Source organism: Humulus lupulus, chromosome X (assembly GCF_963169125.1).
Source record: "Humulus lupulus chromosome X, drHumLupu1.1, whole genome shotgun sequence".
NCBI lineage: Eukaryota > Viridiplantae > Streptophyta > Magnoliopsida > Rosales > Cannabaceae > Humulus > Humulus lupulus.
The window spans coordinates 160,754,215-160,826,303 of NC_084802.1; positions in this window are offsets into that span (position 1 = coordinate 160,754,215).

The window sequence follows — 72,089 nt, forward strand, 5'->3', positions numbered from 1 at the left end:
GACAAAGGGGCTTGTCTTGATGTAATTTTCGGTTTTTCATTAGGAAGACAAAGGGGCTTGTCTTGATGTAATTTTCGGCTATATTAGGCCTTGTAAACGTTTGGGAAAGGTAGATTATGATGAAATTAAATTTGTGAGTTTTTCTTCTTGAGTTCTTGAAGAAACTATTAGAACTTATCAAGGAGTTCCTTGTGGCGTTCAACCTGACTTATCAAACGGATTCCCATCCCCGTTTGTGGCGTCTTCCTCATACCAAGGTTCGTGCTTGGCTAAGCATTGGGTCGCGGTTCTTCATTCCCATTTCGTGTGTTCTTGGTGGTTGCCATATTTGGTGTCGGGTTTCACCACAATCGTTGGTGTGGTTCGTATCAGTTGGTATCAGAGCTTAGGATCATCCGGTTTGGCCTATCCTTTCCTTTGTGTTTTTCTTTCAATTTGTGTTTCTATATTAGGTTTCTATAGTGGTACAGGTGGTGGTGTTGGTGGTTGAGGCTGCGCCACTGGTACTTGAGGCATTTGGGGCACTTGCCTAGTATGTGCTAATTTCTCATCTCTCAGCCTTAGTTGTTCCCTTAATCTTGCTAACTCTGCGGCCAGATCCATAGTTGGTGTAGCTGGGGCTGCAGGTTGGACTGATGGTATTCCTACTTCAGGAGTTTTCGTGGTCTTAGATCTTGTTGAGACACCCTTTCCTCAACCTCCTCCTCTTCCCTTGACTCCTCGTCCTCTTGTCGACATTATGAGATTCTAAGGCACCAAAAGAAAATCATAAGAGAGGACAAATCCATAATGGTTTGATAGATATTCATGAAAATCATACATTCCAAATCCAAACCATTTAGAGTTTGCAAGCCAAAAAATATTAAACCATAGCATTCTAAGTGTGTTCAAAATTATTCCAAAATTCAAACAACTCATAAAGTGTTCAATAACCGAAAACATAAGTCGTTAGGGTTTTTAAAAAAATATTCCATCTTATTCATTAACGTTTCATTGAATGATCTATGTGGCGGACTCTTGTCCTCAATTGTGGACTCGTCCTCTGAGCTGTAGTCGAAAACGTCCTCCAGAATGTGGAAGTACTCAGGAGCGCTCGCCATCGCTGATACGAACCACACCAACGATTGTGGTGAAACCCGACACCAAATATGGCAGCCACCAAGAACACACGAAATGGGAATGAAGAACCGTGACCCAATGCTTAGCCAAGCACGAACCTTGGTATGAGGAAGACGCCACAAACAGGGATGGGAATCCATTTGACAAGTCAGATTGAACGCCATAAGGAATACCCTTGACAAGTTCGAATAGTCTCTTCAAGAACTCAAGAAGAAAACCTCTCTATTTTCATTTCATCAAAATCTGCCTTTCCCAAACGTTTACAAAGGCCTAATATAGGCGAAAATTACATCAAGACAGCCCTTTGTCTTCCTAAAGAAAACCAAAAATTAAAGACAAGCCTTTTGTCTTCCTAATGAAAACCGAAAATTAAAGACAAAAGGACTCTTGGACTCACACAAGTCAAGTGTTTGACTTTTCACAAAATAAACAAAGACTAAATAAAAAATACAAGATGACAAAATACAATAAGACTGATCAAGCTCCTAAACTGAGTCTTTTGGCTCGCGCCCTCGTCAACAGACCAACTGGAACTAGACTTGGATCTTTAGTCTTGGTGTCCTCATCAATCCCCCCCTCTTGAGAAGGATTTTGATACGAACCACACCAACATTGTGATGAAACCCGACACCAAATATGGAACAGCCACCAAGAACATACGATATTGGAATGGAACCGCGACCCAATGCTTAGCCAAGCACGAACCTTGGTATGAGGAAGACGCCACAAACGGGGATGGAATCCGTTTGATAAGTCAGGATGAACGCCACAAGGAATCTCCTTGAAAAGTTCAAAAGTTTCTTCAAGAACTCAAGAAGAAATAAACTCACAATTTCATTCAACATAATCTGATCTTTCCAAATGTTTTCAAGGCCTAATATAGGCGAAAATTACATCAAGACAAGCCCCTTTGTCAAAACCGAAATTTAAAAAACAAGCCTTTTTGTCTTCCTAATGAAAACCGAAATTAAAGAAAACAAGCCTTTTGTCTTCCTAATGAAAACCGAAATTAAAGAAAACAAGCCTTTTGTCTTCCTTGTGAAAAACCGAAATTAAAGACAAAAGGACTCTTGGACTCACACAAGTCAAGTGTTTGACTTTTCACAAAATAAACAAAGACTAAATAAAAAATACAAGATGACAAAATACAATAAGACTCATCAAGCTCCTAAACTGAGTCTTTTGGCTCGCGCCCTCGTCACCAGACCAACTGGAACTAGACTTGGATCTTTAGTTTTGGTGTCCTCATCATTCCCCCCCTCTTGAGAAGGATTTGTCCTCAAATCTTCACCTGCATCAAAAGGACTCAAATCAGAAACATTAAAAGTAGCACTAACAGTATACTCACCTGGTAAATCGAGTCTGTAGGCATTGTCATTGATCCTTTCTAGCACTTGAAATGGACCATCTCCTCGAGGTAGCAATTTGGAATGTCTCACCGGGGTCAAAAACCTGCTTGTGACGACCTTTGTGACCATCAAGTTGGTTAGTGTTTAAAAGAGCCTCCTTAACCTCACTTTTTTTTGCATAAAAATTATTCTGTTTTCTGTCTAATTTTCCCCCATTGATCGAACTCTTCTCTTTCTTTTCTCGCTCACTTGATTCAACCATTTTCTCTCTTTGTCTCTCTTTTTTCTCACTCTCAATCAACTTTTCACTCTCCTTCTTTTGCTCACTCAATATTTTTTTATCACTCAATTTTTGCAACCTCACTTGGTCTTCATATACTTGCTTTGGCGTCAATGGAGCTAGAGTGATTGTTCATTGATGGAACGTGAATGAGTACTTGTTGATGAAGCCATCATGCTGGACTCGCCGATCAAATAGCCAAGGCCTTCCTAGAAGGAGGTGTCCAGCTTGCATGGGAACCACATCGCACAATACCTCATCCTCATACTTGCCAATTCGAAATGATACTAGCACCTGTTTTGTAACCCTCACTTCACCACTATCATTCAACCACTGCAACTTGTATGGACAAGGATGTTTAAGCGTTGGGAGCCCCAGCTTCTCAACAATGGAAGAACTAGCAACATTAGTACAACTACCTCCATCAATAATCACACTACATACCTTGTCTTTCACATGACAACGAGTGTGAAAGATGTTCGCCCGCTGCACCTCTTCTTCCTCTTCTTTTGCTTGCAAATTCAAGGCTCGTCGTGTGACTAGTGCAAGCATCTCACCAGATTCTGCCCCAAACTCCTCATCATCGATAGAAGCATCTTCCAATGGTGGCATGTCAGTAAGATCATCTTAATCTTCAGAATCGAGCTCGCCACTTTCTCGAATCACCATAACTCTCTTGTTTGGACATTGGCTAGCTATGTGTCTTCGCCCCTGACATTTGAAACACTTTATCTCACTAGAACGGGACGAAGTAGGGGCTGTTTTACCTTGAGGGGTCGTGGCTGGTTTTGCTGTAAAGGATGAAGTAGGTTGGTCTTCTTCCTTCTTTGGATAGTTTGACCGCCAAGGTGTTGCACTTGAATTGTGTGGGCTCGGTCTTGGCTTTGAACTTGTACTACCCCTCTTGAGCTGCCTCTCAACTTTGATTGCCATATGCACCAAATCTTCCAATTCCACATAATGGTGTAGCTCAATTGGATTAGCAATCTCTCGATTCAACCCATTCAAAAACCTTGCCATGGTTGCCTACCGATCCTCTTCAACATTGGCTCTAATCATACCCACTCTCCATCTCCTTGTAATACTCATCAACACTTCTGTAGCCCTGACGAAGACCCTGCAACTTAAGGTAGAGATCTCGATAATAATGAGGTGGTACAAACCGTCGCCTCATCACCCTCTTCATTGCCTCCCATGTGTCAATAGGACGATCTCCACTCCGCCTCCTGTTGATGCACAACTGATCCCACCAAACAATAGCATAATCAGTAAACTCAATGGCAGCAAGTTTTACCATCTTCATGTCGGAGTAGTTGTGACAATCAAAAACTAACTCCATTTTCTTCTCCCACTCAAGGTATGCTTCAGGATCACTCTTCCCCTGAATTGCTGGGATTCTCATTTTGATATTCCCCAAATAATTATCTACCTGGTTCCTATCTTCTCTATGCCCACCATACCTCCTATGGTTACCCGCCGACATACTATCAAACTCATCATCAGAAACTACCCCTTCTAAATCCCCCTCATTCTCATCCTCCCTTTGGTGTACCCTACCCCTCCTTGGTCTCCGTTGTGCCCCCTCTTCTACCCTATCCAACCGCTCATGTATTTGCTCACACTCCTCCCTCAACATCCTCCTCATCTCCCCCATTAAAGCTTCAATTTGTAGATTTGGAACTGTAGGTGGTGGAGCGTCATTGCCTGCATTTCTTTCTGTATTTTGTGACATGATGGAGAATCTGCAAAACAATAAGGTTAGACAATTATAGAAAGGACCTCACTGCACTCCCTCACGTGTTTCACTCCAAGAAAATGGTCACTCAAGTACACTCGTGTTTGCACTCAATGATGGCTTTTACCCTCAAATAAGCTCACACCTCTGCCTTTTTCCACTCTATTTTCTTCTTTAATCTCTTTGAAAACTAATGAAACAGTGATATGGAGGTTCAGGCAGCCAATTCTACCAAACAAATCAAACGAAAACCGATGAAAAAGTGGCGAAAAATGGTGATTTTTGGAACACTTGTGTGCGGTTTTGGTAAAAAGGCCTCTAGACCATTGGGAACAAGAATAGAACAAAAATTTTTAAGAAGGGTTTCCAGACTCTTAGGTTTCCAATTCTGCCCCAAACTCCTCATCATTGATAGAAGCATCTTCCAATGGTGGCATGTCAGCAAGATCATCTTCATCTTCCGAATCGAGCTCGCCACTTTCTCGAATCATCATAACTCTCTTGTTTGGACATTGGCTAGCTATGTGTCCTCGCCCCTGACATTTGAAACACTTTATCTCACTAGAATGAGATGAAGTAGGGGCTGTTTTACCTTGAAGGGTTGTGGCTGGTTTTGGTGTAAAGGATGAAGTAGGTTGGTCTTCTTCCCTCTTTGGATAGTTCGACCTCCAAGGTGTTGTACTTGGATTGTGTGGGCTCGGTCTTGGCTTTGAACTTGTACGACCCCTCTTGAGCTGCCTCTCAACTTTGATTGCCATATGCACCAAATCTTCCAATTCCACATAATGGTGTAGCTCAATTGGATTAGCAATCTCTCGGTTCAACCCATTCAAAAACCTTGCCATTGTTGCCTCCCGATCCTCTTCCACATTGGCTCTAATCATAGCCATCTCCATCTCCTTGTAATACTCATCAACACTCTTGGAACCTTGACGAAGACCCTGCAACTTAAGGTATAGATCTCGATAATAATGAGATGGTACAAACCGTCGCCTCATCACCCTCTTCATAGCCTCCCAAGTGTCAATGGCACGATCTCCATTTCGCCTCCTGCTGATGCACAACTGATCCCACCAAACAATAGCATAATCAGTAAATTCAATGGCAGCTAGTTTTTTACCTTATTCATGTCAGAGTAGTTGTGACAATCGAAAACCAACTCCATCTTCTTTTCCCACTCAAGGTATGCTTCAGGATCACTCTTCCCCTGAAATGCTGGAATTCTCATCTTGATATTTCCTAAATAATTATCTACCTGGTTCCTAGCTTCTCTATCCCGACCATACCTCCTATGGTTACCCGCCGACATCCTATCAAACTCTTCATCAAAAACTACCCCTTCCAAATCCCCTTCATTCTCATCCTCCCTTTGGTACACCCTATTCCTCCGTGGCCTCCGTTGTGTTCCCTCTTCTACCCTATCCAACCTCTCATGTATTTGTTCACACTCCTCCCTCATCATCCTTCGCATCTCCCTAATTAATGCTTGCATTTGTAGATTCGGAACCTCAGGTGGCGGAATATCATTGCTTGCATTTTTCTCTTGATTTTGTGCCATGATGAAAATCTGCAAAATAAGGTTAGAATAATATGGAGAAAAGACCTCACCACACTCCCTCACGTGTTTCGCTCGAACAATATTTTCACTCAAATCCCCTCGTGTTTTACTCAATTCCAATGGCTTTTACCCTCAAATAGGCTCACACCTCTGCCTTTTTCCACTCGTATTCTTCTTTAAATTCTTTCAAAACTAATCAAACAGTAATATGGAGGTTCAAGCAGCAAATCCTACCAAACAAACCAAACGAACACCGATGAAAAATTGGTGAAAAATGATGAAAAATGATGATTTTTTGGAACACTTGTGTGGGGTTTTGGCAAAAAGGCCTCTAGACCATAGGGAACAAGAATAGAACAAAAACTTTTAAGAGAGGTTTCCAGACTTTTTTTTTTTTTTTTTAGATCGGTTCCTCTTGATTTTTCTTCTTCTTTCTTTTCTGTCTTTTCTTTCCTCTTGATCCTCAAACGCAGGTACAAGACACAAGAAAAAAAATCAAACTTGGATTCGAAAACAAAACAACTCAGATTTCACAAAAGAGCAAGAGAATTTCAATGCAAATTCAGATTTTCACAATGAAAAACAAGAGAAACTCACTGTCAATTCAGATTTCACAATAAAACAATAGAAACTCGATGCCAAATTAGATTTCACAATAAGAACAATAGAGACTCAAGGCCAAATTCGGATTGTACAATAAGAACAAGAGAAAAACTCAATGCCAATTCGGATTGCACAATAAGAACAAGAGAAACTCAATCCCAATTCAGATTTCACAATAAGAACAAAAGAAAAACTCAATGCCAATTCGGATTGCACAATAATAAGAACAAGAGAAGTCAATTCCAATTTCGGATTTCACAACAAGAACAAGAGAAACCCAAGGAAAAATTCAGATTTCAAAACAAAACAGCAAGAGAGACTCAATGAAACTTCAGATTCCACAATTAGAACAAGAGAAAAACTCAAAGCCCTAATTTACGTTAAGAACCCTAATTCACGATTTCTACAAGCTCTAGAATAGTTTCAGATTTCACAACAAATAAGGGAAACAAGGAAACAATTGAAACAAGGAAATTAACAAGCTCTAGAATAGAAAAACAAGACTAGATGACACGAATTGATTTTTTTTTTTTTTTTTCAGAAACCCTAATATAAGAACACGAATTGAATAGAAAAACAAATGAAAAAGGATAGGCCAAACCGGATGATCCTAAGCTCTGATACCAACTGATACGAACCACACCAACGATTGTGGTGAAACCCGACACCAAATATGGCAGCCACCAAGAACACACGAAATGGGAATGAAGAACCGCGACCCAATGCTTAGCCAAGCACGAACCTTGGTATGAGGAAGACGCCACAAACGGGGATGGGAATCCGTTTGATAAGTCGGATTGAACGCCACAAGGAATACCCTTGATAAGTTCGAATAGTCTCTTCAAGAACTCAAGAAGAAAACCTCTCTATTTTCATTTCATCAAAATCTGCCTTTCCCAAACGTTTACAAAGGCCTAATATAGGCGAAAATTACATCAAGACATGATGAGGACACCAAGACTAAAAATCCAAGTCAAGTTCCAGTTGATCCAAGTTAAGAGGGGAGGAATGATGAGGACACCAGTTTAGGAGCTTGATCAATATTTAGCTTCCTGTAATGAGTCTTTTTATTTTTAATCACGTTTTTTATTTAGTCTTTGTTTTGTGATAAGTCAAACATTTGACTTGTGTGAGTCCAATAGTCCTTTTGTCTTTAATTTTCGGTTTTTATTAGGAAGACAAAGGGTTGTCTTTAAATTTCAGTTTTCATTAGGAAGACAAAGGGTTGTCTTTATTTTTCGGTTTCATTAGGAAGACAAAAGGCTTGTCTTTAATATTTCGGTTTTTAGGAAGACAAAGGGGCTTGTATTGATGTAATTTTCGGCTATATAAGGCCTTGAAAACATTTGGAAAAATCAGATTATGTTGAATGAAAATTTGTGAGTTTTCTTCTTGAGTTCTTGAAGAGACTATCCGAACTTATCAAGGGTATCCCTTGTGGCGTTCAATCCGACTTATCAAACGGATTCCCATCCCCGTTTGTGGCGTCTTCCTCATACCAAGGTTCGTGCTTTGCTAAGCATTGGGTCGCGGTTCTTCATTCCATTTCGTGTGCTCTTGGTGGCTGTGCCATATTTGGTGTCGGGTTTCATCACAATGTTGGTGTGGTTCGTATCAGTAACCATAGGAGGTATGGTCGGGATAGAGAAGCTAGGAACCAGGTAGATAATTATTTAGGAAATATAAAGATGAGAATTCCAGCATTTCAGGGGAAGAGCAATCCTGAGGCATACCTTGAGTGGGAAAAGAAGATGGAGTTAGTTTTTGATTGTCACAACTACTCCGACATGAAGAAGGTAAAACTAGCTGCCATTGAGTTTACTGATTATGCTATTGTTTGGTGGGATCAGTTGTGCATCAATAGGAGGCGGAGTGGAGATCGACCTATTGACACATGGGAGGCAATGAAGAGGGTGATCAGGCAACGGTTTGTACCACCTCATTATTATCGAGATCTATACCTTAAGTTGCAGGGCCTTCGTCAAGGTTCCAAGAGTGTTGATGAGTATTACAAGGAGATGGAGATGGCTATGATTAGAGCCAATGTTGAAGAGGATCGGGAGGCAACCATGGCAAGGTTTTTGAATGGGTTGAACCGAGAGATTGCTAATCCAATTGAGCTACACCATTATGTGGAATTGGAAGATTTGGTGCATATGGCAATCAAAGTTGAGAGGCAGCTCAAGAGGGGTAGTACAAGTTCAAAGCCAAGACCGATCCCACACCATTCAAGTGCAACACCTTGGCAGTCAAACTATCCAAAGAAGGAAGAAGACCAACCTACTTCATCCTTTACACCAAAACCAGCCACGACCCCTCAAGGTAAAACAGCCCCTACTTCGTCCCATTCTAGTGAGATAAAATGCTTCAAATGTCAGGGGCGAGGACACATAGCTAGCCAATGTCCAAACAAGCGAGTTATGGTAATTCGGGATAATGGGGAGATAGATTCCGAAGAGGAAGATGATCTTGATGACATGCCACCATTGGAGGACACTTCTATGGGTGATGAGGAGTTTGGGGCAGAATCTGGTGAAATGCTTGCACTAGTCACAAGACGAGCCTTAAACTTGCAAGCAAAAGAAGAGGTGCAGCGAGAGAACATCTTTCACACTCGTTGTCATGTGAAAGACAAGGTATGCATTGTTATTATTGATGGTGGTAGTTGCACTAACGTTGCTAGTTCTTCCATGGTTGAAAAGCTGGGGCTCCCAACGCTTAAACATCCTTGTCCATACAAGTTGCAGTGGTTGAATGATAGTGGTGAAGTGAGGGTTACAAAACAGGTGTTGGTATCATTTCGAATTGGCAAGTATGAGGATGAGGTATTGTGCGATGTGGTTCCCATGCAAGCTGGACACCTCCTTCTAGGAAGGCCTTGGCTATTTGATCGGCGAGTCCAGCATGATGGCTTCACCAACAAGTACTCATTCACGTTCCATCGACGAACAATCACTCTAGCTCCATTGACGCCAAAGCAAGTATATGAAGACCAAGTGCGGTTGCAAAAATTGAGTGATAAAAAAAAATTGAGTGAGCAAAAGAAGGAGAGTGAAAAGATGAATGAGAGTGAGAAAAAAAAGAGACAAAGAGAGAAAAGGGTCGAATCAAGTGAGAGAGAAAAGAAAGAGAAGAGTTCGATCAATGAGGGAAAATTAGAGAGAAAACAAAATAATTTTTATGCAAAAAAAAGTGAGGTTAAGGAGGCTCTTTTAAACACTAACCAACTTGATGCTAACAAGCAGGTTTTTGATCCCGGTGATTGGGTATGGTTACACATGAGGAAAGAGCGATTCCCAGCACAAAGACGTTCCAAATTGCTACCTCGAGGAGATGGGCCGTTTCAAGTGCTAGAAAGGATCAATGACAATGCCTACAGACTCGATTTACCAAGTGAGTATACTGTTGGTGCTACTTTTAATGTTTCTGATTTGAGTCCTTTTGATGCAGGTGACGATTTGAGGTCAAATCTTTCTCAAGAGGGGGGGAATGATGAGGACACCAAGACTAAAAATCCAAGTCAAGTTCCAGTTGATCCAAGTCAAGAGGGGAGGAATGATGAGGACACCAGTTTAGGAGCTTGATCAATATTTAGCTTCCTGTAATGAGTCTTTTTATTTTTAATCACGTTTTTTATTTAGTCTTTGTTTTGTGATAAGTCAAACATTTGACTTGTGTGAGTCCAATAGTCCTTTTGTCTTTAATTTTCGGTTTTTATTAGGAAGACAAAGGGTTGTCTTTAAATTTCAGGTTTCATTAGGAAGACAAAGGGTTGTCTTTATTTTTCGGTTTCATTAGGAAGACAAAAGGCTTGTCTTTAATATTTTGGTTTTTAGGAAGACAAAGGGGCTTGTATTGATGTAATTTTCGGCTATATAAGGCCTTGAAAACATTTGGAAAAATCAGATTATGTTGAATGAAAATTTGTGAGTTTTCTTCTTGAGTTCTTGAAGAGACTATCCGAACTTATCAAGGGTATCCCTTGTGGCATTCAATCCGACTTATCAAACGGATTCCCATCCCCGTTTGTGGCGTCTTCCTCATACCAAGGTTCGTGCTTTGCTAAGCATTGGGTCGCGGTTCTTCATTCCATTTCGTGTGCTCTTGGTGGCTGTGCCATATTTGGTGTCGGGTTTCATCACAGTGTTGGTGTGGTTCGTATCAAGACAGCCCTTTGTCTTCCTAAAGTAAACCGAAAATTAAAGACAAGCCTTTTGTCTTCCTAATGAAAACCGAAAATTAAAGACAAAAGGACTCTTGGACTCACACAAGTCAAGTGTTTGACTTTTCACAAAATAAACAAAGACTAAATAAAAAATACAAGATGACAAAATACAATAAGACTGATCAAGCTCCTAAACTGAGTCTTTTGGCTCGCGCCCTCGTCACCAGACCAACTGGAACTAGACTTGGATCTTTAGTCTTGGTGTCCTCATCAATCGCCCTCATATTAGCGCTCACTTGTGGTATGGCATGAACTACCTCTTGACATGCCATATAGCTCCCTCCAAATCGTGTACCGTCTCATAACGCTCCTCCATCTCTCTGTTGTTCATCTTTATCGTAACCGGCTCCTCACGACTAAAATTGTAGCGTCCCAAATTTTCTAATAAGGCTTAGGGATTAGTGTTTCGAGAGGACAATACTTGATTTAATTATGTTAATATGTGAATTTAGTGATTAGAAATGCATGTTTAGGTGGATTAAATATGCATGTGGACCCCATTTGGCTATTAGGGGCATGTTTGTAATTTTAGCCTATTGAGGGCATAAATGCTAAATTTGTGTATATTGTGAATGATACCACGTATGAGTGGTGATATATTTGTGATGCACCATCCGAGATAGTCTCAGGGAGCGGTTTAGCTAGAAAGTCACAACGGGGTCAAGTGCCCGACTCGGGAGGAGCCTGAGGGTATTGGATATAATATGTGTTCAGGAATTATTAAGTAACGGGTAGTAGTTTGGAAATCATTTGGACATGTTGGGATTAAAAGGGGATTTATAGGAATACTCGGGGACTTAACGGGATTTGGTAAATGACTAAATTTCCCTTGGGTAACTTAAGGGTTGAGATAAGTGTAAGGGGCAGTTTGGTCATTTGGCAGGGGTATTACTTAGCTTAGAGAAGCCTTGGGAAACCATTGGAACAAAACAGAAGACTCTCTCTTTATCTCTCCATTTCTTCCTCTCTCTTTGGATACTTGAAGGCTGAGAGAATTCTAAAGGAATTAAGCTAGGAATTCATAAATTCAAGGCTGGAACTTGGGAGGGTAGAAGCTTGGAACTCAGGAGATTAGTTTAGAGGCTTAGTTCAGTCCAAAGGTAAGCTCTTAAACCTGATTATAAAGTTGAATTCTGCTGGTTTTGTTGCTAGAACTTAGGCTTTCATGGAGTCGGTTTCCAAGATTAGTTTTGGGTGTTTGAAGGGTGTAAGAATTTGTTTAAGAGTTTGTAAGGATGTTGGCTAAAGTTTGGGGTGTGAATTATGGGTTTAAGCTTGGGGAAAATGTTGGGAAATAGGCTGGTTTTCTGGGTTTGAAGGCTCGAGCCGCGACCCTGTTCATCAGTGTCGCGGCCCGTGTAGGCGAGAAGGCCTGGGGAGGCCTTTTTCTTAAGGCGCGTCGCGGCCCAAGGAAGGGCATGTTGAGGCCCGTGTCTCCTAGCAGGGAGGCATTTTGCCTCTGTTTTGGGGCATGTCGTGGCTCTTAAGAGGCTGGGTCGTGGTCCTAATTCAAAGTAGAGGCTGTTTGGAGGGTTTTTACTCGAGAACCCAAAAGTTAAGGTTCGGGAAGGATTTTACCACCCGAATTGGTAGAATCCAAGGTCCCAGAGGATAGATTTATATTATGAAGTTATTTAATGGATTAGAACTTGATGGATGGTTATTATGAATGCATTGTGACTAGGTTTTCAATGAGGCTCGGATTAGAGGACTGTGCTTGGGATCGCATTGACTAAAATAGGTCGGGACACAGGTAAGAGAATTGTCTTTACCTATAGAGCTATGTGGTGACTGTATGTATTGTTTATATTTGTTATGTTATATATGTGAATGTGACTGATCGGCAAGAGTCAGGAGCGACAAATGCCGGGAGAGGCAAGAGGCGGGAGCGGTGAGATCTGGGAGCGGCAAAAGCCAAGGGAGGCAAGAGTCAGGAGCAGCAAGGGACCGAGAATGGTATTGAGCACGCAGAGTGCAGAGCCGAGAGCCGCAAGGGGCTGGGAACGGTATTGAGCATGCAAAGTGCAAAGCCGGGAATGGTGTTAAGCACGTGGAGTGCAAAGCTGAGAATGGCAAGGGGCCGGGAATAGCGTTGAGCACGTGGAGTGCAGGTCGTTAGGGCGAGACCCTCCTAGGATGATGGAGTCATCCTCTCGGTACAGATCGCGAACCCAGGGCCCGGTAAAGCACTTGGGACGGCATGGCCACCATATTTTTAGCTTGTTGGCTGCTTGTTATATATGTTGTTGTAATATTGAACTGCTGTGGTATTGTACTGCTGAGAAGTTATGCTATGTTGATGTACTTATGTGCTATTATACTGCTATGATGTGATGTATGGTGCTGTTGTGCCATTGTGTATTCTAAATAACAGTTGTAGATTGTTCATTGCCTTGAGTTAAGTATTTATTTGTTGAGATAAATTATGGTATGTTGTTGAGGTTCTCTTGCTGGGCCTTGGCTCACGGGTGCTCTATTGTGTAGGTAAGGGCAAGGAAAAGATCGATCAACCTTGAGTTAGAGGGCATGGAGCAGTACGTACATGTTTAGCCTACCTGGCCGCCACGGCTGGGGTATTTTGAGGAGATGGTTATAAATATTGATTTTGTCGCTTAGGCCGACTGTAAAGTGACTTTTTTAGTTGTAAATATGTTTCTGAATTTTATTTTTTGGATTCCAATGTAACCCTTTTCATGATTTAGAGGAATGATTGACTTTTTACATCAAAATCTTATTTAAACAACTTTACATTTTTATTAACTACACTTTTTAACCTAAAACCTCGATTAATAAGTGATTAGCACGTTTTAAACTCACTTAGTAATGGCTCTAAGGAAGTAGGGTGTTACAACTTGGTATCAAAGCGTGCCAAGGTTTATGGTTCCTGGAAAATTGACTGAACATGTACGCTCGTTGCCAGAGACAAGCTCGACTTAGGGTCGGTTGGTATTGAGTGAAATATTTGCCTAATTGCTTAATTGAATGGCCTTATCTACTTGTTTATATAGGGAGCATGAGCAATATATAATTGTGCTTGATATTCTTTTGTTTGTCTGGCCTTGTTCGGGAGTGGTTTCGGAAGGGATTATCATATCTGATGGGTTGAGTCATTGACTGCAGATAGATTTAGAAGTTATGCATCAGAGACAGTCAAGGGGTGCAGGCATTGTTAATGCTGGGGTTGTAGATAGAAGTCGAGACTAAAATCCTTCATCTGTCCCCAGGGATTGGCAGCAGGTGTTCGATGATATGCGGGCTAGATTACATAAGCAGGAGGAAGAGATTAGGTGGTTGAGACAGCGAGTTCCACCTGGAAATGTTGTTCCGTGGGTTTTTACGACTTTGGAATTAGTTCTGATTCAACATAAGGGTAGAAGGAGGTGGAAATTTCTGTATGAAAGATTCCAGAGGCTTTATCCTCCATTTTTGGAAGGAGGTTTAGATCTATTCAGAGGAGCAGTGGATGTGCATGGTTAGCACCATCCTCAACTATATAGGAGCAAAAGGAAATGATAGAATGGTTTGTGCCACGTACATGCTACGGGAGGATGCCCTAACATGGTTAGAGGTGGTATCACAGACCCGGAATGTTGTTATGATGGGTTGGGAGGAGTTCAGACAATTCTTCAACGAGAGGTACTATGGTGACGCAGTCCGAATTGCAAAGACCAATGAGTTTATGAACATGGTTCAAGGAAGTAAGACGGTGACAGAATATGTTAACGAATTTGATGGGTTAGCCAAGTTCGCATTTGATTTGGTACCAACGGATGTAGCTCGAAAGGAAAGATTCATTCGAGGGCTAAACCCTAGGGTGTCCCATAGAGTTAGGGTCACTCCAGTTCATGAGATTTCCACTTATGCTCTGGCGGTAGGGAAGGCCTTGCCATAGAGGACGCAGGAGGTACGATATGGAGTGAGGGTGCCGTGGGGCTAGAAGCCCAGGCAAGGACTCCCATTTGTAAGAGCAGGTAGGGGCAGAGGACCTAGTAGTCAGAAAAGAAAGACCCCTGATAGTTCTACTACGGTCGGTCCTGATGTGAGGGGTCATGATGTTTAGGGCAGTCGCCAGGGCGACAATGAGGTCTGGAGAAGTTATCGAGTGTGTGTCAGGTGCAGGAGATGCCATTTGGGAAAATGTCGAGCGAAGACATGTTTTCTATGTGGAATAGCTGGGCACATCATGAAGCATTGTCCGAAATCAAAGACAGAAGAATCCAGAAGTACAGATAGCTCGACCTCAGTTCGAGAGTCTGCCTGGAGGCAGCCAGAGCCCGAAGTTGGTTCCTGTGAAATGACAGGTTGGCCTTCTAGTTCTTGTTCTTTATATTGTGTTGACTGAGTTTGGTGCTACATACCTTTTAATGGAGATATAGACATGGGATACCTACTGAATGAATAGAATGTTGTGGGGCTTGAGATTTTGTGTTTGATAAAAGTTGGTAATTTTGAAGGAATGAAACAGAGTAGTACAGGTAGAAATTTTGTAGTAACAATTGGTTGGGATTGTTATATATGATGGCCTTAGTATAGTCGTGAGTATGGATTAGTTGGCCGATAAAGGACAACCATGGACTATGAGAGAGATTGGTGACTTTTGAGTATAAGAGGAAGGGATTCGACCGTGACCTCGAAATGTCTAGCCATGGTGGTAGGTACAACTAGGTGTTAGGTAGCTCAGAGGGTAACTGGATGGGTCAGTGGAATTTCAAATGAGTGTGCAAGGGTTTAACAAGATTGATGTCATGACTAGGGAATAGAGTGTACTATGGGAATAAGGCAAGCATAGAACTAGCACAAAAGACATCGTGAAAAATGACGTTAATTGAGCAGCAAAAATTAAAGGTTCAGTCAAGGAAGTTTTTTTAACTTAAAGGTGATAAGAGAGAGCATCTTACAATAGGGCATGCCAATGTTATGGGTTAAGGAGAAGGCCAAGTTTGCCAGAGTATATACTTTATATGGAAGGCAAACAAGGTAATTGTTAAGAGCAGATATCCACTGCTAAGAATGAAGGAATAAGCTTGATTTCTCTAGATGATAGTTAAGGTTACCTAATGGGAAATGATGGAATTGTGCATGAATCAGCTAGGATTGAGACCACAAGGCAACTAAAGGAACACTTTAGGGGATTAGAAACACAGTGGGACCGGTGAGGCATCACGACTTCTGTCTGAGATGTCCTTGGGGATAGTTGTACCCTTGATAGAAGTAATATAGAAATCTAAAGTTTGTTTGTATGGATAGTGGTGTGATGGATTCCCAGAGATGGGAATAAGGGGGTTGATCTACACATCGTGGTATGAGGGTATGCACAGGATAGACGAGTACAAGAGGACGGCACGGTGGGCACCATTCTTGCTCGGAACGTGAGATGCTAGTGTGGTGGATCAAGGATTATGGTGCGCCCGTATACACATTGAAGGAGTGATCGTCTGTACCCTATAATAGAAGTAGGGATAAGGACTTAGATGTTCTACATGGGATGTCAAGTTGACAGGTGGTGCTGTGTAACGCCCTGGATAGCCAAGACTGCTACACTGTGTACTTATAAAGGTGCAGGACAAAGTCAAGTCATTTAGTGAAAAATGTTATACAGAAACCACTAATGAACTAGGGTTAAAAGGTTTTGGTCTCAAAAGGTACATTTCATATAACTAAACATTTTTACACAAGGGATCCCAAAAAGGAACAACGTTCAAAAGTCAGTTTACAAAATTTCTAGAGTTCAAAAAACCATTAGCTACTCTAAGGGAAAAACAGACGTTTTTGGTTCTCCTGTTCCTGTCTCTGTCTCCCTCAAAACCGTGGCGGCTGAGCAGCTGATCATGTACATTCTGCCCTCGGAGCTCTCTAAATCAGGACTGATCAAGCTTGCCCTTGCCCTTACCTGCACCACGAAGCACCCGTGAGCCAAGGCCCAGCAAGAAAACATACCATATTATATAACAAGCAACAATAACATTTGGATAACCCCTTAAGCATGTTTATACACTTAACATACCACAATAATCACAAAGCATGAAGATTTAATCAAAGATTCAGCTAGTCAGCACCCAGCTATACAGCATAACAATCCACCAATCAATAATAACAATCAAATCACACGGTAATCAGGGTCGACACCTTAGGTCGCACCCTCTGTTTACCCCACTGACTCTGGCCCGCTTAAACCGAGCTCAGTGCAAAATAAGCTGTCCTCAGCTACCAGTGGCCGAGCTGTGCCTTGTGCGCAAGTGTAAACTTCGGCACTCCTAGGCCGTTTGTTTACTATTTACATGGCATAATACCATCCTTCACAAAGCATACAAAATAGGGAACCCTTAGTCCCGCTATAAATCAACAACCGGGTGCAGTTTTCTTACCTTTAGTTTCCAAATGTATTGGTTACACGTGATGCCTCTTGAGCACGATCTGTTTCCTGAGCCCTTATACCTAGTCACAATCAAGATAAGGGATACCATTAATAATTGTAAAAGGGCTTCTAGTCTCTGGAACATCGAATTCCACCAAACATGGTAATAGATTCGATCCTGAGCACCCTAGGTTAAATTCCCATGCTTAAAATCCCAAAATCCCAAATTCCCTTAAGGGTCGCGACTCTAGCCTCCCATGTCGCGGCATGGCCCTCAAACAGAGCCCTCCCATGCTCAGAACCACACACAGGCCGCGGCCCTACAAGCCCGATGACGCAGCCCGCCCTCCTTCCTCAGCATGCATCAGCTTCAGAGGGCCGTGGCTCACCAAGAACTATGTCGGGGCCCGACCCCTTCAAACCCAAATAAACCTCCATTTTTAACTCTCAAACCTCACTCAAAACCATCCTAATTCTATAACTCAACTTTCAAAACCCCACTTCAATCTCTGAAACCCAAAAGCTCAAGAACACTAAAACCAGCCAAGAAAACATCAGAATTCAAATATTAAATCATAAATTTGAGCTTACCTTCACTGCATAATCAATTCTTTAAGCAATTTCTGAGCTAACTTCCAAGTTCCTAGCTTCAATTCAGTCTTCAATTCAAAAACACAAAACCTCTTAGAACTCAATCAAAACCACAGAATTTAACAACAAAAAGTCTGATTCAATCCTTACCTCAGTTCTGGTTGAATCCCTTAGCCAAAACTGAGCTATTCCCTCAAAACTCTAGCTCAAATCACAGAGTTTTCAGCTGAATTTCCCTTAGATTCTAATGGTTTCCTTTGAGAGAGAAAGAGGAAAGGAGAGAAGGTTGGTTCCTAATGTTCCACCGAATTCTGTGTTTTACTTAGTCTATTCTTAGGCAATTAAGTTAATCCCGGGGCTCGGGGTGCTGGAAACGTCCCCGAGGGCAAAAGGGTAAAATTCCCCAGTATTCACATCTAGACTTCCTAACCTCAAATATATCTCCAATTATATATTTCCATAACCCGATAACCTAAATAACCATCCAATACCTTAAATACCCCTTGACTTTCCCAAAGTCAAGTATTAAGCCCCGTTGTGACTTTCCCTCTAACTAGCTCCCTAGGATCGCCTCAAATCGCATGCTCCCCGTTGTGACTTTCCCTCTAACTAGCTCCCGTTGTGATAAGCATGCAGTTTTACCCACATAATAATGTGGTTCTCACAAATATAGCATCTAATCACATTTACATTCTTATAAACATACTAGCATGCTTATCATATAATCATGCATTAAGTTAATAAATTCAAGCATAAACTAATTATGCCCTCCCGACACACTAATCAAGGCCCTTAAGCCATATTAGTGATTTTGGGTCGTTACAACTATCCCCTCCCACTAAGAATTTTGTCCTCGAAATTTACATGAATAGCTCGGGATACTGATCCCGCATCACCGTCTCTAGCTCCCAGGTCACTTCCTCGACCTTGCTATTTCTCCACAAGACTTTAACTAACAGAATTGTCTTATTCCGTAGAACTTTATCCTTCTGATCCAAAATCTGAACCGGTCGCTCCTCATAGGACAAATCTGTCTGTAACTCTAAGTCCTCATACTTCAATACATGCATCAAGTCTGAGACATACTTCTGCAACATAGAGACATGGAATACATCGTGAACTCCCAACAACGACGGTGGCAAGGCCAACCTGTAAGCCACCTGTCCAATCCTTTCTAAAATCTCGAAAGGTCCGACAAACCGAGGGCCCAGCTTGCCCTTTTACTCCAAATCTCCTCACCCCTCGCAGTGGTGAAATTCGCAGAAACACATGGTCCCCAACCTGAAACTCCACGTCTCTATGCCTAGGATCAGCGTAGCTTGTTTGTCTATTCTGTGAAGCAAGCATCCTGGCTCGGATCTTCTCAATAGCTTCACTTGTCTTCTGAACCATGTCTGGCCCCAAATACTTTCTCTCACCCATCTCGTCCCAATGAATGGGCGACGTACACTTCCTTCCATATAGCGCTCATAAGGAGCCATTCCAATCGTGGACTGATAACTGTTGTTATACGAAAATTCAATCAACGGGAGATACTTACTCCAAGATCCCTCGAAGTCAATCACACACACCCTAAGCATATCTTCCAACACTTGAATCGTCCTCTCAGACTGCCCATCAGTTTGAGGATGAAAGGCTGTGCTAAACTTCAACTGAGTCCCCATGGCTTTCTGCAGAGCTCCCCAAAACTTAGAGGTAAAGATAGGGTCTCGATCAGATACGATGGACTGAGGAACCCCATGGAGACGAACTATCTCCCTCACATACACTCTGCATACTGTTCCACTATGTACATCAACTTCACTGACAGAAAATGAACTGACTTGGTGTATCTGTCCACTATCACCCACACCGAGTCATGAAGTCCTACCGTCCAGGGTAGACCTCCCACAAAATCCATTGTAATGTCCTCCCACTTCCACTCTGGGATACCCAAAGGTTGAAGTAACCCTGCTGGTCGCAGATGCTCAGCCTTCACCTGCTGACATGTCAAACATCTAGTCACATACTCTACCACATCCTTTTTCAAACCGGGCCACCAATATAATGTCTATAGATCCAGATACATCTTCGTGGTTCCCGGATGAAGCGAGTATGGCGTAGTGTGAGACTCATCTAGTATCTCTCGTCTAATCCCTTTATCTGCCGAAACACAAATCTGTCCCTGATACCAAAGCACACCAGTCTCAGAAATAGAATAATCCTTAGCTGTCCTCGCTAAGACATGCTGTCTAACCTCCTGCAACTGCGCGTCTACCAACTAACCCTCGATCCGCTCTAGCAGGGTCGACTGCAAAGTAACATTGGCCAACTAGCCCACCACCACTTCTATCCTTGCCCTAGCCATCTCATCAGCTAACTCCATGGAGATCTGAATTGAACTAAATAACTCCCCCGAGCCCCTCCGGCTCAATGCATCTACCACAACATTGGCTTTCCCTGGGTGATAGAGAATGTCACAATCATAATCCTTAACCAACTCCAACCAATGTCTCTGTCTCATGTTCAGATCCTTCTGGGAGAAGAAATACTTCAAACTCTTATGATCGGTGTATATCTCGCACTTCTCCCCATACAAATAATGTCGCCACACCTTCAGTGCGAATACCACTACTACTAGTTCCAGATCATGGGTAGGATACCGCTGCTCATACTCCTTCAACTATCGCGATGCATACGCTATAACCTTCTCATTTTGCATCAACACACAACCTAGACCCATCCTCGATGCATTACAGTATACCACAAACTTTCCTTCCTCTGAAGGAAGACTTAACACAGGTGCAGAAACAAGTCGTTGCTTTAACTCTTGAAAATTGTGCTCGCACTTCTCTGACCAAACAAACTTCTGATTCTTCCGTGTCAACTCTGTCGTTGGTGAAGCAATCTTTGAGAACCCTTCTACAAACCTCCTGTAATAACCTGCTAATCTGAGGAAACTCCGCACCTCCGAGGCGTTGCTTGGCCTCGGCCAATCTCTCACCGCTTCCACCTTGGATGGATCCACCTTAATCCCCTCTGCACCAACTATATGCCCAAGAAAAGTCACCTCTAGCCACCAAAACTCACACTTCTTAAACTTATCATATAACGGATGCTCCTTTAACCTCTGTAAAAAACCTGTCGAAGATGCCGCTCGTGCTCTGCCTCTGAACTGGAGTACACTAAGATGTTGTTGATGAAGACAATGACGAACTGATCCAAGAAGTCCTTGAACATCTGGTTCATCAGATCCATGAAAGCTGTCGGGGCATTAGTCAAACCAAAAGACATGACCAAGAACTCATAATGCCCGTACCGCGTTCGAAAGGTCGTCTTCGGTTTGTCCTCATCTTTGATCCTCAGCTGGTGAAAACCAGATCGAAGATCAATCTTTGAGAACACCATCTTTCCCTACAGCTGATTGAACAAGCATCGATCCTTGGTAGAGGGTACTTATTCTTGATAGTCAACTTGTTCAATTCCCTATAGTCTATGCACATTCTCAGAGTCCCGTCTTTCTTCTTAACAAACAACACTGGAGCACCCCATGGAGAGTAGCTAGGCCTGATGAATCCCAAATCCAGATGTTCCTGTAGCTGTATCTTCAATTCCTTCAACTCTGCCGGTGCCATCCTATATGGTGCTCTTGATACTGGTTCTGTCCCCGGTGCTAACTCGATAACAAACAGAATCTCCCTGCATGGTGGCAACCCTGGTAGCTCCTCAGGGAAGACATCTAAAAGCTCTCAAACCAAAACCTTGGTAGTGTCCACCACACTAGCCAGAAAACTTATACATCCACCCTGTAGCATGGGTTCGCGGGGTCCTCATACCGCACCCACGAAGACAAAAGGTTCCTCGCCCTCAGGCTCAAAAGTCACCATCTTTTTCCTGCAGTCAATAGTAGCCCCATACCTAACCAACCAATCCATCCCTAAGATCATGTCAAAATCCTAAATATCTAGCTCAATCAAGTCAACTGAAAGCCCCAACTATCAATCATCACTGGCAGTGCCCTAATCCACCTCCTAGAAACTACCAGTTCCCCAGTAGGCAATAAAGTCCCAAACCCTGCAGTCCGATACTCACTAGGTCTACACAATCTATCAATCACATTACTAGAAACAAAGGAATGTGTAGCACCAGAGTCAATCAATACAATAAAAGGAGAGCCAGTGTTAGAATGTTGACCTGTCACTACCGAGGGACTAGCCTCGACCTCTGCCTGTGTCAAGGTGAATACTCGAGCTGGAGTCAAGCTATCCCACCTTTCCTGCTTCCCCTTTCTTCACTGTTTGGCAGTCCGTCTTAAGATGCCCCACCATTCCACACACACAGCAAGCCTTGGCTCGACATTCACCCTGATGGCGTCTTCTATGTCTCGGGCACTATGGATAACTCCGCCATGCTTCACCGCCGCCCAGACGGCCACCTTGACCACCCCGGCCCCTCTTATCAGGACAAGCAGCGGTCGAAGTGTCAGGAGTCTTTCTCTTGAAATCACTGGGGCCTCCACCCCAACCTGACCCAGAATAAGGAGGCACCACTCTGCGGCCCTCCCGCCTTACTGCACTTTCCCTCCAGATCTTATTCTCTGCTTCCTCAACGGTAAGAGCCTTCTCCACAGCCTGGGCATAAGTTGTCCCCCCACGAACTGTCATAATCCTCACATCTCGTGCTATCATAGCATTAAGCCCTCTGATAACTCTGTCCTGCCTAGCTGCATCCGTAGGCACAAGGTCTGGTGCAAATTTCACAAGTCTGTCAAATTTTAGGGCATACTCAGTAACTGTCATGTTGCCCTGCATCAAACCCACAAACTCATTAACTTTTGTTGCCCTTATGGCAACATTATAGTATTGCTGGCTGAACAAGTCTTTAAATCCTTCCCAACTCAAAGCAGTGACATCTCTGGTCTGTGATGCCACTTCCCACCAAATGTGGGCATCCTCTCTCAACATATATGTGGCACAGGCCACTCTATCATGTCCCTCTATCCTCATAAAATTAAGAATAATAGTAATCATAGTCAACCATTGCTCGCCCTTCTGTGGGTCAGGTCCTCCCTCAAAAATTGGGGTTGATGCTTCCTGAACCGCTCATATAACGGCTACCACCTGTTCCCAACCTCTCCTGGCTATACAACTGGTACCACTGCAGGTGGTACAATAGTAGGGGCAGCAGTCCCTGACGGAGCCTGCTATCGCTGCAGACGAATCTGTTCGTCTTGGCTCTATAACCGCGCTTACATATCTACCATAAGTTGCTGCCAGTTCTCAGGGACTTGCGGAGGGATCTGGCCCTGGTCATCACCCCCGGTCCCAGACCTAGTGCCGGCTAGTCGCGTAGATTTTCTTGGACGCATAGCTATCCAAGTCAATCTGCAATCAATGACTCGGCAATCAAACCATGATGACAGGGTAAAAGCTTCTCTAAAATCCACCATAGGAACATAACCAATCACAAGCAATCAAGATATAGGCATTTATCCTCATGCACCAGCTTTACTAATAAGCATGCCCCAACATTTCCACACAACAACTAAGATATAAACATCCATCCATACACAATATGTAGTTAATCATCCAAATATTCATTTACATGCACGGCGATGCTAATAAGCATACTTCAATATTTTCACACAGCAGTCAAGGGCCAGGCCCTATCAGTATCTCATGCTTCCTATTAATCCAATAAATAACAACATTCATAATTCATTCCAGACATACAAGCATATAAGCACATGTCCAGCCATTCCAAACCCTGAATAGAGCTTTTCTTTAGTAGTGAATGTACATGTCCAGCCGGTCTTCAGGAACCCTTAAACCTAGGACGCTCTAATACCAAGTTGTAACGCCCTGGATAGCCAAGACCGCTACACTGTGTACTTATAAAGGTGCAGGACTTGCTAATCAAGTCATTTAGTTAAAAATGTGATACAGAAACCACTAATGAACTAGAGTTAAAAGGTTTTGGTCTCAAAAGGTACATTTCATATAACTAAACATTTTTACACATGGGATCCCAAAAAGGAACAGCGTTCAAAAGTCAGTTTACAAAATTTCTAGAGTTCAAACAACCATTAGCCACTCTAAGGGCAAAACAGACGTTTTTGGTTCTCCTGTTCCTTTCTCCCTCTCAACCGTGGCGGCTGAGCAGCTGATCATGTACATTCTGCTCTCAAAGCTCTCCAAATCAAGGTCGATCAAGCTTGCCCTTGCCCTTACCTGCACCACGAAGCACCCGTGAGCCAAGGCCCAGCAAGAAAACATATCATATTATATAACAAGCAACAATAACATTTGGATAACCCCTTAAGCATGTTCATACACTTAACATACCACAATAATCACAAAGCATGAAGATTTAACCAAAGATTCAGCTAGTCAACACCCAGCTATACAGCATAACAATCCACCAATCAATAATAACAATCAAATCACACGGTAATCAGGATTGACACCTTAGGTCGCACCCTCTGTTTACCCCACTGACTTTGGCCTGCTTAAGCCGAGCTCAGTGCATAATAAGCTGTCCTCAGCTACCAGTGGCCGAGCCGCGCCCTCCAAACTCTAGCTCAAATCACAGAGTTTTCAGCTGAATTTCCCTAAGATTCTAATGGTTTCCTTTGAGAGAGAAAGAGGAAAGGAGAGAAGGTTGGTTCCTAATGTTCCACCGAATTCTGTGTTTTACTTAGTCTATTCTTAGGCAATTAAGTTAATCCCGGGGCTCGGGGTGCTGGAAACGTCCCCGAGGGCAAAAGGGTAAAATTCCCCAGTATTCACATCTAGACTTCCTAACCTCAAATATATCTCCAATTATTTATTTCCATAAACCGATAATCTAAATTATCATCCAATACCTAAAATACCCCTTGACTTTCCCAAAGTCAAGTATTAAGCCCCATTGTGACTTTCCCGCTAACTAGCTCCCTAGGATCGCCTCAAATCACATGCTGCAGTTTTACCCACATAATAATGTGGTTCTCACAAATATAGCATATATTCACATTTACATTCTTATAAACATACTAGCATGCTTATCATATAATCATGCATTAAGTTAATAAATTCACATATAAACCAATTATGCCCTCCTGACACACTAATCAAGGCCCTTAAGCCATATTAGTGATTTTGGATCGTTACATGCTGGTTAGCCATAGTTAGGGTGGAGAAATGATCGAAACTGGCCTGAAGCCTGAGATTGATGAGTAACAGAGACACCTCTAGGAATAAACAGTTGAACACCAGAAGAAGATTTTGTAGGAATGGTTAAGAATTCCACCACCTTAGCACAGATGCGTTAAGATATGTGAATTGGGTGAGTGATTCGATGGGTGTTGGTATTGAAGATAAGACACGGGATGAGCTTTGGGTTACCTCTTTACAACTATTGTATCCACGAAGTTGAATGCTGGGAGGCGCACGACTTGATCTTTTGGTAAGTGAGAAATGATACTTAGAAACCAGAAGGGCTACTATGACTCTAGGTTATCCTAAGGTTAGTATGAAGAAACATAGCTATGGACCATAAAGGTGAATCAACTCAGTTTGTAGGTGAGGTGAGTGAATGCAAAAACTATGGTTGGTGTGAGCAAGATGTCAAAGAGAGAGTGTGTATGGAAGAAGACCATGTCTCCCCACTTGACACCAAAGTCGACAATGTTAGATTAAGACTCTTGGGTTCCCATGTTCGAGAGGAGGGTCATAAAAGGTGATGAGCATGTGGATGAAACCTAGAATTAACAGTTACAGTTATACATGGCTCACTTGAAAGAGTAACTCAGGGTTTGAGTGTTTACCTTACTGAAGGGGTATAGAGTTTGCAAATTTGAGTACGAGAACGTAGGATTCCAAGACTAAGGACTATGTACTTCTCTGAATATTGTGGATTAAGTAGGGTAAAGGAGTTTGGGAAAGGAGGAAGAAATTTTGACCCTAGATTGGGATAGATCTGCAAGATCCTAATAAGGATTGGGATAGCCTACAGCTAGCGTTACCCCAACATGGGTGGGTAAAGGCTCATGAGATATTATCGGTGCCAATATTAAGGGGAGAAGTGTGAGTACTACCCCTGATCTATAACGACCCAGATTTTCAAGACTCGATAATGCAGAAATATAAATGTTTTCATTTAACAAAATGTCTCAAAAACCCGTGTAAAAAAACTTTTTAAAAAGTCGTATGGCCATACTTAACATTTAATTACAAACATATTTTATAAAAATTAGAGTGAGCCTAGTTTAGGAAAATTACACAACATTTCCAAAAAATAAAACGACTTCCCAAAAGGTCGGTCCACATGTACATTTGCAAGGTAGACTCCAGCGCTCACTGCTCTGCCTTGCCCTTATTCTTACCTACAATAGGAAAAAAAACTAGGTAAGCGAAAACGCTTAGTAAGTTCAACTTTAAAACAAAAGCATGTAGAGAATTAGGGCTCCAGATCCTTCACAATCAATTTCAAGAATGCAAAAGCGTCCTGGCAAACTTATGGTCATGCCTGATAACCAATGACAAATTATTTCATATAAACAGATAAATTCCTGCACTCAGAAAATCCCAGAACAAGCAGATATATTATATCACAACTATTTCTTATCAAAAAATAAATAACTGCACTCAGAAAATCTCAGAGCAAGCAGATATAATATATCATAATATAATTCAAGACCAACGCTCGACAACTTCCAACAATTCAGGCATAACACGCCCCTAGCATAAATGCTAATCTGTAAGAGAGAACCGAGTTTCAACACTAAGATCTAGCCAATAAATATCCCCATCAAGGGTAACTATCGTGTTACCTAGGGCATCGCTACTTATCCAAGAGTAAATCCCTCACATGGGTAACCATCAAGTTACCTAGGGCATCACTACTTATCCAAGAGTGTAATTGAAGTTACACGGGTTTATAGAGACTTCTATCTTAATCAGTGGTGCTGGTGAGCAATTGCCCCTAGGGTGTTCAGCCTCACTCAACTTGGCAAACCCTAGTATCTCTAGGCACTCTCACTAAATGGCCAATATTCACGGCTACTAGCCAGGAATAACTTATCACAGCACTTGCTCGGGTTCTAACCATTCACTGATTAAGTAAGCATGAGGGCCCAGAAAAAGAAACCATCAAAACCTTCTGAAAACCAGCCTGCTCCTCATGCGGAAATTCCCTCGACCAGTGGTAGAGCTGAGAGTACTCCCGAGCCAGGAATCCAAACTCAAGCCCAACTCCGAAACGTCATTCGACCAGATGTCGAATGGTACGTTGTTGCCCCTCCTAGTCGAGTAACGATTAGGATGATTTCCAATTACATCAAGAAGTACAGGCTTCCTGGGGTAACCCTAGACCAACCCACCGGAGACCAACGGGCGAATCTGCCTGGAGGCACCTTTAGCGCCTGGTCGAGGTATCACATCGAGGTAGGAGCGATCTTGCCTCTCCATCCTTATTTTCAAGGAGTGGCCAATTATTTGGGGTCACTCCTTTCCAAATAACCCCAAATGGGTATAGAATGCACTCTGCAATCTATATCCTTTATAGTTATAAGAAGTGGCCAGTCCACACGCCACACGAGAACAACTACCTGTTCGACCTAAAATCCAACCCCAACCAAGAAAACACGGGGTTCTTCCATTTCTGCCACAAGGAAACGACCCGCACTTTCCTGAGTGATACCACTTTTATATCTAACGTGGGGAAGTACCATCTAGAGTACTTTGTGACTACTGATATGGTCACCAACAACCTGGCGTTCACACAAGGAGGTAATATCTTTGCACCCGTGGTCGTTTATTTTCCTTTGATTCTTCCTACATTCCCGTTAGAGATTTAGTGCATTTCAGGTCCATGGCTGCGATCGGTTCCCACTCCAGACATGGAAGTCTGATCAGCCCTCTTGGCCAGCATGACCGACGTAGAGAAAAGCGTCAAACAGCTGGTCACAGAGGCCAATCTGAGGCTGGTCGGCCTTCTGGCACCTCACCAGGATGTGAGGGAATCTACCGCGGGGAGTGCCACTGGCACTGAAGTCCTCGAGGAACAACAAGACATGTCACAACCTCCAATGAGGAGGGCAACAGGGGTGACTATCAATGAACCAACTGGCGCCCCACGACCTGCTGCTGCACCAGCCCCTCCAGGGAAGGGCAAGAAGAAGGCCTTCGACCCTATTCTTGAGTCATCGAACGAGAACGATACTGATTTTTTGCTTTTAGATAGTCTGCCTATTCCCTGTCACCTTTTTGACGGGGGTGGCAACTTTAAATTCACACCTGCTTTGAATTCAGACTTCTTTAGGCCAGAGAGTGAGTGTAGCACTAGTAAAGTAAATAGTGTAGCGACTAGTAATTATAGCTCGGGTATTATACTTTTACTTTCTCTGCCCTTGTTTCCTAAACTTAGCAAGCTCCTTTTATTATATTGCCTGATTGTTCGCTTGTTTCTTCTTTGCAGACATGCCTGCCGAACGAGCTTTTGACTTGTACGCCAAATCGGCGAACAAGAAAAAATCTCACAAGCACCAATCTGGGGAAGGCTGCAGCAATCCCTCCTCGAAGAAGTCTCGAATAGAAGACCCTCCTGCGCCTACTTCCACAAAGGAGATAACCCCTCCACTAGCTCCTGCCAAAGATGCAACTTCGTCGTTTCCAGTAAATCCAGATCCCCCATCTCCAGTTGGAAAGACTCCTCCACCAGCTCCAGCCGACCTTACGCCTCCAGCTTCCACCGTCCAGTAGCCGGCTGGTCGCTGAGAAGAAGCCTCGGGAGACGACCTCAAAGGGTGTGGTGCTCAATTCAGCAAAAGATAGGCTGTCAAGAATAACAAAGCACCGTTGCAGCCGGGAGGTGATTCAGGAGACTGGCTCCATGGCGGTTGATCAAGTCTTCAACCGCGCACTGAACGAATTGCTTGCTGTAAGTTGCTTTCTTTATTGTACTTTATGAATTTTCTCACTAATTCACCCCTACTAACAGCTTTATCTCTTTCTGATCGTAGGGAGTTCTTACCATGACTTCTGGCTAGTGAAGCTCAAGGACGTTGACCGCTCAATTTGAGAAGAAACTCAGCCATCAGCTTAGTGCAGCTGAGGCCCAATATGCCGAGCAACTCAAGGCGATTGAAGCTACTCATGCCGAGCAGCTGAAGGAAGTTGAGGTGAAGCATGCTGAGGCTCTCAAGGAAGTCGAGGCGAAGCACATCGAGGCGCTGCAAGTGACCGAGGCCAAACTCGCTTCTCTCAAAGAGGAGTTGAAGAAGAAGGAGGCAAGCATTGCCTAGATCACTGCTTCTAAGGAGCAGTACAAGGAGACTTCACTCATAAACTACCGGGAAGCCCACAAGCTTCAAGCTGAGCTGGAGATAAGTCGCAAATAAGTCACTACACTGGTGATACGAACCACACCAACATTGTGATGAAACCCGACACCAAATATGGAACAGCCACCAAGAACACACGATATGGGGATGAAGAACCGCGACCCAATGCTTAGCCAAGCACGAACCTTGGTATGAGGAAGACGCCACAAACAGAGATGGGAATCCGTTTGATAAGTCAAGTTGAACGCCACAAGGAACCCCTTGATAAGTTCAAAAGTTTCTTCAAGAACTCAAGAAGAAAACCTCACAATATTTTCATTTCATCAAAATCTGATTTTTCCAAATGTTTTCAAGGCATTATATAGCCGAAAATTACATCAAGACAAGCCCCTTTGTCTTCCTAAAAACCGAAAAATTAAAGACAACCTTTTGTCTTCCTAATGAAAACCGAAATTAAAGACAAACCTTTTGTCTTCCTAATAAAAACCGAAAAATAAAGAAAAAGGACTCTTGGACTCACACAAGTCAAGTGTTTTGACTTTTCACAAAATAAACAAAGACTAAATAAAAATATAAGATGACAAAATACAATAAGACTCATCAAGCTCCTAAACTGAGGCTTTTGGCTCGTGCCCTCGTCACCAGGCCAACTGGAACTAGACTTGGATCTTTAGTCTTGGTGTCCTCATCATCCCCCCCCCCCCCCCCCCCCCCCCCCCTCTTGAGAAGGATTTGTCCTCAAATCTGCACCTGCATCAAAAGGACTCTTGGACTCACACAAGTCAAGTGTTTTGACTTTTCACAAAATAAACAAAGACTAAATAAAAATATAAGATGACAAAATACAATAAGACAACCACACCAACATTGTGATGAAACCCGACACCAAATATGGAACAGCCACCAAGAACACACGATATGGGGATGAAGAACCGCTACCCAATGCTTAGCCAAGCACGAACCTTGGTATGAGGAAGACGCCACAAACGGGGATGGGAATCCGTTTGATAAGTCAGGTTGAACGCCACAAGGAACCCCTTGATAAGTTCAAAAGTTTCTTCAAGAACTCAAGAAGAAAACCTCACAATATTTTCATTTCATCAAAATCTGATTTTTCCAAATGTTTTCAAGGCATTATATAGCCGGAAATTACATCAAGACAAGCCCCTTTGTCTTCCTAAAAACCGAAAAATTAAAGACAACCTTTTGTCTTCCTAATGAAAACCAAAATTAAAGACAAACCTTTTGTCTTCCTAATAAAAACCGAAAAATAAAGAAAAAGGACTCTTGGACTCACACAAGTCAAGTGTTTTGACTTTTCACAAAATAAACAAAGACTAAATAAAAATATAAGATGACAAAATACAATAAGACTCATCAAGCTCCTAAACTGAGGCTTTTGGCTCGCGCCCTCGTCACCAGGCCAACTGGAACTAGACTTGGATCTTTAGTCTTGGTGTCCTCATCAACTGGAGGAACAAAATGCCCGCAATCTCGAAGACTATGAAGGGGCGGCGTTCGAATGCTTTTACCTGTTTTGGAAAAGCAACCCCAGCTCTAATTTCTCCTGTATTCCAGACCATATCTAGGAGGCGGAGCTAGCTAGGTGTGTTGCTCGCCTGGAAGAAGAAACAAGTCCAAGGTCTCCAGAGATTTCTTTAGCAACCGGTATCGAGGGTGCCCGAGAAGAGGCTGGAGTAACTGTCGACCAACAGCAACATAAATCACCATAGGACCCCCCGGCTACTTCATAATCTTATATTTTTATTTTTGAATTATATGACCTACGGTTCATGATGTAAAACCAATTTATGTTTTAACTTTTATTGTTGCACGGGCAGCTTTCACTCTTTCTATTCAACAGTTACATCCGAGTAGTCACTACTCGCAGTGTAAAAGGATTATTTTGATATTACAATATTTTAATGTTATTATAATATCTGTTCTCATGATCAAACTTAGCATAGTACTTTGGATTGATTTAACAAAATAACAAAATTTTGAAAAATACTCTAAGTACCCTAGCATGCTTTCACTTATTTTGCTCATGTGTTTACATACCTTTCAATATGCTTTGCTTATTAGATGCCTTATATACCCCCCAAGTGATTGAGGAGCTTTAGGTCCTTGATCACTTGCCTTGACCAAAACCTGTTCGAACATTACTACTCGGAGCACGGATTTCAAAATGATAATTCAGCAAAACAGCACACGCAATGAGCAAATACTTGTAATAAATACATTAATTGGCAAGAACGACTGGCTGCACACAGTCCCTTATATTTCTCGTAATAAATGGACAAAACATGTATGTACGAGTGATCAACAAGATCTTACACTTATAAGCGATCAGTCACGTAAAATGACCAACCCTTTTTCATAAATTGTAAAAAGTAAAATTAATACAAGCCAATTCTTTAAGAAGAATTATTTAATGATAGTACTTGCGCAGGTGTTCTCCATTCCAATAGCAAGGGATGAGATCTCCATTTAAGTGAGCAAGTTTATAGGTGCCTGGATGGAGGACTTCTTCAATCTGCTATGGTCCTTCCCGGTTAGGTCCGAGTACTCCAGCAGCCTGGTCGCATGATACGAACCACACCAACATTGTGATGAAACCCGACACCAAATATGGAACAGCCACCAAGAACATACGAGATTGGAATGGAACCGCGACCCAATGCTTAGCCAAGCACGAACCTTGGTATGAGGAAGATGCCACAAAGGGGATGGAATCCGTTTGATAAGTCAGGATGAACGCCACAAGGAATCTCCTTGATAAGTTCAAAAGTTTCTTCAAGAACTCAAGAAGAAATAAACTCACAATTTCATTCAACATAATCTGCCTTTTCACATTGTTTTGGCAGTCCTTATAAGGACGAAAATTACATGAAAACAAGATCCTTGGTCTTCCTAATGAAAGCACCATAAACAAGACCTTTCGGCTCACACAACTCTTCAGCTCACCAAACAAGACCTTTCGGCTCACACAACTCTCCAGCTCACACAAGTCAAGTGTTTGACTTTTACAAAATAAAGAAAGACCAAATAACAACAATAACGTAAATAAATTAAAATGACAAATACAATAAGACTCATGAAGCTCCTAAACTCAGTCAACTTTGATGAGTAAGACAAGTCTTTGTTCTCCTTCAATGTTGACCACGGTCTCCTCTTGTTTTAGGACTTTGTGGACTAGTGGTACGAACCACACCAACATTGTGATGAAACCCGACACCAAATATGGAACAGCCACCAAGAACATACGAGATGGAATGAAGAACCGCGACCCAATGCTTAGCAAAGCACGAACCTTGGTATGAGGAAGACGCCACAAACGGGGATGGGAATCCGTTTGATAAGTCGGATTGAACGCCACAAGGGATACTCTTGATAAGTTCGGATAATCTCTTCAAGAACTCAAGAAGAAAAACTCACAAATTTTCATTCAACATAATCTGATTTTTCCAAATGTTTTCAAGGCCTTATATAGCCGAAAATTACATCAATACAAGCCCCTTTGTCTTCCTAAAAACCGAAATATTAAAGACAAGCCTTTTGTCTTCCTAATGAAACCGAAAAATAAAGACAACCCTTTGTCTTCCTAATGAAAGCCGAAATTTAAAGACAAAAAGGACTCTTGGACTCACACAAGTCAAGTGTTTGACTTATCACAAAATAAACAAAGACTAAAAGACGTGATTAAAAATAAAAAGACTCATTACAAGAAGCTAAATATTGATGAAGCTCCTAAACTGGTGTCCTCATCATTCCTCCCCTCTTGGCTTGGATCAACTGGAACTTGACTTGGATTTTGAGTCTTGGTGTCCTCATCAACTAGGCTGTTAAGTTCTTCCTTGAATCTCTTGGCTCGTGCCCTCGTCACTGGACCAACTGGAACTTGACTTGATACTTGGGTCTTGGTGTCCTCATCATTCCCCCCCTCTTTAGAAGGATTTGACCTCAAATCGTCACCTGCATCAAAAGGACTCAAATCAGAAACATTAAAAGTAGCACTAACATTATACTCACCTGGTAAATCGAGTCTGTAGGCATTGTCATTGACCCTTTCAAGTACTTGAAATGGACCATCTCCTCGAGGTAGCAATTTTGAACGCCTTTGTGTTGGGAATCGCTCTTTCCTCATGTGTAACCATACCCAATCACCGGGCTCAAAAACCTGCTTATGACGACCCTTGTTAGCTTGCTTAATGTATTGTTCAGTCCTTCTCTCTATGTTGAGTCGCGCCCTCTCATGGATTTTCTTCACAAATTCTGCCTTCTTCTCGCCATCTAAATTCAAATGCTCAGAAATTGGTAAAGGTGATAAATCCAAAGGAGTTAGAGGATTAAAACCATAAACAATTTCAAATGGTGAAAATTTAGTAGCAGAATGCATTGAACGATTATAAGCAAACTCAACATGTGGCAAACAATCTTCCCAAGTCTTAATATTTTTACTTATGAGAGCCCTCAACAAAATGGATAGGGTCCTATTAACTACTTCTGTTTGACCATCGGTTTGAGGGTGACAAGTAGTAGAAAATAATAGTTTTGTCCCAAGTTTTCCCCACAATGTTTTCCAAAAATAGCTTAAGAACTTTGCATCCCTATCTGATACAATGGTTCTAGGCATACCATGTAATCTCACAATCTCCCTAAAGAACAAATCTGCAACGTTAGAGGCATCATCAGTTTTATGACAAGGAATAAAATGAGCCATCTTAGAAAATCTGTCTACAACCTCAGAGATTGAATCCCTCCCACGCTTACTTCTAGGTAAACCCAACACAAAATCCATTGAAATGTCAACCCATGGTGAACTAGGGATAGGTAGGGGTGTGTAAAGGCCATTTGGCTGAACTCTTGATTTAGCTTGCCTACAAGTGACACACCTACCACAAATTCGCTCAACATCTCGTTTCATGTGGGGCCAAAAGAAGTGCTCTTGCAACATAGCTAGGGTCTTAGCAACTCCAAAATGTCCCATCAACCCTCCCCTGTGGGACTCTCTAACTAGCAAATCTCTCACAGAACAATTAGGTACACACAACCTATGCTCCCTAAACAAGAAACCCTCATGCCTATAAAATTTTCCGTCAGCAGACTTTTCACAAACAGCATAAGTTTCCCCAAAATCATGGTCAGCAGGATACAACTCCTTTATGTGTTCAAACCCAAGAAATTTAGCATCAAGAGTAGAGATTAGGGCATACCTGCGAGAAAGGGCATCAGCAACCACATTCTCCTTACCTTGTTTATAGCGAATGACATAAGGAAATGTCTCAATGAACTCAACCCATCTTGCATGTCTCTTGTTGAGCTTGTGTTGGCCTTTCAAATGTTTCAAGGATTCATGATCTGTGCGAATCACAAACTCCTTTGGCCACAAATAGTGCTGCCATGTTTCTAAAGCACGCACTAGTGCATACAATTCTTTGTCATAGGTGGGGTAATTGAGGGCAGCCCCACTTAGCTTTTCGCTAAAGTATGCAAGTGGTCTCCCATCCTGCATAAGAACAGCGCCAATACCTATTCCAGAAGCATCACATTCAACTTCAAAAGTGTTAGAAAAGTTAGGCAAAGCAAGTAAAGGAGCATGAGTAAGCTTGTATTTCAGTAGCTGAAATGCCTCCTCTTGAGCTTCGCCCCATTTAAATATCACATTCTTTTTGATAACTTCTGTAAGTGGTGCGGCGATGGTGCTAAAATTTTTCACAAACCTCCTGTAGAAGCTAGCAAGTCCATGAAAACTTCTAACATTACCTATAGTTGTAGGGGTCGGCCACTCTTGGATGGCTTTGATCTTTTCTTCATCCACCTGAATACCTGTAGCACTTACAACAAAGCCTAGGAAAACAAGCTTATCGGTGCAGAAAGTACACTTACTGAGGTTAGCATATAAACTCTGTTTCCTAAGAACATCCAAAACAGAATGCAAATGCAAAACATGGTCATGCAAATTCTTACTATAAATAAGAAGAATATCATCAAAATACACAACCACAAATTTTCCAATGAAAGCACGCAATACATGATTCATTAAGCGCATGAAAGTGCTAGGTGCATTAGTTAGTCCAAAACGCATGACTAACCACTCATACAATCCATGTTTAGTTTTAAAAGCAGTTTTCCACTCATCCCCTTCTTTCATACGTATCTGATGATACCCACTTTTAAGATCAATTTTGGAAAACACACAAGAACCATGCAATTCATCTAACATGTCATCTAAACGAGGAATGGGATGTCGATATTTTACCGTTATATTGTTGATGGCTCGACAGTCAACACACATCCTCCATGTTCCATCCTTCTTGGGAACTAGAATCACTGGAACAGCACAAGGGCTCATGCTTTCTCTCACATGCCCTTTCTCCATCAATTCTTCAATTTGCCTTTGCAATTCCTTTGTTTCATCAGGATTACTTCTGTAGGCTGGTCGGTTTGGGATGGAAGCACCTGGAACAAAATCAATTTGATGTTCTATTCCTCGAACAGGTGGCAAACCATGTGGTACTTTCTCAGGAAACACATCCTCAAATTCCTGCAAAATAGACACAACAACACTTGGCAGCGAAGAATCAAGTTGGTAAGTATTTAAAAGAGCCTCCTTATACATGAGTAAAATCATGGGCTGTTTTGTACACAATGCTCTCTTAACCTCACTTTTTTTTGCATAAAAATTATTTTATTTTCTCTCACTTGATTCCACACTTTTCTCTCTTTGTCTCTCTTTTTCCTCACTCTCATTCATCTTTTCACTCTCTTTTTGCTCACTCATTTTCTTTTTGTCACTCAATTTTTGCAACCTCACTTGATCTTCATACACTTGCTTTGGTGTCAAAGGCGCTAGAGTGATTGTTCGTTGAGGGAATGTGAATGAATACTTGTTGGTGAAGCCGTCATGCTGCACCCGCCGATCAAATTGCCAAGGCCTTCCTAGAAGGAGGTGTCCAGCTTGCATGGGAACCACATCACACAACACCTCATCTTCATACTTGCCAATTCGAAATGAGACTAGCACCTGTTTTGTAACCCTCACTTCACCACTATCATTCAACCATTGCAATTTGTATGGACAGGGATGCCTAAGCGTTGTAAGCCCCAGCTTGGCAACCATGGAAGCACTAGCAACATTAGTATAACTACCTCCATCAATAATGACACTACATACCTTGTCTCTCACATGACAACGAGTGTGAAAGATGTTCTCTCGCTGCACCTCTTCTTCCGCTTCTTTTGCTTGCAAATTCAGGACTCGCCTTGTGACTAGTGCAAGCATCTCACCAGATTCTGGCCCATACTCATTGTCAGAAGCATCTTCCAATGGTGGCATGTCAGCAAGATCATCTTCATCTTCAGAATCTATCTCTCCACTTTCTCGAATCACCATGACTCTCTTGTTTGGACACTGGCTAGCTATGTGTCCTCGCCCCTGACATTTGAAACACCTTATCTCACTAGAACGGGATGAAGTAGGAGTTGTTTTACCTTGAGGTGGTGTGGCTGTGGTGGCTGGTTTTGGTGTAGATGATGAAGTGGGTTGGTCTTCTTTCTTTGGATAGTTCGACCTCCAAGGTGTTGTACTTGGATTGTGTGGGCTCGGTCTTGACCTCGAACTTGAACTACCCTTCTTGAGCTGCCTCTCAACTTTGATTGCCATATGAACCAAATCCTCCAATTCCACATAATGGTGTAGCTCGATTGGGTCAGCAATCTCTCGGTTCAACCCATTCAAAAACCTTGCCATGGTTGCCTCCCGATCCTCTTCAACATTGGCTCTAATCATAGCCATCTCCATCTCCTTGTAATACTCATCAACACTTCTGTAGCCCTGACAAAGACCCTGCAACTTAAGGTAGAGATCTCGATAATAATGAGGTGGTACAAACCGTCGCCTCATCACCCTCTTCATTGCCTCCCATGTGTCAATAGGGCGATCTCCACTCCGCCTCCTGTTGATGCACAGCTGATCCCACCAAACAATAGCATAATCAGTAAACTCAATGGCAGCAAGTTTTACCATCTTCATGTCGGAGTAGTTGTGACAATCAAAAACTAACTCCATTTTCTTCTCCCACTCAAGGTATGCTTCAGGATCACTCTTCCCCTGAAATGCTGGGATTCTCATTTTGATATTCCCCAAATAATTATCTACCTGGTTCCTATCTTCTCTATGCCCACCATACCTCCTATGGTTACCCGCCGACATACTATCAAACTCATCATCAGAAACTACCCCTTCTAAATCCCCCTCATTCTCATCCTCCCTTTGGTGTACCCTACCCCTCCTTGGTCTCCGTTGTGCCCCCTCTTCTACCCTATCCAACCGCTCATGTATTTGCTCACACTCCTCCCTCAACATCCTCCTCATCTCCCCCATTAAAGCTTCAATTTGTAGATTTGGAACTGTAGGTGGTGGAGCGTCATTGCCTACATTTCTTTCTGTATTTTGTGACATGATGGAGAATCTGCAAAACAATAAGGTTAGACAATTATAGAAAGGACCTCACTGCACTCCCTCACGTGTTTCACTCAAAGAAAATGGTCACTCAAGTACACTCGTGTTTGCACTCAATGATGGCTTTTACCCTCAAATAAGCTCACACCTCTGCCTTTTTCCACTCTATTTTCTTCTTTAAGCTCTTTGAAAACTAATGAAACGGTGATATGGAGTATTCAAGCAGCAAATCTAACCAAACAAATCAAACAAAAACCGATGAAAAAGTGGCGAAAAATGGTGATTTTTGGAATGCTTGTGTGGGGTTTTGGTAAAAAGGCCTCTAGACCATGGGGAACAAGAATAGAACAAAATTTTTTTTTTTTTGGTTTTTTAGGTTCGGATCCCTTTGAATTTTTCTTCTTCTTTCTTTTCTTTCCCTTTTTTTTTTTTTTAACCTCTCAAATTTGAGAAACCAGATACAAATTTCTGAAAAGGAGAGAAAAAAAATGAATACCAAATAGCCAACCCGAAATCAAACAATCTGAGTTACTAACACAGATTCAAGAACAAACCAATCTGTGAAAACCAATACTCCCAATACAATCTGTGATTCAAGAACACTTCCCCAATAACATAAAAAACAATCGGTGATTCACCCAAAACAGAATACCAAAAACAATCCCAATTACAGAAAACCTAAATAGACTTGCATCACTATAACAATTTCGAATTTCTCCCAAATAAAAGGAAACAAAATTTCAATCAGTGGCACTATAACAATCGGTGGTACACTCCCAATAACAGAGAACAAATATTCCCAAAAATAACAACCCAAAATAGAAAAGGACCAATCAATCCGTGGCACTATCACAAAGTAAACAATTGACTCAATAACAATCTCAGATTTTCACAAAGGAAACAAGGATTTTCCCAAACTCAATAACAATTTCAGTTGATTAGTTTCGGATTTCAAGGGATTTCACAAAGAACTAATGTAAACAAGGAAATAAGATCACGATTTGAACAAAGAAACAATCTGGAATAAAGAGATTAACTAAAATGGTTTCAGATTTTTAGAAGGAAAACAAGAACAAAGTCTAAGAAAATCAAGAACACGAATAGATAGATTTTTTTTTTTTTATTTCAGAAACCCTAAAATTGAAATACGAATAGAATAGAAACACAAATGAAAGAATAAAAAGGATAGGCCAAACCGAATGATCCTAATCTCTGATACCAACTGATACGAACCACGCCAACAAGTGTGACGAAACCCGACACCAAATATGGAACAGCCACCAAGAACACACGAGATTGGAATGGAACCGCGACCCAATGCTTAGCCAAGCACGAACCTTGGTATGAGGAAGACGCCACAAACGGGGATGGAATCCGTTTGATAAGTCAGGATGAACGCCACAAGGAATCTCCTTGATAAGTTCAAAAGTTTCTTCAAGAACTCAAGAAGAAATAAACTCACAATTTCATTCAACATAATCTGATTTTTCACATTGTTTTGGCAGTCCTTATAAGGACGAAAATTACATGAAAACAAGACCCTTGGTCTTCCTAATGAAACCGAAAAATTAAGGACAGCCCCTTTGTTTTCCTAATGAAAACCGAAATTATAGACAAGCCTTTTGTCTTCCTCATGAAAACCGAAAATTAAAGACAAAAGGACTATTGGACTCACACAAGTCAAATGTTTGACTTATCACAAAATAAACAAAGACTAAAAAACGTGACTAAAAATAAAAAGACTCATTAAGCTCCTAAACTCAGTCAACTTTGATGAGTAAGACAAGTCTTTGTTCTCCTTCAATGTTGACCACGGTCTCCTCTTGTTTTAGGACTTTGTGGACTAGGCTGTTAAGTTCTTCCTTGAATCTCTTGGCTCGTGCCCTCGTCACTGGACCAACTGGAACTTGACTTGATACTTGGGTCTTGGTGTCCTCATCAATTCCTGGTATGGTTTCTTCATTCTAATGCCTCAGTATACAACTTCGAACCAGTCTTTCCAGTGTCCACAAACTTTATATCCCCTCTAAGTCCTTTCATAAACTTCCACATCTTGCCTACTTCGATACTTACAAAATCCGATGCGAATCTGGCCAATAGATAAAATTTTCTCAAATACTCAAGTACAGTGAGGGATATTTGCTTCAGATTAGGAAACTCACTTACTTTGGGGTCTATGGCTACCTTGTTATAAAATTTAGAATCGAACAATGTTAGGAATCCTGCCCATTGCATCTCTGCCACCACATGTGTAATGCCCTACTAATCCAGGACCGTTACATTTTGTGTTTAAAATAAGGCTTAATTCATTGAGAGATTCAGTTGGACTCAAAAGTGTAATTAAATTTAAATATAGTTTAGGTACTATAAAGTTTGATCATAGAAGCTAAACTTTTCATTAAAAAGTGTAAGTATATACAAGGGATCCCAAGAAGAGTTTTTAAACAAAACACATACATAAAAAGTATAAAAATGGCCGACCTCACAGTCAAAGCTAGACTAACATCCTAAGTTCTTCAAAATATGTCTCGACTGTCGTAGCTGAGCAGGATGAGTATGTACACACCACCCCTAGAGCTCTCAAACTCATGGCTTGTCCATCTTCCCTTGCCCTTACCAGCACCACCAACCACCCGTGAGACGAGGTCCAGCAAGAATACCCAACTAGATATAACACATATGAAAATAAGCATTAATATCGATACTTAATTCACCAATCATAAACAAATACGAGTTTACTTTTCAACAAGTATAACGGCCTATGCTGAATAGGTGCATGCCATGACAGCCTACATTCCACATGTTTATTGCCAATTACGACCCCCATAGCCAATCATTCACAACCAATTACAAATAGTTATAAAAAACACATGCAACCTATGCAATCATAGAGTAAAACATTCACTTCTAAACAGATTCCAGGTATGGCTACAACTGTGTTCAATAGTCAGTAGTCGATGCCCTACTCTCGGTGCATGGGTTAGTTTTCTTACCTCGAGTCGTGTGTGGATAACGGAACAACACCGTGTGCGATTCCATCTCCGCTCCTTGCAGAAACCCTAGTCACAACATAAGTGGTGCACTTATCAAGAACTAAATCTGATAATTGCTCAAAGACTAAGCCCTAGATCTCGGGACCTCTAATTCTACCAAACTGGGCTGTGGAATCGTCCACCAAGCCTGACTTCCGAAAATCTAAAAAAATACCTTAAAAGACATTAGCGTTGCGGCGCCACCACTTAAGGGTCATAGCTCCACAGACATTTGAGACACCTCCTGAAAAAATTGGACATTAGTGTTGCAGCGCCCCTACCAAAGGGTCGTAGTGCTACAGAAGTCCGAGAACAAACCCACTATCAAAGAAACGCATACGCGACACAATGCACACCCACAGGCCCCGCGGGGCCACATGACAAACCCATAAGATGTGTTTCTTTCCCTGCATTTCAATCCCAAAACTTGACCCAAAACAGGCTTCCAACAGAATTTCAACCCCAAATGAATAATTCAATCCCCAAACAACATTAAAGTATCGCCAAAACATACCAAAACACATTAAAACCCCAATTTCTAAAGAATTCTATGAAAAGCCAAGAACAATTGAACAACATCAAAAATTCCAATGAGAAATCAGAGAAGAAAGACATACCTCTTTGAATTTTCGAAATCGCTAGCCTATTGAGGATTTAGCAACTCCTAATACCAATCTTGTAAGTCTAATTCTCAACTGAATCCCTTAAATTCCACCAAAAATTTCCAATTGTGTGGGGAATTCTTGGGTGTGTTGAGGATAAACAAGGAACTAGAGAGAAAGAGAGTAAAATGTCAGTGAAGGCTATTGCCTATTTTGGTCTAATCCCTTGGTGAAATGACCATTTAACCCTCCCCTATTAACTCTTCTTCAAAGCACCCCATGCGAAAAATAGTCATCTCACCCCTAACTCTAGTTTCACCACTAATCTCCAATTTATAAACTAGACCATCAAATAAAACTATTTGACGAATTAATTTCATTCACAAATAATCCAAAAATTTGTGAAATTACCAAAATACCCATGGCTCACCCCCAGTTGGGTATACATCCTTGTTGTGACTTTTCTGCTAATAAATTGCTCAAAAGGATCTGCTCGTTACGAATATCAGAAATATATCCACATAATAATGTGGTCTCAAGCACATAGTATATAAAAGTACAATTATACCATCAGCGGGTCAAAATTACAAAAATTCCCCTTCTATAAAAGTGGGTCTGTAAGTACATTTAATACACATAGTCATGCATAAAAAATCATATAATAATATAACTCAAATAATTCACACATAATCTCACATGCCTCCCTAGCACGCTAACCAAAGTACTAAACCTTATTTGGAGTTTTGGGATGCTACAACTATTCCCTCCTAATAGAAATCTTTGGACACAACACTCTAGCTCCCAAGTCGCTTCCTATTATTCTTCCATAACCCCTTGAACAAGGCAATAGTATTGTTCCACAATACTTTGTGTTTCCTATCCAGAATCTGTAATGGCCTCTCATCATAAGATAAGTCCTGATTTGAGTCCAAATTCTTGTAACTCAGCACGTGTGTTGTATCCGACACATACTTCTGAAGCATTGATACTTGAAACACGTCATGAACTCTCGACATAGCTGTAGGCATAGCCAATCTATAAGCTACCTGTCCAATCCTTTCCAGGATCTCAAAAGTTCCAACAAACCTAGGGCGTAACTTTCCTTTCTTCCCAAGCCTTTTTCACCCCTTTCAACAGTTAAACTCAGAGAAAGACATAGTCTCCCACCTGAAACTCCAAGTTCATGCGTTTTGGATCCAAGAGCATTTCTATCTACTCTGTGAAATGAGCATTCGAGCTCTAATTTTCTCAATGGCCTCACTAGTCTTCTAAACTTCCTTAGGACCCAGATAGTCTCTCTCACCCATTTCATCCCAATGAATGGGTGATCTGTACTACCTACCAACAACAACTCATACAGAGCTACTTCGATAGTCGATTGATAATTGTTATAGTAGAAAAACTCAATCAGTGGAAAATACATATTCTAGTTAATCCCAAAATCCCATACACACGTCCGTAGCATATCATCTAATATTTAAATCGTCCACTCAGACTGTCCATCTGCCTAAGGGTGATAGGTTGTACTAAACTTCAGTTGTGTTCACATAGCCTTCTGCAGGCCTCCCCAGAACTTAGAAGTAAAAGTGGGGTCTTGATCTGATACTATAGACTTCGGAGCCTCATGGAGACATACAATCTCCCTTACATACAACTCAACGTACTAATCTACAATCACCGACTCGTGCTGTCCCACTGTTCTAGGCAATCCGACCAGAAAATCTATATTGCTATCTTCCCAATTCCATTCAGGAATACCCAAAGGCTGTAACAACCCTGTTGGCCTCTAGTGTTCATCCTTCAATTGTTGACAGGTTAGGCACTTGGCCTCATACTCAACTACATCTTTCTTCATCCCTAGCCACCAGTACAAATATTTCAGATCCTGATACATCTTCGTCGTGCCTAGGGCAAAGAATAGGGAGTGGTGTGAGACTCATAAAAAATATCTCGTCTAATACCAGCATCCATTAGAACAAAAATCTGATCCTTGTACCTCAACATGTGTCTCAGAAATAGTAAAGTCCTTAGCCACTCCAACTAGGACGTCCTCTCGATGGTTCTCTAAGTGAGGATCATTCCTATGAGCTTCCCTTATGATACGAACTAGAAAAACTGATGAAAAATGATGATTTTTGGAACACTTGTGTGGGGTTTTGGCAAAAAGGCCTCTAGACCATGGGGAACAAGAATAGAACAAAATTTTTAAGAGAGGTTTCCAGACTCTTTTTTTTTTTTTTTTAGAATTCGGATCCTCTTGGTTTTCTTTTTCTTTCTTCTTTTCTTTTCTTTTTCTCAAATGCAGATACAAGGAACAATTCAAAAACAAAATGAATCGGTTTTCACAAGAGAAACAATAGAGACTCAAAAAGAAAAGAGAAACAATGCAGATTCGGATTTCACAATAAAGAAAAGAGAAAACTCAACCCACATTCGGATTTAACACTATGAATAAGAGAATATCAATCCCAATTCAGATTTACTCAATCCCAATTCAGATTTCACAATAAGAACAAGGGAACTCAATTCCAATTTCGAATTTCAAGGATTTCACAAAGAAATAATGGAAACTTTTGAAATAAGGGAATAGTTTCGGATTTCACAACAAATAAGGGAAACAAGGAAACAATTGCAACAAGGAAATTAATAAGCTCTAGAATAGAAAAACATGACTAGATGAACACGAATTGAATATAGAGGAACACGAATTGATTTTTTGTTTTTTTGATTTCAGAATTGAAAAACGAATTGAATAGAAAACACAAATGAAAAAAAAAAAGGATAGGCCAAACCGGATGATCCTAAGCTCTGATACCAACTGATACGAACTACACCAACTTTGTGATGAAACCCGACACCAAATATGGAACAGCCACCAAGAACACACGAGATTGGAATGGAACCGCGACCCAATGCTTAGCCAAGCACGAACCTTGGTATGAGGAAGACGCCACAAACGGGGATGGAATCCGTTTGATAAGTCAGGATGAACGCCACAAGGAATCTCCTTGATAAGTTCAAAAGTTTCTTCAAGAACTCAAGAAGAAATAAACTCACAATTTCATTCAACATAATCTGATTTTTTTCCAAATGTTTTCAAGGCATTATATAGCCGAAAATTACATCAAGACAAGCCCCTTTGTCTTCCTAAAAACCGAAAATTAAAGACAACCTTTTGTCTTCCTAATGAAAACCAAAATTAAAGACAAGCATTTTGTCTTCCTAATAAAAACCGAAAAATAAAGAAAAAGGACTCTTGGACTCACACAAGTCAAGTGTTTGACTTTTCACAAAAAAAACAAAGACTAAATAAAAATATAAGATGACAAAATACAATAAGACTCATCAAGCTCCTAAACTGAGGCTTTTGGCTCGCGCCCTCGTCACCAGTCCAACTGGAACTAGACTTGGATCTTTAGTCTTGGTGTCCTCATCACCTTATTGTCTCAAGGAGTGTAGACTGAAGAGTATTACTGGCCAATTGGCCTACCACCAACTCAATCCTTGCTCTAGACATATCTTCGTCCAACTTCCCATATATTTGCTTCAAGCTAAACAACTATCTCGGAGCTCTCCGACTCAAGGCATCTGCCACCACGTTGGCTTTCCCCAGATAGTAAAGGATTTCATAGTGATATCCTTCACTAATTCCAATGAATGTCTCTGCCTCATGTCCAGATCCTTCTGTGTGATAAAGTAATTTAAACTCTTGTGATCGGTGTATATTTCGCTCTTCTCCCCATACAAATAATATCGCAACACCTTCAGGGCGAATACCACCGCTGCTAGTTCTAGATCATGTATAGGATACCGCTACTCATATTCCTTTCACTCTCGTAAAACATAAGCAATCACCTTCCCAGCTTGTATGAGAACACAACCTAACCCGGTCTCGATGCATCACAGTAAAACAGAAACTTCTCCTGATCCGAAGGAAGACTAAGTACTGAACCAATGATCAACCGCCGTTTCAACTCTTGAAAACTATTCTCACATTTGTCAGACCAAACGAACTTTAAGTTCTTGCATGTAAACTCTGTCTAATGTGTTGCAATCCTTGAGAACCCTTCAACAAAAATTTAGTAGTATTCTACCAAATCCAAGAAACTTCTAAACTCTGAAGCACTCTTTGGCCTTGGTCGATCCCTCATTGCCTCTATTTTAGTAGGGTCTACCATAATCCCATCCTTACTCACAATGTAACCTAAGAATGTTACTTGAGGCAACCAAAACTCACACTCCTTAAACTTGGCATATAATATATATATGCTTCCTCAATATTTGTAGTACTAATAAAGAATGTTGCTCGTGTTCTGTCTCTAATTGATAGTAGATCAGAATATCACCGATGAACACAATCATGAACCTGTCCAAATATTCCTTGAACACCCTGTTCATCAAATCCATGAATATTTCTGGGGCATTTATCAGTCCAAATGACATAACCAAAAACTCATAATGACCATACCTTGTGCAAAAGAATGTCTTCAGAATTTCCTCAGCTTGTGATAACAAGATCGAAGATCAATCCTTGAAAACACAGTGTTGCCCTACAACTAATCAAACAAGTTGTCAATCCTTGCCATTGGATAATTGTTCTTGATGGTCAGCTTATTCAATTCCCAGTAATCAATGAAACCCTCAACGTCCCATCCTTCTTCTTCACGAACAACACTGGTGCACCCAATGGGAGAAACTAGGCCTCATGAACCCCAAGTCAAGTAGTTCCCATAGCTGTACCTTCAACACCTTTAAATCTGCTGAAGCCCTTTTGTATGGTGCCCTAGATACTGGTTTAGCCATTTTGTCAACCACACCACACAGGAAACATTCATTGGCTCGGCATTCTCCCAAGTAACACCTCATGAACCTATTAGACACTGGATAACTTCTCTCATTCTCGCTTCCACCCTGATGGCCACCCTGAGTTCTCTCGTTCTCGTTCTCGTTCTGAACTAAGGGCATATGTAACATCCCAAATTTTCTAATAAGTCTTAGGGCCTTGATTAGGGGGCTAGGATGGGAAATCATGGAATTATGTGATATTATGTGATTACATGCATGATTATGTGCGTTATATTATTATATGATGATAATTGCATGCATGTGGGCCCACTTCTTAGTAGAAGGGCATTTTCATAATTTTGGCCATTGAGAGCGTAATTGTATATTTATGTACATGAATGTGATACATGGATGAGATGACATTATTATGTGGATATGGTTTAACTATTCGGCATGAGACGATCCTCAGATGAAAGTTAGCGGTTTAGTCATAACGGGATTAATTATTCGGCTCGGGGTGAGCCTAGGGTTAAATTGGTGTTTAGTACATTACCGGGAATGAGCAGGTAATGGGATATGATTTAATAAATATTTGAGGATATTGGAAATAATGGGAATTGGAGGACTTTAATTATGATTAACGGGATAGGTGGGAAATGACAATTTTTCCCTTGTTGACTTTGAGGAATTAAAATGGCCCTAGGGGCATTTTGGTCTTTTTCACCATTGGATATGCTTAAGGTTAGAAGGTTGTAGAGGGTTTAAGGCTAAAAAACAGAGGGTTCTCTTTCTCTCTCTCTCTCTCTCTCGATTTCTTCCTCTTCTCTCTCTCGGCTGGGATTTTGAAGCAAGCAAAGAGATTTGAGGCTTAAGGCTTAAAGCTTGAGAGTTTAGGGTTATGTTCAACAACTGAAGGGGTTCAATTATGGGATTGAGGTAAGGATTTTTAGGTTAATTTATGAGTTGTTACTCTGTTTTTGAGATAGTTTGTAAGCTTGAGATTATCATCTTAGAGGTGGATATTGGTTGGTGTTTTAAGTGGTATTAAGCTTGGGTTTTGTCGTTTGAATGGTGATAAGGTTGTGGTGATGATTAATTGTGATATTGGGATTGGTTTGATGAGTTTTGATTGAGGTTTAGATTGAGAAATACACAAGGAAGCTGTGTTCACGGGGTCAAGTCGCGACCGAGTTCATGCAGTCGCAACTTGAAGGAGTTCCAGAGCCTCCCTTAGGCTCTGTCAAGCAGGCGTGCCGCGACCCACAGGGTCGAGTCGCGGCCTGGCCCTGGCATCCAGGTAGAAGACCTCTCTGACTTGGGGGCGCGTCGCGGCCCTCCTATCCTTCTTGTGCCAGGTTGGGTTTTAATGTGTTTTAAGCGCGGGTTTCCAATTCTCAAGGCTCGGGATCGAATATACTAGCCGTTTTGGTAGGGTTCGAGGTCTCAGGAGCGGGGTTTTAGACCACGAACCTTTTATTATTCATTTCATTGATGGGATTTCATATTTGGTTATGATTAGGAGACTGCTAACGGACCTAAGGACAGGATCGTTCTCAAGGGTCGTTCCTCGTTTATTTTACGCTCAAGCCAAAAGGTAAGAAAACTGCATCCAGTATGTGATGTATGCGATACATGTGATTATGGCATGGCATGAATTTGAAATATGGAATTTTCCAGAGCTTGAGTCTTTGTAATTGTGCATGATTATAATTATGCTTATGATTATTGATTAAGCATGTTGAATGCCTTATATCTGCATATTTGACATATGATATATGTCTGTTTGCATTACCTCATTGAGGAAGCACTGACTTATTGGTGTCAGTATTGATTGTGAAGCTGTGACTTATCAGTTAAGATCGGCAATAGTACTCAGCACTAGTCGTATGGCATTGGCTTATGTGTCAAAAATGGTATTAGCGTGTTTAACGTAAGCTAAAATGATTAGATATAATCAACATGAGCATTAAATGCTTGACCAACCCCAAGGTCGAAGAAAACTAAAGCGCTTGTCTAGTCTAAAGGCTAGTTACGTAGAGTCAGGGCCAAAAGGCTCAGGTGACTGAAACGTCACATGGCTTAAGGAGCGGATCCCCAAAAATAGACTTATTAGTCATCTATTCAGAGAGTGACTTATTAGTCATCTATTCAGAGAATGACTTATTAGTCATCTATCCAAAGATAGACTTATCAGTCATCTATTCAAAGAGTGACTTATTAGTCATCTATTTAGAGAGTGAATTATTAGTCATCTATTCAGAGAGTGACTTATTAGTCATCTACCCAAAGAGACTTATTTGTCGTCTACCACAAAGACTTATTAGTCGTCTGCCTCAGGGATAGACTTATTAGTCATCTATACAGAGATAGCCTTATTAATCATCTATAGAGAGAAAGACTTATTAGTCATCTACCTCAGAGAGCAGGACTCCAAAATCATTTATTTGTACCTGCCTACATGCATGAATAGGGTTATTACTGCTAGGCATGCTTGTTATGATTTGGTGACATGTTATTAACTACTTATAAGCATGTTTAAGTTTTCTTGCTGAGCCTCGGCTCACAGGTGCTATGTTGTGCAGGTAAAGGCAAAAGAAAGTTGGACCATCCTTGAGTTGGAGAGCTTAGGTGATGATGTGTACATATGCGGCTGCTCGACCACCACGGCCGAGGGTTTAAAGAGGAACTAGGGTTAAATCCTATTTTGCCGCTTAGGTCAGCCGATTGTAAATCTTTTATTGTAATTAACCTTTAAAATATAGTTTGGGATTCCAATGTATATATAGTAAACGTTTTAGTGAAATGTTGTATCTTTGACCAAAATTTTGAACCATAAACAATTAATCACATTTAGTTACACGATTATGGCCAAATGACTCATTTAGCAAGTTTAACACTATTTAAAATGCACGGCGAAATGGTCCCTGGGTAGTAGGGTGTTACAACATAAGTAGTGACTCTAGGTACGGAGGTAATCTTGACGTCCTGACCTATCATGGTGTTCGGCCACCGAACAAACTGTTCTCTCCTAGCCGCATGGGTTGGCAACAAGTCAGAGGCAAACTTAGCCAACCTATCGTACTTCAAAGCATATTCTATCACGGTCATGTTGCCCTGAACAAAACTGGTAAACTCACCCACCTTCACTATTCTAGCTTCTTCATTGTAATACTTTTCATTAAATAACTCCTTGAATTCTTCCAAATCCATGGTAACCACATCCCGAGTCTGGGATACCACCTCCCACCAAATTCGGGCATCATCCTATAGCATATACATGGTGCAGGTCACTCTGTCACTACTTACCAGCCCCATGAAATCAAGGATGGAGGCGATCATACTCATCCATTGCTCCACCCTCAAAAGTTGAAGGGTATTGCTTACTGAATCGTTCATACAAGGGTTCCCATCTATTCTCAACCTTCGACTGAGCCAAAACAAGTACCACAACTGGCGGCGCGACCGAGGCAGCGTTCCCTTGCAAAACTTGCTGTCTCAACTGCCTAATCTATTCTTCCTTCCTTAGAAGTCTTGCATGCATTTCTGCAAACATTTGCTACCAGTTCTGAGGAGCAGGTGGAGGGGTCTGACCTTGATTTTCATCTCTAGACTTGACATTAGCGCCAACTTGTTGCATTGATCGCTTTGGAGGCATAACTATCCAAGTATATATATACGATCAATGAATTGACTTATTAGGAAATGATAACAGTGTCTAGACACCATCCCACAGTCCAAAATCAAAAAATTAAGCTTACACATGCAATAGTAATGCCAATAAGCATTTCAACAATTTCCACACACATCAACAATGTTAATATGCATGTCATTTCATTTTACATAGCAGTCAAGGGCTAGGCCGTAACAGTAAGGCATATATATATTTCATCTATACAATTAAAAACATATTCAATCCATTAGTTACTGAATTGTGAGTCAGGCTTGTCTCTAGTAGCAAAGCTAAACTAACATCCTAAGTTCCTCAAAATATGCCTCGTTGGGGTAGCCAAGAAGGTTTAGTATGTACACACTGACCTTAGAGCTCTCCAACTCATGGCTGGTCCAGATTTCCCTTGCTCTTACCTGCACCACCAAGCACCCACGAGCCGAGGCCCAACAAGAAAACCAAACAAGATATAATAGATATGCAAATAAGCATTATACATAATTCACAAATCATAAACAGATACGAGTTTTACTTATCAACAAGTATAGCGGCCTATGCCGAGTAGGTGCATACCTCACCCCCATAGTGGCCCTGCCATGTGACCTACATTCCACATGTTTATTGCCGATTACGACCCCATAGGTGATTAATCACAACCAATTACAAACAGCTACAAACAATTATAAACAACAGAAGCAACCTATGTTGTCATAGGGTAAAACATTTAGTTCTAAACAAATTCAACACACGGCTATAACCGAATAGTAAGGGGTCGATGCCCTACTCTCAGTGCATGTGCTAGTTTCTTACCTCGAGTCCTATGTAGATTACGGAACGATCCCGAGTGGGTTCCCTCCAACGGGCCTTGCGAAAACGCTAGACACAATATAAGTGGTACACTTATTAGGAACTAATTCTGATAATAGCTCAAAGAATAAGCCCTAGCTTTTGGGACCTCTTATTCCACAAAATCGGATAGTGGAATTGTCTCTCGAGCCTCACGAGATTAACTCTCAAAACCCTAAAAAAATACCCTGAAAATACATTAGCGTCGTGGTGCCACCCCTTAAAGGTCGCAACTCCACAAAAGACTGAGAGGCATTTAAAAAATATTGGACATTAGTGTCACGAATCTCTTACCAAAGTTTCGCGGCAATATAGAATTCCTTGAGTAAACCGGAAGAAATGCATACGCGCTGTGGCGCTCACCAGCAGGTGCCATGATGCCACCTTGACAAACCCAGAATATCTGTTTTTTCCCTTCATTTCAATCCCAAAACATGACCCAAAATAGACTTCCAACAGAATTTCGACCACAAACCAATCATACAATCCCAAAACAACATTAAAGTATCACCAAAACATACTAAACCACACCAAACCCCCAAATTCTAAAGAATTCCATTAAAAACAAAGAACAAGTGAACAACATCAAAAAGTCCAATGAGAAATTAAAGAAGATAGACAAACCACTATGAATTTTCGTAATCCCTAGCTTGTTGAGGATATAGGAGCTCCTAATGCCACTCTTGTAAGCTAAATTCTCCTTTGAAGCCCTCAAATTCCACCAGACTTTTTTAATTGTGTGGTGAAGTCTTAGGGTGTATTGAAGAGAAACAAGGAACCAGAGTGAAAGAGATTATAACGTGAGTGAAGGCTTCTGCCTATTTTGTTCTTATCCTTTGGTGAAATTACCATTTTAGCCTCTCCTCTTAACTCTTCTTCAAAGCAGCCCAAGGGAAAAATAGTCATCTCACCCCTAATACTAATTTCACCACTAATCTCCAGTTTATCAACTAGACCGTAAAATACAATTATTCCACCAATTAATTTCATTCACCAATAATCCCAAAATACCCATTGGCTCACCCTAAGCTGGGTATAAATCCCCATTGTGACTTTTCTGCTAAATTTTTTAAAAGGATCCACTTGTATTGAATATCACAAATATATCCACATAATAATGTGGCCTCAAGCACATAGAGTATAAAATTACAATTATCAAAATTACGAAAATACCCATTCTAACAAAAACGGGTCTTTAAGCATATTTAATACACATAATCATGCATAAACAGTTATATAATAATAAAACTCATAGAATTCACACATAATTATCCCACATGTCTCCCCAGCACGCTAACCAAATTACTAAATCTTAATAAGAGTTTTTGGACGCAACAACATGACTCTTCTTTACTGTGTCCCATCATATTCTAGCATCTCACCTGAGCATATAGACTGCATAGTTTACTTTCTCCTGTTCGGTGTTTTCAATGTCAAAAATCTTCTCTAACAAAGTGATCTATTTTTCAACCGCAATTAGGGTTGTAGTCCCATCAAAAGTCATAGGGTTTTGCTTATGGAATCTTTCTAAAATGGGTTTTGGTTGAGCCACTACAAAGCTACAATTGGTAGTTCTGGTTGTTCAGCCTCAGCTGGTTATTCAGGGTTTTGTACCCCCGCTGCAGGTGATTCTTGATTATTCTGAGAATTTTTAGGTGTTCCAGGGATTCATTGTAAAAGAGTTTGAAACATTTCAGTCTGGCTGTGTCAGCATCCTATCTTTTTTTGCCCCTGTTCAATTTTGACTACCTAGCCTTCCACCATCCTTCACAAAGTGTCCATTTTCCTAGCCGCTTGGATTCGATTTCAGCATCAAGCTTGATCGGAGCCTATGCATTAGCACCTCTTCCTCTCTGTTTTCTGGTTCTGGGTGTCATGCTTCTTTTACTACCACCCAAAGTTCCTAAGCGTATAAATGTATAAGATTAATACCGAAACAAATAAGTTACATAATATAACCATTAAGTACACCAAAAATATCATATCATAACATTAAAATTTAATATTTAAAGACAGAACTATTAACTTAGTGGATTTATACAGGTTTAGGCTTGATTTGGTCATCCTAAGGAGTTTACAAAAATTAGCCTTAGCACCTAGGCACGGAGTTACCTATTCAAACCTAGTTACCAATATAACAAAATACTCACAAAAACTACCTAAGTCTTAGGTACATAATCGTAAAGATCCTCACAGACTAGTACATACATCTATGTCGGTGTTGGAATCTTCCTCAGGATCTTCTTCATGATCTTGGTTTGCTTTGGCTCCGTCTTCATTGAGATTCCCTTCATTGCTCTCCTCTACCTGTGCCTGGGCATTTCATGCTATAAGAATCCACACGTACTGCCTATACCACATTGTCGTATCCTGAGGTGGTCCAAAGGCTATCTTGATGGAGGCTCGAAATTCAGTCCAACTCACAGTGGGTGGCCTTAAGTGTGTAATATGATAGCATTTTAAGTTCTAGATTTCATAGGCATAAGTTTGCTAAACTAATTATAAACCTTGGGTGTCTAATGTCCTCGAAGGTGATTGCTAATGTACATGTCCCGGACAGAGATCATATGGATCGAACTTTACCCTAGTGAATACACAGAAATTCAGGTTGGTGAAGGCTCGGTAAATCTGGGTTCATTGTCGAAAGTCAAATTCTAAGGGACGATAAACTATAACAGGGTTGTCTACTATGGGTTGGTCAACCATGTAACCTACAATTTATAGAAATCAGGTAAGTAAATGATACTACTTATAGTGAGTGTCAATCCATGTTTGCAAAATGCACATGTGGGATTATCTAAAGAACTGGCTCATCTCTAATCTCTGATACCATTTTTAACGACCCAAAATATTTTACAAAAACTAAAGCAGAATTTAAAATTTACATTAATTCGAACTTTAAAGATGTCTTGAAAATCTGTATAAATTTTTCTAAAAAAAACAAGTATGCGCATACTTAAAATATTTACAACTTAAAATCTATACTCAAAATTAGCTATGTTAAGTTCCAAAATATAACAAGAAATATTTTCTTAATGACCAGCATCCTAGGGTTAGGTCACATGTACATCCTCCCGAAGCAGAATCTGACTCCCACTGGTTTACTTTACCCTTAAGTTTACCTACAACATGAAACAACTAGTTAAGTAAAATTCTTAGTAAGGTCAACCCTACAAATAGGAAATCAAACATAACAAAAAAAAAATATGAGGTGTCAAGATGGACTCGTATAATCTTACTAGATTTTGGATTAGGAATTTCTCCGAGTCCTAACCACAAAATGAGAACACTAACACGTTCTAAGAATATGGGAACTCAAAAATTTTCCATAACAACATCAGAAAATATTGAAATTCAATCAAAAAGAGATGTATGTATATAAACTCAGAAGAAGTACACTGGGCCCAATCTGTAACGCCCTACTACCTTAGAGCCGTTACTAAGTGAGTTTAAAACAGAAATCGTGCTTTTGACTGACTCTACGTGGTTTCTAAAACCAAAAGTGTGACTAAACCAGAGTTTAAGGCTGTACTCTTTGAAAATGTTTAGTTTCATTGAAAACATTAAGTATCAAACATCTGGGATCCCAAAAATAAGGTTTACAAAATATTTACAACTCAAAAATATATTTACACCAGGTTAACTATCAAAAGAATAAGTTAATACAGCCATATACAAAATGCCCCCAACCAAAGCAGTCGGGCAGGCCGAACATGTACGCGCCGCCCCCACGCTCTCCATACTCATGGCCGGTTGACTGACTCCTTGCTTTTACCTGCCACACAGAGCACCCATGAGCCGAAGCCCAGCAAGAAAACTCATACAGTATATAACATATGCATAGAATATAGCTGACATATAATCCACTGATAAATAGGGAAACCATCCGACTGAACAACCATGGCCATGCCGCCCCATGGGCCTTACCAAAGCATGGGGTCTCGGTCCTTACCGTAAGGATAACTCATGTATCCATTGGGTCCCACCCTGGCTACAAGCATCCCATGTGCTAGGTGTTACTTCCGGCCCCAAGGCCGTTCTCGGCCTTAGCCGTTCATTTCATTATAATCACACATATAGTACATTTCGAAATAATCATTCAAACATATAATAATTCATTTAAGGTTATACATTTGCACATAATACAATCTAGGGCCATGCCCTGAAATAACTCTGTGGGCCCATGCCCTGTCCTCGGGTGTTACGGTTTTCTTACCTTTCGATTCGATAGCCTTGATCACCTGACTCCTTGAGCACGATCCTACTCGAGCCCTAGCGCTTACCTAAGCAAAATCCATAAGTCAAAGTCATTACCAAACCTCAAGTCCAAAACCAAGCCTCGGGACCAATCCCGAGCCCTCGGGAAGTCCTAGATCCCCAAAACAAAGTGGTGGAACCGAGCCCCGAACCCTAGGTCAAAATCCCTCAACAAAAACCCAAAAATCCCCTTCTGTGAACAGTGCAGCGCTACAGCGCTCTCTAAAGAGGGCGCTGTAGCGCTTCAAGCAAAACCACACCCCCCAGAAACAGGGGCTAGCGCTACAGCGCCCACTGACTAGCGCTGTAGCACTAGTTGCAGACCAGCAATACCCAAAATCGCTTCCTGCGATTTCCTTCTACCATTTCAACCCCAAACTTGTCCAAATCTTTCCCAAGCCCAAAAAAACAAACTTATCAACACCTCACACTCATCCCAAGCATCCCAAGAACTCATACCCCAAGCTCAAGCAACCCAAAACTCAAGATCCACCATAATGAACCATAAAACCAGAAATTCATTCAAACATCAAAGATAAGGTCTTAGAAATCATACCGTGGATAGAAATTCGACCTTGAGTTGAACCCTAGACCTCCTTAGCTTGCTCCTTCACAACCTTGACCTGATTTCCCCAAAAATCCCATCTATTTAGCTCAAATACACAGCTCAAACCAGTCAAGCCCTAAAACTGAAATCTCCAAGAACTTACCTCAAATTTCTGATGTGATCTTGCTAATCCCTTGCCAATCCTCAAGTCTAGCTTAGGATCCTTGATGCTCAGCCTACCCTAGCTCTCCACTGAGCTTAACTCCAAGAAAAATGAAGGGAGAGCCACAAACAGATTCTTTTGGAACAAAACCGTTCAGCTTTTCTCTCTTTTCCTTTCTCTTCCTTCTTTCTTTCTTTTTCAGCCTTAACTCTTTTTCTACAAAATCCACTAAGTATAAAGCTCCCTTTAACTTATCTCTAACAAGCCTAAAGACCAAAATGCCCTCCCTAATAATTCTAAACCTTTTTGCCCATAAAGGGACATTTTAGTCATATTACCCAAATTCCCACTAATTCCTCAAGTGTTCCTAATAATTCCCGCTCGCTACCTAATACCTGATTAATCACCAATTATACATTCCTCATCATCAAGATTAACCTCAATATATTTTCCAAATTCTCATTTAAACTCCCCAGGCTTAACCCAAGCCGGGTATAGATTCCCGCTTTGACTTTTCCGCTAACCTGCTCATACTAGGATCGTCTCGAGTCACAGATCACAGATATCAACACAGTCATGCCCAAAATGGCCAAATTACAATTATGCTCTTTCTAAGATAATAAGGTCTACATGCATACTAATTCACATAGTCATGCATCTCAAATAATCAAATAGTCATATAACGTGCATTAAATCATTACAGCATCTCATACGGAGCCACTCCGATAGTCGCCTGATAACTATTATTGTACGAGAACTCAATCAGAGGGTACCTACTCCAAGATCCCCCAAAATCCATCACACAAGCTCGTAACATGTCCTCCAGTATCTGGATTGTCCTCTCAGACTGTCCATCCGTCTGAGGATGATAAGCAGTACTAAACCGAAGCTGTGTGCCCATTGCCTTCTGTAGGCTCTTCCAAAACTTGGAAGTGAAAGTGGGGTCTTTGTCGGATACTATCGACCTCGGAACCCCATGAAGTCGAACAATCTCCTTCACATAAAGCTCTGCATACTGCTCCACAGTATAAGTTGTCTTCACAGGTAAGAAGTGGCCGGACTTAGTATACCTGTCCACAATCACCCACACCGAGTCATGCTGACCCACGGTCTTTGGCAACCCAACCACAAAGTCCATGACAATGTCTTCCCATTTCCACTCGGGAATCCCTAGAGGCTGTAATAATCTTGCTGGCCTCTGATGTTCAACCTTAATCTGCTGACAGTTTAAGCATCTAGCCACATAGTCCACCACGTCCCTCTTCATGCCTGACCACCAATACAAAACCTTCAATTCATGGTACATCTTCGTAGAACCTGGGTGCAAGGAGTAGGGAGTGGTATGAGACTCGTCCAGAATCTCTCGCCGAATGTCCGGATCAATCAGAACACAAATCCGTCCTTTGTACTTCAATAAATCCATCTCAGAGATAGAGAAGTCCTTAGCTGCTCCAGTTAGGACATTCTCCCTACGTTCAACTAACTGGGGATCCATCCCTTGTGCTTCCTTAATCCTCTCGAGGAGAGTTGACTGAAGAGTAATGTTGGCTAACCTACCAACCACTAACTCTATACCTGCCCTAGTCATCTCTCCAGCTAGTCTGTCAGATATCTGCCTCGAACTATACAGCTGTCCTGGGCCCCTCCGGCTCAATGCATCAGCCACCACATTAGCCTTCCCAGGATGGTACAGGATATCACAATCGTAATCCTTTACTAGCTCTAGCCACCGTCTCTGGCGCATATTCAAGTCCTTCTGGGTAAAGAAATACTTTTCACATCTCTCACCATACAGATAGTGTCTCCAAACCTTAAGTGAGAATACCACTGCAGCTAACTCCAGGTCATGCGTGGGATATCTCTGCTCAAACTCCTTTAATTGCCTCGATGCATACGCTATCACTTTCCCAGCCTGCATCAACACGCATCCCAGACACTGTCTAGAAGCGTCACAGTAGACCACAAACTTCTCATCATCTGTTGGCAGGCTCAGCACTGGTGCAGTAATCAACCGCCGCTTCAACTCTTTAAAGCTATTCTCACATCGATCTGTCCACACATACTTGGTCTTCTTCCTTGTCAATTCTGTCAATGGAGTAGCAATTCTGGAGAACCCCTCTACAAACCGCCGGTAGTAACCTGCTAGTCCAAGGAAACTTCTAACTTCAGGAACACTGCTGAGTCTAGGCCATTCTCTTACTGCTTCTGTCTTGCTTGGGTCGACCAGTAACGCATCCTTACTGATAATATGGCCTAGAAATGAAACTTGCGATAACCAGAACTCGCATTTGCTAAACTTAGCATATAGCTTATGCTCTCTCAGCCGCTGCAACACCAGGCGCAGATGATGCTCATGCTTTGTCTCTGACCGGGAGTACACTAGGATATCATCAATAAATACAATCACGAACTTATCCAGATAATCTTTGAAAATTCTGTTCATCAAATCCATAAACGCTGCTGGGGCATTGGTTAATCCAAAGGACATAACCAGAAATTCATAATGCCCATACCGTGTAACGCCCTACTTCCTTAGAGCCATTACCAAGTGAGTTTTAAGACAAAACAGTGTGCAATGAACTCGCTAACCGAGGTTTTTAAAACGAAAGTGTGACTAATCAAAAGTTATGGTTGTAATCTTTGAAAATGCGTTGTTTCATTAAAAACTTCTAGTATTAAACATTTGGGATCCCAAAATAAGGTTTGAAAACTATTTACATCTTAAAATGAGTTTACAGTTGATTAGTTATAAAAATCATAGATTATTACAGCCATTTCTCGTATAAACCCCCAACCAAAGCAGTCGGGCAGGCCAAACATGTACGCGTCGCTTCACGCTCTCCGTACTCATGGCTGGTTGACTTAATCTATGCCCTTACCTGCAACACAGAGCACCCGTGAGCCAAAGCCCAGCAAGAAAACTCATGCAGTTCATAACATATGCAAATTATACAGTTAATCATATCAGATAGTCCACAGATAAACAGGTCAACCAATAGACTTAAGCGACCCGGCCATGCCGCCCCAGAAGCCTTACCAAAGCCTGGGCTCTCGGTCCTCACCGTAAGGATATCCCACGTATCCATGGGGTCCCACCCTGACTACAAGCACTCCACGTGCTAAGTGGTACTTTCGGCCCCACTGCCGTTCTCGGCTCCATCGCCGTTCTCGGCTCCATCGCCGTTCTCGGCTCCATCGCCGTTCTCGGCTCCTCGCCGTATCATTCAACTATAATCATAGATAGTCTAACTCAAATAACATTTGAACATATATCAAAACAATCAAGTCTGCACCCTAACATGTAATGCAATATAGGGTCGTGCCCTGCAATCATATTAGCATGCAATGTAGGGCCGAGCCCTGCAATCACATCATGGGCCCATGCCCTATCCTACGGGTGCTATAGTTTTCTTACCTGTCAATTTGATAGCTTTCAACACTTGACTCCTTGAGCACGATCCCACTCGAGCCTTAGCGCACACCTAAGCACAAACATAGGTCAAAGTCAACACCGAACCCCAAGTCCGAAAACCTAGCATCGGGACCAATCCCGAGCCCCCGGGAAGTCCTAGATCCACAAAACAAGGTGGTGGAATCGAACCCCGAACCCTAGGTCAAAATCCCTCAACAAAAGCCCAAAAACCCCTTTCTGTGAACAGTGCAGCGCTACAGCGCTCTAAAGAGGGCGCTGTAGCGCTACAAGCAGAACCACACATCCCCAGAAACAGGGCCTAGCGTTACAGCGCCCAAAGACTAGCGCTGTAGCGCTAGTTGCAGGCTGGCAACACCAAAAATCGTTTTCTGCGATTTCTTTCAACCATTCTCAACCCAAACTTCCCCAAATCTTTACCAAACTCAAAATCAAGCTTATAAACACTCTCCACTCATCCCAAGCATCCCAAATCCTCAAAACCCAAGCACATTCAACCCAAATCTCAAAATTCACCATGATCAACCCTAAACCCAGGAATTCAGTCAAACAACAAAGTTAAAGGCTTAGAATTCATACCATTGATGCAATTTCGACCTTGATTCATTTCCTAGACCTCCTTAGCTTGCTCTTCCTCAAAGCTTGCCCAAAAATTCCCTAAAATTCCCATCATCTCAGCCCAAAACACAGCTCAAACCAGCCAAACCCTTAAAACTAGAAACTCTAAGAACTTACCTCAAAAGTTGATGTGTTCTTGCTAATCCTTGCCAAATCTTCAAGTCTAACTCAAGGTCCTTGATGCTCAGCCTATCATTGCTCTCCACTAAGCTTTGCTCCAAGAAATTTGAAGAGAAATGGTGCTAGAACCCCAAACCGATCCTTTAAAACAAAACCCCTCTGTTTTTCTCTCTTTTCTTTTTCTTCCTTTTTCTTTCTTTTCCACAGCCATTCACTCTCTCTACCAATCCCACTCACTATATAAAGCCTCAAATAATCTATCTTTAAAAAGTCAATTGACCAAAATGCCCTCCCTATTTGTTCTAATCCCTTTTTGTCCAAGTAGGGCCATTTTAGTCATTTTACCCAATTCCCGCTAATCCTCAAGTGTCTCTAATATTTTCCCGTTGCTTTCCAACACCTGATAAATCACCAAATAAGTATTCCCCATCATCAAAATTAATCTCAATCTATTCTCTAAATTCCTGCTTATACCCCCAGGCTTGCCCCGAGCCGGGTATAAATTCTCGTCATGACTTTTCTGCTAGCCTGCTCTCTGGGATCGTCTCGAGTCACAAATCACAGATACACCCACATACCACTGTGGTCTCAACAATCATCACATATCAATACAGTTATGCCCAAAATGGCCAAAATTACAATTATGCCCTTCTAACACAATCCGGGCCTACATGCATACTAATATACATAGTCATGCATCTCAAATAATCAAATAGTCATATAACACGCTTTAAATCATAACCATGCATTTAACTCATAAAATCACACATAAATCCCAACATGCCCTCCTGGCACACTAATCAAGGCCCTTAAGCCTTATTAGCGATTTTGGGTCGTTACATACCGTGTCCGAAAAGCAGTCTTTGGTACGTCCTCTTCTTTGATCCTCAACTGATAGTAGCCTGATCGGAGATCAATCTTTGAAAACACTGTACTCCCTTGAAGTTGATCAAATAAATCGTCGATCCTAGGCAATAGATACTTGTTCTTGATGGTCAACTTATTCAACTCCCTGTAGTCAATGCACATCTTGAGCGATCCATCCTTTTTCTTAACAAATAATACTGGAGCACCCCATGGAGAGAAACTCGGTCTGACAAACCCCAAATCTAGTAGTTCCTGCAACTGAATCTTCAATTCCTTTAATTCTGCCGGAGCCATTCTGTAAGGTGCCTTGGACACTGGCTCTACTCCCAGAACCAACTCTATGATGAACTCAATCTCCCGCTGTGGCGGCAATCCTAGCAGATTTGCTGGAAACAAGTCTGGAAACTCACAGACCACTCTGGTTTCATTCGGTCCCACCGCCGCCACCTTGGAGGAATCTACAATACTCGCTAGGAATCCTATGCAACCCTCCTGCATCAGGTCTCTAGCCTTTAGTGCTGAGATCATAGGCACCCGCGATCCATTCACCGTTCCCACAAACACAAAGGGTACCTCACCTTCTGGTTCAAAGGTCACCATTCGTCGCTTACAGTCAATTGTTGCTCCATACCGCCTTAACAAATCCATTCCTAGTATTATATCAAAATTGTCCATATCTAGTTCAACCAGGTCAACAAACAATTCCCTACCGTCTATTACTACTGGTAATGCTCTAACCCACCTCCTAGATACTACCAGTTCTCCTGTTGGCAATAAAGTCTGAAAACCCCTAGCATACAAAATACTAGGTCTACAAAGCTAATCAATCACCCTAGCAGATACAAATGAGTGAGTAGGTTACTACTACTGGACATGCCAGATAAGTATCTGGAAATTTATACTTTTTGTTCCCGCACATGTTAAAGTTTTCTTGTTGAGCCTTGGCTCACCGGTGCTTTGTGGTGCAGTTAAGGGAAAGGGAAAGCTTGACCAGCCATGAGTTTGAGACTTCAATGGTGGCGTGTACATATGCAATGCTCATCCACCACGACCGAGGATATATCAGAGGAACTAGGGATGTAGCCCTAATTTTGTCGCTTAGGTCAGCCAGTTGTAACTTTTGATAGATATACACCCTTTTAAACATTTTTTTGTAATATTTTGGGATCCCATGTATGTATGAAACTTTTTAAATAAAAAGTCAACAGTTCCTTTGACAAAAAATCTTAACCCTAACCTTTGACATTAACCTTAGTTACACGTTTAAAACAAAATGGCTTGATTAGCATGTGTGGCACAATTTAAAGTACACAGTGTAACGGTCCTTGATTAGTAGGTCATTACAACTTGGTATCAGAGCTGCCAAGGTTTAAGGGTTCTTGAATATTGGTCGGGCATGTACACTTGCCACTAAAGACAACCTCGACTTAGGGTTCGGTAACTATTATGTGGTTATGTGTTTTACTGCTTAAATATGAAATAAATGCCTTATCTGCTTGCCTATTTAGGAAGCATGAGGTAATCTGACAGGGCTAGCCCTTGATTGTTACATGAATGAAAAAGAACATGTTTATTAGCTTTGTTATACATGTGTAAATGTCTGAACATGTTATGTGCATCGTTAATTGTTTATGGATGTGAAAAACATTTATTAGCATCGTTATTTGCTGATGAATATCAGGAAGTGCTTATTAGCACCATGTATGAATATATTACATGTTGGCATGCTTATTAGCATTACACCTGTTGGTCTGTTTGATCTGGGACTGCCAGGCGGCAATAGGTATTATTACTTACCTAATTTGAGTTACTACAGAGAGGGTAGATATCAGTATGAATCCTCGAAGGTCAGAGAGATTAGCTGGCCAAAAGCTACTGGTCAGGGAAGGGAATTACCAGGGTCAGGCCCCACTGCCAGCTCCAGAAAATTGGCAATAGGTACTTGCTGGTATACAAGCTAGATTAGAGAGGCAGGAAGAGTAGATTCGCCTCTTGATATAGCAACAGGTTCCAGCAGGGAACCCACAGCCCACAGTACCCGCAGTGATATAGCCAGAGGTACCTGCAGTAGTGTAGCCCCAGACAGGGGGAGATAGATGCAAACCCCTGTATGAGAGGTTCAGGAAGCAACACCCTCCAATCTTTGATGGTGGTTCTGATCCACTGAAAGCTCATCAGTGGATGACCATGATAACCACCATCCTAGATTTTATGAGGGTAGGTGGTAATGAGAGAGTGGCCTGCGCCACTTATATGTTTCGGGAGGATGCCCGAATTTGGTGGGAGGTGGTATCCCAGGCCAGAACAGTAACCACCATGGAATGGGAAGAGTTCAGTACCTTGTTTAATCAGAAATACTACAACGACGCGATTAAAGTTGCCAAGGCTGAGGATTTCAACAAGTTACTTCAAGGTAACGTGGCAGTGACTGATTACGCCCTAAAGTTTGACAGACTGGCAAAATTGGCAAAATTTGCCGGGGATCTGGTGCCCACTGATGGGACCAGAAGAGAGAGGTTTCTTCAGGGGCTACAACCTATGATAACCTAGGATGTTCGTATTACCACTATGCCAGGATTGACTACCTATGCATAGGTTGTGGAGAAGGCGCTTACAGTTGAGAGCGCATTGAACAAGATCTGGCATGATAATGCAGCCAGAAGGGATTCTAGGAGGCCAAGACCTCCATTTACAGGTTTTGGCTGGAGCGGAGGCCCCTGTGACCATAAGAGGAACACTTTGGACATAGTTTCAACTCCAGGGCCAGACAGGAGGCCAAGAGGCATACAGACGGGCTGCTAGGAAGGTGGTGAGACCTGGAGAGCATTCCCAGAGTGTCTCAGTGCAGGAGGCGCCATATTGGGGAATGTCGGGCGAAGGCCTACTTTGTATGTGGCAGTGTGGGACATTTGAAGAAGGACTACCCAAGAGACAGAAAGGAAGTGCCAAAGAAGGTGGATAGCCTGACGCCAGCTCGGGTCTTCACCTTGACCCAGGCAGAGGCCAAGGCTAGTCCCTCGGTGGTTACAGGCCAGCTTTCTAGTGCTGGAATTTTCTATACTGTTTTGATTGATTCAGGGGCTACGCACTCTTTCGTTGCTAGTAGGATTATAGATGGATTGTGTAGACCATGTGACTTCTATCCTGTGGGGTTTGGTACTATGCTACCTACTAAGGAGTTAGTGGTTTCCAGGAGATGGGTTAGATCACTACCAGTTATAGTGGATGGCAGGGAATTATCAGTTGACTTGGTAGAATTGGTAATGACTGATTTTGATATAATTTTGGGTGTGGGTTGGTTAGAGAAGTATGGGGCAACGATAGATTCCAAGAATAAGATGGTAACCTTTGAGCCTGAGGGTGAGGACCCCTTTGTATTCATTGGCACTGTGCATAGGCCCCGTATACCTATGATATCTATACTTAGAGCTAGATACCTATTGCAGGGGGGATGCATAGGATTCTTAGCTAGTGTGGTGGATACCACTCAGGTCGTGCCAGTGGGACCAGAACAGACCCGATTAGTCTGTGAGTTTCTGGACGTGTTTCCAAAGGAACTTCTAAGGTTACCTCCACACATGGAGATCGAGTTTGTGGTTGAATTGGCACCAAGAACAGATCCAGTATCTAGGGCACCTTATAAGATGGCTCTAGTTGAGCTGAAGGAACTAAAGGTTCAACTACAGGAGTTACTAGACTTGGGTTTTATCAGGCCCAGTTTCTCACCATGGGGCGCACCAGTTCTCTTTATGAAGAAAAAGAACAGTTCTTTGAGGATGTGTATCGATTACAGAGAGCTGAACAAGTTGACTTTCAAGAACATATATCCACTGCCAAGGATTGATAATTTGTTTGAGCAGTTGCAGGGGAGGACGATATTCTCCAAGACAGATCTTTGATCTGGTTATCACTAGCTTAGGATCAGAGATAAGGATATACCAAGATAGATTTCGCACTAGGTACGGGCATTATGAGTTTTTGGTGATGTCATTTGGATTAACTAATATGCCCTGACAACATTTATGGATCTGATGAACAGGGTGTTCAAAAATTACTTGGATCTGTTTGTGATCGTCTTTATTGACGATATATTGATATACTCTCAGACAGAGATAGAACACGAGCAGCACCTCAGATTGGTACTACAAAGGTTGAGAAAACACAGGTTGTATTCGAAATTCAAGAAATGCGAGTTCTGGTTGCCACATGTGACTTTCTTAGGTCACATAGTCAGTAAGGATGGAATTAAGGTGGATCCAGTGAAGATTGAGGCGATTAGAGATTGGCCAAGACCGAAGAATGCTTCAGAGATCAGGAGTTTCTTGGGATTGGTAGGGTATTACAGATGCTTTGTGGAGGGGTTTTCCAAGATTTTGTCATCATTGATAGGGTAAATACGCAAGAATCAGAAGTTCATATGGTCAGAAAAATGTGAAGATAACTTCTAGAAGTTCAAGAAGAGTTTGATCACCACTCCGGTTTTGCCTTCATACAGATTGGGACAAGTTTGTAGTTTATTGTGACTCCTCGAGGTAGGGTTTGGGTTGTGTTCTTATGCAGACAGGGAAGGTGATTGCATACGTATCACATTAGTTGAAGGAGTATGAGCAGAGATACCTCACACATGATTTAGAACTTGCAGCAGTGGTTTTTGCACTGAAGGTGTGGCGGCACTACTTGTACGGTGAGAAATGTGACATACACACTGAATACAAGAGTTTGAAATACTTCTCCACCCAGAAGGATATGAACATGAGGCAAAGACATTGGTTAGAGCTGGTCAAGGATTATGATTGTAAGATCCTCTATCACCCCAGGAAGGTAAACGTGGTAGCAGATGCCTTAAGCCAGAAGGGTCCGAGACAGTTATATAGTTCTAGGCAAATGTCAAGTAAGTTGGCTGACGATATGCCTAGAGTGTGAATTGATTTAGTGGTGGAACAACTAGCCAACATCACCCTACAGTCTACTCTTTTGGAGAGAATTAAGGAGAAGTAGTTAGATGATCCATACTTGGGGCAGATTTGAGGGAACATCCAAGCTGGAGTAGCTAAGGACTATATAGTGTCAAGCATGGGCTTGTTGAGATACAAGGATCGAATATGTGTTCCCATGGAGACCAGGATCAAACGATAGATTCTGGATGAATCTCATACTATCCCTTATTCTATACATCCAGGCACCATGAAGATGTATCAAGTTTTGAAAGTTTTATATTGGTGGCCTGGGGTCGGGTGAAGAGGGATGTGACTGAGTATGTGGCAAAGTGCCTAACCGGTCAGCAGGTCAAGGCTGAGCATAAGAGGCCAACATGGCTATTATAGCCTTTGGATATCCCTAAATGGAAGTGGGAGGACATCATGATAGATTTCATTGTAGGATTGCCCAGGATAGTGGGCGAGCATGATTTAATTTGGGCCATTGTGGATCGACTTATGAAATCAGCTCATTTTCTACCAGTGAGGATGAATTGCACGGTTGACCAGTATGAATATCTCTATGTGAGAGAGATAGTTTGTCTTCATGGGACTCCGAGGTCGATCGTATCATATAGGGACCCTATCTTTACTTCCAAGTTTTGGGGAAGTTTACAAAGAGCGATGGGTACATAGCTGAAGTTCTTTACAACATTTTATCCTCAGACCGATGGTCAGTCTCAGAGGACTATCTAGATATTGGAGGATATGCTGAGAGCATGTGTGTTGGTCTTTGAAGGGTCTTGAACTAAATATTTGCCTCTGATAGAATTTTCCTATAACAACAGCTACCAGTCTACCATTGAAGTGGCTCCTTATGAGATGTTGTATGGTAGGAAATGCAGATCGCCCATTCACTGGGATGATATGGGTGAGAGGAAATATTTAGGTCCTGAAGTAGTTTAGAGGACCACTAAGGCTATTGAGAAGATTAGAGCTCGGACGCTTGAGTCTCAGAGTAGACATAAGAGCTATTCAGACCCAAGGCGGAGGAATGTGGAGTTCCAGGTGGGAGACTATGTCTTCCTTAGGGTTTCACCTCTAAGAGGCGTGAAGAGGTTCGAGAAGAAGTGCAAACTAAGCCCTAGGTTTGTGGGACCATTTGAGATCCTTGAGAGGAACGGTCAGATGGCCACAGGTTGGCCTTACCCCTTTCATTATCTAGTGTGCATAATGTATTTCATATTTCCATGCTAAGGAAGTATGTGTCAGATGGAACTCACGTACTGAGTTATGGGGATCTGGAACTGGAGCCAGACTTGGTCTATGAGGAGCAACTGGATCAGATTATAGACAGGAAGGTCAAGGTCCTGAGGAACAAAACTATACCTTTAGTTAAGGTATTATGGAGGAACAGCAAGGTCAAGGAAGCAACCTAGGAGCTGGAGACAGAAATGTAGACTCAGTATCTCGAGCTGTTCAAGTAAATTTGTAACGCCCTGGTTAACCAAGACCGTTACACTGTGTGTTTCAAGTAGTGCAAGACTTGCTAATTAAGTCATTTAGATCATAATGTGTAACTAAAGCATAACAAGCTAGGTTAAAAATACTTTTGGTTATAACTGATTAAATTTTACTAAAATACATGTTTGATACATGGGATCCCAAAACAAGGCTTAAATAACGTAAATATAAAATTCTTGTTAACAAATAAACAACCAAGCCACTCTAATGGAAAAATACATAATTTAGGTTCCCGTTCCAGTACAAATCCTCGACTGTGGTGGCCGAGCAACTGACAATGTACACCTCGCCCCCCAGAGCTCTTCAACCCATGGCCAACTTGCCTTACCTGCACCATGTAGCACCCGTGAGCCGAAGCCCAGCAAGAAAACATAATATCATAACATAACAGTATTAACAGCTAACAGTACACAGAGCATAGTCCAATAGCCACAAAGTACTATTCGGTTCCATCGAGCCATAAAATTCACTCAAGGCAACACACTGATCAATAATCACTAATCCAGGTCCAGATACTCATTAAGTCACAAACAATAATCCACAATCAACACATACCAATCAATAACTAGGGTTAATGCCCGCAGGCCGCACCCTCTGTTTAACTCACTTCTTTTGGCTCGCTTAGGCCAACTCCAGTGACGTGCCCACTGACTCCGGCCAGGTTAACCGAGCTCAGTGATTAATAAGCTGTCCTCGGATACCAGTAACCAAGCCGCGCCATATGCGCAAGTGTGGATTTCGGTACCCTTAGGTCGTTACCACATGTCCCCGTGGCATAATACCACCTTATGACATTCATACGATTATAGGGAACCCTTAGTCCCAACATATTCACATGGTTTATTATGATCACATAACAATACATTCAAATATAGGGAACACTTAGTCCCATCCTATCCACATACACAGGTGCAGTATTCTTACCTTAATGCCAAACGCTTTAATTAGAAAGGACGACCCCCGAGCACGATCCATTCCTGAGCCCTAGCTTATTACCTAGTCACAACCAAGATAATGGATTCCATTAATATTCGCATACAGGTTTTCGGGTACAAAACTAGCTTCCAGGAAAACAAATCCCACCCGGCACGGTGGTGAAATCGATCTCGAGCACTTTAGGTATGATTCCTATGCTTTAAAACTCCAAATGTTCAAGTATACATCTAAGGGCTGCGGCCCTTGAAGCCTAGCCGCGGCCCTACACCAAAACAGAACCTAAGCCCTTCCTGGAAGAAGACACATGCCGCGGCCCTTGCCTTGGGTGCCGCAGCGCTTACCCCTGGCCGAGCCTCCCTGGCTCATCTTCAAGCTAGGGTCGCAGCGCTCTAGAACAGAGCCGCAACCCTTCCCTTTGAACCCAGAATTTCCCCCATTTCTAACATCCAAAACCTCATCCAAATCTATTATAAACAATCCCATTAACACAACTCAATTATCCCAACACTCTAGCATGCTTCCAATCAGTAAAACCCAGCAGAAATCTAGGCTAAAACCCCTCAACACCTCATTTTAATTTATGAAGCTCTCACACCCAAGAACTTCAAAACCAGTCAGAAAATCTCAAAAATTCAAACATTAAAACCTTGATTCCAAACTCACCTTTGCTGCAGAATCAATCCCCCAAGTAAAACTCAGCTAACTCCCAAGCTCCAAGCCTCGATTCAACCCTTAAATGTCAAAATCCACAATCACTTCAAAACCCAGCATAAACACAGAATTTAACTACCATAAACACACTTATAGCTTACCTTGGTGTTGATTCTATTCCTTGGATGATTCTTGAACTAAGCCCCAAAGATCCAGCCTCAATTTCCATAAATTCCCAGCTTGTTTCCCTTTAAATTTCAGTGTTCCTTTGCCTTGTTTTTCCTTAAGAGAGAGAGAGAGAGAGAGTATAGTATAGAGCTGAAAATAGTCGGTTTATTTTCCTCTAAGGGTTTCCTTAAGTTTATCTTATCTGCTAAGTTAATTCCCAAGGGTCGGGGTGCCGAAACCGTCCCCGAGACCAAAACAGTAAAATTCCCCAATATTCCCGCCTAGACTTTCTAACCTCAAATATATCTCCATATATTTATTTTCATAACCCGGTAGTCTAAATAGCCACCCGATACCTATAATATCCCTGACTTATCCAAAGTCAACTATTAAGCCCCGTTGTGACTTTTCCCGCTACCTGCTCCCTAGGATCGCCTCGTGCCAATAGTTACAAATGCACACACCTGCACACGTATATATATATATTTATCAATCTACCCACATAATAATGTGGTCTCAACAATTGATCACACACATTCACATTTATGCCCTAACGGCCAAAATTACGATTAAGCCCTTACCAGCCAAACAGGGCCCGCATTACTTATCCAATACCCATATTCATGATTTTTACCATTAATTCTCTTAACCTCCAATTATGCCCTCCCGACACACTAATCAAGGCCCTTAAGCCTTATTAGTAATTTTGGTCGTTACAATTTTCGAGGACGAAATTTCTATAAGGAGAGGATAGTTGTAACTTCCCAAAATTACCTAATAAGGCTTAGGGCCTTGATTAGGGGGCCAGGATGGCAATATATGGAATTATATTTTTATTTGATATATTTGATTGTGATTATGTGAGTTATATGATAATATAACTAGTTATTCATGTTTAGGGATATTAAATGTGCATGTGGGCCTGTTTCTTATTAGAAGGACAACTTTCATAATTTGGCCCTTTATGGGCATAATTGTATATGTTCATATATATATGTGATAGAAGTGAGAGACCATATTATTATGTGGGTTTATTTGGGTTACTCAGTACGAGATGATCATAGGGATCAAGTTAGCGGGAAAGTCACAACGGGACCCAATACCCGACTTGGGGTGAGTCAAGGCGTATTTTAGGTATTTGGCATTAAATCAGGTTATCAGGTAATGGGAATGAATGAATGAGGATATATTTGTAGTTAGTGAGATTAGGAGGGAATACTGGGGATTTTGACCATTTTTCCCTTGGCGACGTTGTTGGTACCCCGAGCCACGGGATTAGCTTAAGTAAACTTAAGCCTTAAGAAAACACAAAAACACTCAAAACACTCTCTCACCCAACCGAATCTCCCCTCTCTCTTTCTCTCTCAGCTTCTTACGTAAGTTTTTGAATAATTAAGTAGATTGTGGCTGGAAACCAAGGAATTGAAGGCTCGAGATTAGAATTCAAGATAGCTTGTAGATAGGGGATCACCGTTCACAGCTGAGGTAATGTTTAATCTCTGCTTTTAATTGAATTTTGTTAGAGTTTATAGCTGTTTTTGAGGTGTTCTTGAGCCTTAAAGCTCAAGAGTTGAATTGGGAGTTTTGATGAGTTTTGAATCTAGGTTCTAGTTGGGTTTTGTTGCTTGGAGGATATTAAAACTATTATGATGATTGAATTTTTTTTGTTCGGGTGGAATTGGGATGGCTTTGGTTGAATTTGGCTGATGAAAAATGGACAAAATTTGGGATTGCAGGGCCAAGTCGCAGCCCTGTTCTTGAGGGCCGTGACCCAACCAAACACAGGGCCCTTGGGAGCTTCTGTCTGGGAGGCGTGCCGCGACCCTCAAGGGCAGGTCGCAGCCCGTGCTCCATTTCTAGGGGAGGAGAGCCTATGACTTGAGGGGGTGTGTCGCGATCCTCTAGAGCAGGTCGCGGCCCGCTTGGGCTGTTTTGGCCATGGTGAGTTTTTTGAGACGGGAATCTTTTCCTTAGAGCTCGAAATCGTAGTTACTTCCTGGTTTAGTAGAATTCGAGGTCTCGGAGGCTGGGACTCAGTATAGAAGCCTTTGTTTGCTCATTATTGATGGAATCTTATACCATAGTTGTGACTAGGTTATCGCTAGGGGCTTAGAACAGGGATTGTGCTCATGGGTCGTTCTTATTTTACGCTATACTCGGACCTGAGGTAAGAAAATTGCACCCAATACTTGTTATATGTGACAAGGGCTTGGCCTGACTATTAATAATAATTATGAATAGGGCTTGGGCCCCTGAGAATGATTATGATTATGTTATCATTCCGTTTTTGATTAAACATACTTGAATATTCTATACATGCTTAAGTGTTTTATGACTGTTTGCATGGTTTGCGTGGCTAGGGATTGGCCCCATTAAATTAGCACGATTATTACTATGATTATGGTTACTTGATGATGTTATGTGATTAATATGTATGCGTGTTTGTCTTGTTAAGGTATGCCTATCTGTTGACGCGGTTCTTTGGCAATAGATAATTATATGAATAAGGAGAGGGATTAGTGCTAAATGATGAACCGTAATAGATGAATGATCTCAAATGAAGATTATAACTCAAATACTTTTTTTAGGTGGTTCAAAGGTTAAAATCCTTCTAGTCCACCAGCCAATATTATTGATATATCTCTGATATTCCTTACAGGGTATTTCTTTACAAATTAGAAGCCAACCCTTTGCAACACCCAGGGTCTCCATACTTATAGGGAGAGGACACTTGGGTGTTGGCAAAGGGGGTCATCCCGTGACCTTCTTACTCATCATGTCACTTCTGTGACATTCATGATTAATTCCTAAAACCTGACAATGAAGTGTGGTCTAATCAATAGGTAAGGGGGATAATGGGCCGCATGGCCCAAACCAATCGTGGGGTGCCTGAACACGCACGTTTAAGCTGCGTGTCCGAGATTTCAGGAATGGAGTAGACACGTGATGTCTGATATGCGCACGTTTACATTGTGTGGTTGACTTTATAAAGGGTCGGACGTGTCAGCTAAAGCTCGTATCCCGAGCTTGATGTAGTCTCAGCTCGTGGTGTCCACGCTGCTGACCCGATCTCTGAGTATTCTTACTAAAGAGGTAAAGCATTGGCTACCTCGAGCGAAAGAGGTAGAGATTTGCGACAGGAGCTCCGGGTAGGAGCTTCCACGTGGCTGATAGGATTATGCCCATTTCCAGCTCGCTAATAACCTGTGGATATTTAGGGCGTACCCAAGCCCCTGCTCGTGGCATATGACGTCATCTATGGCCACAGTGGGGGCTTTTTGGTTTCCTTGGGGACTCTTCATATCTCGCCCATTACGCTGGTGTCAGATACGTGGAGCATCGTGGTTGGTGACGGTCCGTCTTCCGAGAATCGGATTAA